This window comes from Rhododendron vialii, chromosome 6a (genome assembly GCF_030253575.1).
Source record: "Rhododendron vialii isolate Sample 1 chromosome 6a, ASM3025357v1".
In the NCBI taxonomy this organism is placed as follows: Eukaryota; Viridiplantae; Streptophyta; class Magnoliopsida; order Ericales; family Ericaceae; genus Rhododendron; species Rhododendron vialii.
In genome coordinates, this window is record NC_080562.1 from 6,971,332 (window position 1) to 7,032,279 (window position 60,948).

At 38.6% G+C, this 60,948-nt stretch overlaps 3 protein-coding genes and 1 pseudogene across 4 annotated transcripts in view; all 4 read right to left on the reverse strand.

Moving 5' to 3' along the window:
* LOC131331262 (uncharacterized) overlaps window positions 1–647 on the reverse strand; it is a 1,822-nt gene extending 1,175 nt beyond the window's left edge. Inside the window, exons 1-2 of one of the 2 annotated variants that reach the window (XM_058365143.1) lie at window positions 352–644; window positions 75–232 (exon numbers count right to left, since the gene is read on the reverse strand). In XM_058365143.1, coding sequence (XP_058221126.1) covers window positions 75–232; window positions 352–557 — 364 coding nt within the window. In that variant the 5' untranslated portion in view covers window positions 558–644. Of the gene's footprint in view, window positions 1–74; window positions 233–351 lie in introns of both variants that reach the window. The other variant, XM_058365142.1, reaches the window with a different exon arrangement.
* Window positions 648–5,109: 4,462 nt separating this feature from the next.
* On the reverse strand, window positions 5,110–9,688 carry LOC131331263 (putative receptor protein kinase ZmPK1). Its single transcript, XM_058365144.1, has 2 exons — window positions 8,595–9,688; window positions 5,110–6,827 (listed from the first exon to the last, which is right to left on the reverse strand). The coding sequence occupies exons 1-2, from the start codon at window positions 9,536–9,538 to the stop codon at window positions 5,369–5,371; spliced, it is 2,403 nt and encodes an 800-aa protein (XP_058221127.1). The 5' UTR covers window positions 9,539–9,688; the 3' UTR covers window positions 5,110–5,368.
* A 12,650-nt stretch (window positions 9,689–22,338) lies between these two features.
* Window positions 22,339–26,186, reverse strand: LOC131331267 (putative receptor protein kinase ZmPK1). The gene is made up of 2 exons (XM_058365148.1): window positions 25,155–26,186; window positions 22,339–24,051 (listed from the first exon to the last, which is right to left on the reverse strand). Exons 1-2 carry the CDS (start codon window positions 26,102–26,104, stop codon window positions 22,596–22,598), a joined length of 2,406 nt encoding a protein of 801 aa, XP_058221131.1. The 5' UTR covers window positions 26,105–26,186; the 3' UTR covers window positions 22,339–22,595.
* Window positions 26,187–32,914: 6,728 nt separating this feature from the next.
* Window positions 32,915–51,267, reverse strand: LOC131328324 (putative receptor protein kinase ZmPK1; annotated as a pseudogene).
* Window positions 51,268–60,948: the final 9,681 nt, after the last annotated feature.

Below are 60,948 nucleotides of genomic sequence, written 5' to 3' on the forward strand. Positions count from 1 at the left end.
CAGCCCTAACTAGAACGAAACCAAATTCCAATTCATGATGTATATAAATCTCCACTAAGAACTATCAACTTTACCTCTCGCAAAACCCACAATGGTTCTGAACCTCGATAGTGACGACAGAAGAGCCGAAACACCCATTACGGAAATCGCCCCTTTTTTGCATAAAACTGTGGTATTGATACTTGTGTGCTGCAAAGAAGCCATTCCAGCTGCCTTTCCTTCCTTGTATCCACTAATTTTTTGGCCATGGACAGTGGGTAAGCAACCAAACGTATTGGAGAAGATGATATGGAGAGATGCGAAAAAGATAAACCTCTTGTAATTATGCAAAAAATTGTTCGAAATGGTTACCTGGTAGTACTGCAAGAGATGATGAATGATGCAAAGCTGAAGGAAAATGGGGTTTTGAGTGGCCCAACTTGAGCGAGAGAGACGCTGAGAGTGAGAGAGAGAGACGTTGAGAGAGTCAGAGACTCAGAGAGAGGCGTTGAGTCGTTGAGATGAGAGTGAGAGATACCGAGAGGAGTGAGTGGGCTGCTAGGGCTTGCGCCTCTCATCTCTTTCTATTTATACGAGCGTGTGATCATGTGCAACAGTCGCACCATAATCCATATGCACTTAATAAAGAAAAATTCTCGTAAAATCCTATAATGCACCACTTGAGAGTCGCCCGAGTAGTTTTTTGAAAATCGGAACCGTCTACCTTTTATGTGGGAGTGATTATATTATTCGTGCGAAAAATAAAATAAATTGGTTACCGTTATATACTTGATCGCACATAACAAAAAAAATTCTATTAATAATCTACGTCCCGATGAGAAGGCTTCCAAAACCCGATAGACCCGAAAAATTGCAAAAGCGATTAAAACACCAAGAACAATGAAATTAACAGTATGGATCGTCATACTTGTGTTGCAATCGTGTGGCTAGTATACATTGGACTATAGCGGAATACAATGGTTTAGAACTAGATAAGTTAGATGTATAGATTTAAAAGGTAGCTACAGACTCATGTTTTCGAATATTCGATCTAAACCGTTACGATTTAAGATCTTATTAAATTTATCATTCTCCCCAAAATAGGTGATAATCAGATGTTGGAAACCACGTGATCAGAACACATTCGGTGCTTCCAAAGACATTAAAGTCCTATAATGCACCACTTTAGGGCCACCCGAGTTGTTTTTTGAAAATCGGAACCGTCTACCTTTTATGTGGGAGTGATTATATCATTCATGCAAAAAATGAAGTAAATTGGTTATCGTTATATATTTGATCACACAGAACAAAAAAAATTCTATTAATAAATTTACGTCCTGATGAGAGGGCTTCCAAAACCTGATAGACCCGAAAATTTGCTAAAGTGATTAAAACACCAAGAACAATGAAATGAACGGTATGGATCGACATACTTGTGTCACAATCGTGTGGCTAGCGTATAAGAGGCCCGTTTTTATAAAATAGAATTATATAATATATATTACTTATTCTAATAATAAACACAAATAAATTGTTGGTTTTGGTGGTTTGAGATGTGTGTCAAGTCCCCAAGAACTTGGGTTCGAACCCTATAGAGATTATTTTTTTTAAAACTATTTTTTTTAAATTATTATTTTTTCTTATTTATTTTCTATATATATATTTAAAAATCTTTATAAGATAATACGCATTATATATCAATATATGTGTAGTAATTGGTATATTATCATGTTTGAATTTTGATTCAAAACAAAATTCAAACATGATAATATCTTGATCATATAAAATATTTTAAAAGCTTATTTTACTTAAATAAAAGGAAAAGATTAATAAATTATTGGACTATCAAAAAATACATAGAAATAAAGTAAACTATAATATGAAATCCCTTGTTTATTTAATAGCATATATATATTTTTGGTTTTTCCATACCTCGTGTTGTACCCGTGCCGTGCCGTGCCGTGCCTAACTAGAACTGTGTCGTGACTCGTGCCCCATTCCACTTCCGTGCCGTGCCCGTCTAAGACCGTGTCGTGCCGTCCCGTGCCAAGCCAACTTCTGTGCCGTGCCCGTGTTGTTCCCCCTCACTTCCGTGCCCGTACCGTGCCGTGTGCCTGTGTCGTGCCGTGCCGTGTCTGGCTAGAACCGTGTCGTGCCGTGTCGTAACTCGTGCCCCATCCCACTTCCGTGCCGTGCCTGTGCCGTGCCCATCTAAGACCGTGTCGTGCCGTGCCGTGCCAGGCAAACTTTCGTGCCGTGCCCGTGTCGTTCCCACTCACTTTCGTGCCCGTGCCGTGCCTCGTGCCCACTAAGACCGTGTCGTTCCCGTGCCGTGCCAGGATTAATCTGTGCTCGTGCCGTGCCGTGCCGCCTTCAAATGTGCCGTGCCCGTGCCGTGCCCGTGCCGACCCGACCCATTTTACACCTCTATCCATACGTGCGATTACAGCCGGCTCTGATACCACTGTTGGGAAATCGAATCCCCAAGACCCTGTAATGACGCGTACTGATTAGACAACAAAAATTGTAAAACCCTACAAGGCGGAATTAGGGTTCTACCTCAACTTTTTGCGACATGAACGCTGGTTGAACTTGTTATAGCACGCCTTGCTATACACCACAAATACTGCTCGACCGTACCTTACGATCTTCTATCGTATTCCCTGCACGTCTAGAACACGAACCAAGTGTGGACTCTTTCGTGATCTGTTTGCTCTCTGTAAGCCTGCCTCTATTTCGTGAATAATAGAAAAATGTGTATCTGACCTAGAGAGCATAACGTGTATATATAGGGCTACCATAGGGACCTAAGGAGTAATAAGTCTGGGCTCCCAGTACGAATAAGAAAACCTAATCCTACCAGGATTTTATATCTTATTTCACTAATCATAATTCACCACACTACAAAATTATAATTGCATTCCTGTCCTTATCTCAATTATATTACGAGCTCAACGATATTAAATACTTATTAATCTCCCCACGTTAAGATTACAGATACCCGTTGATTAAAATAAATTACTAACATCAAGGTCATTGGCTCGAGTCTCATGGACAATCATCTTGTCCATTTCTTGTAAAAAAATCAGTCTGTACCTAATCTACCCCTCCCAGACAACCATTCTAATGTCGAGGAGCTGTGACATGGTAGAAATTCGGGCATGATTCCAGCCACTAGATAAATCATAATTTTGAGTTTTGATTCTTGTTAGTGTAATAGAAAAAAGGAATTGAGCTCCCTATGTGTAGGGGGTCGAAATATCCGAAGGTTCATAGGGTTCACATGGTCCAAAGGAGGGAAAACAGGTTCGAACGCTATTTGACCCGTCGTCCAGCTGTCCCAGTTCATCTGTAAATAAAGGTGAGCTTGGGCGTGATGTGTCATTAATCTTCCGAAGGATAAATGGATCCCCGGGTGCTTCACCGAACGGCGTACGTTCTTCCGAACGCACATAAACTCGAGTTCGCTCGGTAATCTTATCTTCTGCCCAGGGACGTCCTCTCATTCGGCTAAGTTGTTCTTTGGAGAGCACATCAAGTGCTCGGAGCAGCTTCGTCCATCATGGGGAAGCTCCACCGAATGCAGTCGTTTGTGGAACCTTCTAGAAATACAATTGATAAGTAAGCTGTCTTTTCTGACATTCGAAGTGACATCTCTGAGCGATGTGACCTTTCTGACATCGACCCATGTGACTCTGTAAGATATGGGAAGCGGCGCTCATTAAATGGCTCTGCTGCATGATGCCATCCGAGCATTACTCGACGCGTGGAAAGCAAAGTCATCTTGCTCAGCACTCTACCCCTTCGCCTATAAATAGAAGGGTACCATCACTAAGAAAAAGATCTGGACTCCTTCTGAACAGCACTCTCTTCTCTCTACTAACATATTTCTTACCAAACTTCTCTTTATCTTCTCCACTTACTGACAAGTTCGTCGGAGCTTCTACCCGGAGGAACACCCCCCTCCGGTTGTGCAGGTACTCCAAGTTCAACGCCGTCTTCCACGGTCCAGCAAACGAAGAAAGGAACAGAGGAAAGATCATGAAGAAAACGATCCCCACACTATGAAAAGCGTGAGAGTTTTTTTTCTTCCCCTTCTCTTGGCTTCCCATTTATCATTGAGATGTTTCATGTTTCGATAAAGGGGTAGTGATGGTCCCTTGATGAAGCAAGGCAGAGGCACTCGTGGTAGTTCGATCAGATTGGATTGACTTATCGTCAGTGTGTGGCCTTGCCTTATGAAGGTTAAAGTTGTCATTGAAGATATTCGCTGTGAAGTTGATTGGTTAGGAACATAGGATTTGTGATTTTCTTTTTATTCATAAATCGGCGAATATAGTCGCATACACTTTGACAATTTCGGGTTAGCGAAGATTCGATATTTGTACTTGAAAAGCTAGACCTCCTTATTTTTGTTATTGGATCCTTTGTGGAATAATAATCATCTTCTTTGATATATTTCTGTGCTCATTTTTTTATCAATAAAAATTTCTAGGATTTTTTATGTCAATTATAAGCATATCTAGACTCACAAAATGAACGACTTAGATTGCCGAGTGAGACCGTGGTAAAATTTATTCCTTATCCCATCAGGGTAACATGAAAGGATATGGATTCCATAAATTTACATATGATAGCATCTATTTTTCAAATTTTTTTCTATGGTTGCAACTTTATTTTTTACAGATTCTCCTTTCTAGATTTGTTTTCAAGAAAAATAATTGACTTCTCCATCTAACAGTATCCGAAACTGATTTTCAGAGAAACAACGAGTCATCAAAGATATGGTACCAAGAAAAAACACTGCATCTTCTACTTTTGAAAATTTAGCCTCAGTGAATAGGAATTTTACCAAATACTAATGTGAAAGAACCAACTTTTGAACCCCTATTTGATTTGGTTCGCACTTCATTGATTATACGCAACCATTGATGTAAATTTTGCACACTATTCATTCAATACATAATGAAATTTGGTGTGCGAATGAGTTGAAATTTGGTTCTTGTTTCTTAGTGCAAGGTAAGTAGATAGGAAGAACGAAGTTTTATTTTTTTGCGAGAATTTGCATGACGACCAAAGTAATCTCTTAGCTCAGGTATGAACACGTAGCGCAACAATATATACATCATGCTAATTATATGACAATTTTATTGACAACTGAATTAGAAGCTATATTTTCGCAACAACCAATTAGACAGTGCCTCGTCAACAAGAAGCTGTGCACATTACTATCTAATAGCTAGAACATATTAGAATGATGCATAATTATACAAAAGACTAGACTATTTTGAAAGGATGCATGCATAAAGTGAAATTCTGAAACCAGATGATGGGAACCCTTGATTTCAAGTCAATCTTTAATCCATCTTCCTCTTAATAGTCATCTGTTTTAATGGGGTAGAAGCCTCTCTATAACCTGACTCATGGTAGGTCTTGCATCTTTATCTTCCACTACACATTCCAATGCCACTTGAATCAGTATTCCCATCTTCCTTAAATCACATTTTCCTTTCATCACTGGATCAATGATCTCTTCAAGCCACAGTTCATTCTCTCCATTCACATTCATCTTCTCCCTCACCCATTTCACCAGCCCTCTCTGTTCCATCATCTCCCCTGTATTTCCAGACCCCTGACCTCCCATTGTCATCGGGCTCTTTCCCGTGACCATTTCCATCACCACCACTCCGTAGCTATAAACATCGACTTTGGATGAAATAGGAAGGTTGGAAATCCACTCGGGCGCCATGTAACCTCTTGTCCCCCTCACTCTGGAAAAGCTTGAATTTTTTCCACCACCCCCTCTGTTTACTAGCTTGGAGAGGCCGAAATCTGCAACCTTGGATTGGAAATTAGAGTCCAAGAGAATGTTTTGAGGCTTCACGTCGCAATGGAGAACCCACTCCAAACACTCTTCGTGCAGATAAGCTAAGCCCCTCGCAGAGCCAACTGCAATATCAAACCTCTTCTCCCAATCAAGGGTGCCAGAAATAAGATTCTCTCCTAACGATCCACACTCCATATACTCGTAAACCAATAGCCTATGATTTCCTTCAACGCAGTATCCCCAAATCTCTATCAAGTTCATGTGGTTAACTCTTCCAATGAAGCTTACTTCCGCTAAGAATTCTGCTGCCCCTTGATTAGCCTCGTTGAGTCTCTTGATTGCTGCAACTCTACGATCAGATAAAACTCCTTTGTACACAATCCCACTGCCTCCTCTTCCGATTTCTTCCCTAAAATTTCTCGTTGCTTTCTTCAACTCGGCATAAGTGAATTTCCTAAACCCACTCACAACTTGAACGTAACTTTGTGTGTTTTCACTTGATCTTTGTTGGGTTTTGTACAACAATAACCATACGAAACAAATACAAATGATTTCAAAGCCGCCAAATGCAGAGGCGAACCAAACCATAAACTGCAACATCCTGTTTTGTTTGGGTTTCTTGTAACCTCTATCAAGTAGCAAGTTTTGTGTGGTCGGGGGGCAATGCAACCCGATTTCTTGTTTTCGATTTGCATAAAAAGTGACGGAGGCTTTGGGCAGCTTTAGATAAAAAGGATCCCCAAATGAAGGGGATCTGTATCCGTTAAGCAACAGTGACTTTGGTAAACAATTGTAATAACCTTTGTCGCCGTCAAATTTGAAATTGAAGCCGTAGCATTTGCAGCTTTTTAAGCATACTTCCTCACACTTTTCATAGGTGTAATTTTCATAGAATTTGATATCGTAGCCGTAGAACTCTGTGTGAGGGAGTTCCATGAAACCGGATTCGGCTGCGTTGCAGGAGAGGTTGAACTCCGGTTCACACCCGAGAGACCAATCTGTAAGGTTTTTTGCCTTGTACCTGATGGGAATCAAGGACTTAATGACCATTAATGGAACTCATGTATCAAGATGAAAGTACTACTAAGATGAACTTCATGAATCGAGTTATTTTGTGGTTATATGAGTGTGCACGCATGAAAGTGGGATTGGCGGATCCGGTAGTGCAGTAGTGTGGGGCTCAGGGAATTTTTTTCATTCCCGGGTGGGTACCACGTGATACCCGCTCGGTACATCCAAGCTGTTTATTACGTTTTTGGACAGCTTAGATTTGAAGAGAGAAAAATGAGAGAGAAAGTATTGGGGTGAGAGGAAAGAGAGAGGGTTTCAATCCGAACCATTCACAAGTGTATTGAACGGCCCGGATGTGCCGAACGGGTACCACGTGGGATATACCCAACCGGCACCAAAAATTTCTCGGGGCAAGGAAACTGTGCCGTTTGTGGTTCATGTAGCAAAAAACCCAAGGCAAGCAAACCATGGGAAAATGACAAGGCTGAGAAATATGTACTGCTCCTAACAAAAAATTTGAAATCCTCATAAAAATAGTATATCTATACACAAGAGAAGGAAAGAGGATTAAAAAAATTGAACCAGTTTGAAAATCTTATTTTTTGATTATTTTATCCTAAAGAGTTACAATTAATTTTTGTCTCTAAGGCTCTCATAATTAACTACTTGCTCATTTTTTCGGATCTTATAGAGCAGAAATTTGATTATGAAAGTCCTAGAAACAAAAATTAATTATAACTTTTTCGGATAAAATAATCAGAAAAATAAAATTTTCGCACTGGTTCAAAAGGATTGAAAACTGGAGCACTTAAGAGAACTCTGAGAGCGGTGTGGGAACTTTGTGCTGAGAGTACAAAGGTATACTTTTTCTTGGTATTTCGTTGAGTTCATCATAGTGGGTGAACAAGAGCACCGACCGTAAAAGCATTTTTAACAAAAATTCATGAACTACTAAAATTTGTTAAAGCGAGAATTCAGAGTGTGATCACAAATCTTAATTGGGAGTGAGCACATGTGCCCACATCACATACATTAAACTGCTCGTTGAGAGAGGAGTTATGGTTTGAAGTTGTGTTTCTTGACTCTTTAATTAGTTTTCTTTATTTGGTAAATAGTTTTTGATTAAATAATCTTGTAGTTATACAACTTATGTCGCCTTTTTAAAAGCACATGACTATAAACATCATTATGTTACCTTTAGACTGTGTTCTTGTAAACTCATAAGTTAAAAATTTATTTTACTATTATTTACTTTTCGTAACTTTTTATTTAGCATTTTATCGTAATTTTTGGAGTTAATAGTTCGTGTTGACAATAAAAATTGAAAAAGTATAAAAATATATACAGACTGATGTTGAAAAAAATACAAATAAGACAGTTATTTGATAATTTTTTTTTCTTCAATGAACTTTTGTTTTGCTTTCTGTCGTAATTTTTATACTTTTTAGACTCCTTTCGTTGAGACGGATGGTTAATCAAAAAAATACGACGCAAATCTAACAAAAATTCAAAAAACCAACAAAACACACAAAACAAAGAAGAAAAATAAGGGTAACTTCTAGAGCATCTTCTTAAAAAATAAGTGCTTATTGCAAATTTTCAAACTCAAAAATAATGCAAATAAAAAATAATTTTTTGATTTTTTTCATAGTCTAAAAGATCTTATCGAGATCTTATTATTTTTTAGCTTAAAATTGTCTTCTAAAAAATAAGAACTTATTTTCCGTTCCGGAAAGTTTACAAGAATAGAGAAATTTTGGAACTATGGGAACATTACCCGGGTAAACAAGAGCATCTCCGACCAGCATTCTCCCCCGGATGATCATAATTACACATCGCATTGGGCCCACAAACTCCATGGATCTTGCACGGCTGACTTATGGCTTGCCAAGAAACTCTCCATATCCTTCTCTCCTCATCCAAACTATACAATCTCACGTTCCCATCCACATCCATTTTCAATATTCTCCAAGGCACAATGCCGTAATCCGAAGCGTTGAACTTAAAATCATCACTTGATCTGAAATACCCAGATGAATTGAACGCCGCAGTTTGACTGTTATTATAGGTGGTCCGACCAGCCTCCCAGCTGACCAACCCCGGGTCGGGCCAGTACGTGCTGGAAGCCTCCGCGCCGTCAAATAGTAAACGGAGGATGTTATCGTAGTCGAAAAACAGGGAGTAAAACCCAGATGAGAAATTGTTACGGCTTCGAGAGGAAACAAGTTTTGAATTTCGAGTCATGGGTTGGTTTGGAAGAAGGGTATCCGTCGGTGAATCAAAGCTTTCCCAAACTGAACCATTTTGATTGCGAAGAACGAGGTTACCGGTACTTAGAAGCTGTAACTGAAGTGGGGACCGTGATTTGGTGTTTGTGGACCAGACTGTGAATTGGGCTGCGTCGGTTAGTTTGAGGTTGCCGGATTTATGGAGAGAGAGTTTCGAGCGTTTTCCATTGATGGGTTGGTCGCGATTGGCCATCCAAACGACGGTGAGATTGCCGTCGGATGTGGGTTTAGTGAACCATATGGAAAACCAATAGGCATTTTCGCCAACGTTGTAGAAGCCGGCGGAGAAGATTCCATCTGCTGAAATTAGGATGTCGGAAACAGAGAGGGATGAGGATGCGGGTAACGTAACGTATGGTGATGAGATTGAAAACAGAGGTGGTAGAGATGATAGGAATAGGGAGATGAGGAGGATTAGAATTGGGGTATCCATTAACTCTTAAGTGTAATTTATCATTTGTAGGATTTAAAGGGGTGTAGTATGTTGGTTTGTACTCCACTAGTTTATAGTGGGATTGAGGGGTTTGTGAATATATAGAGATCAAGTACCACACATGAGTGTAAGAAATAGAGTGAACATCATCCGAGGATTGGTACAATACATGTAACTGGGTCCATAAATGTAAATAAAATAATTGAATGGTCCAGATTCACAGTGCGTGTTCTTCCAAAGTGCAATTTTGTTCACTTTCCTTAAAAGAGGAGGGTGAATGTTACCCTTATTACTATTGATTGAAATAGTGTAAATCTCACCACAAAGTGATGTCAAGTTTATTATGCAATATACTTTTTGGTAAACATGACATCACTTTGTGGTGAGATCCACGTCATTTCAACCAATAGAAAAGATGTTAATATTTACCTTCTTAAGTAGGCGGTGAACAAAACTTAGCTCTTCCAACTTCTTGTCACATATTAGTTTTGTCACTAGGAAAAGCTGAGGTATATGAACTGAAACTTAGGTTCCTGCATAACAAATGGGTAGTAAGTGGAGATAGATAGCTAGATAGAATGAGCAACAATTGGAGAAAAAACCTATTGAAAATCGTATTTTTCCCAAGTTGGCAATATAAAACCATTCAATTTTGGATGAAGCCTGTAACAGCATGATTTTTAACACAGATGTTCTCAACAAGTTGTACAAAACGAAGAATTTTGATCATCAAGTTAGACTCGTTATGGGCCCCAAAATGGGTCACCTGCACCGTGCAGTTCCATAACCTTCTCAAGAGACCCGTTGTCTGTGAATCTGGACCATTCATATCCTTTCATGGACACTTTCATAGACTAAGTTTCATGTTTCCTATCATTTTTTATAGGGGTGTCAAAGGGGCAAGGTCGGCACGGGCACAGCATGAGCACAACACGTTTGAAGGCGGCACGGCACGCCATAAGCACGGTTTAATCCTGACACGACACAGTCTTAGTGGGCACACGGCGCGGCTCCATAGGCATGGTTTAATCCTGGCACGGCACGACACGACACGACCCGGTCTTAGTGGACACACGACACGGCACGGGCATGGAAGTGAGCGTGAACGACATGGGCACGACATGAAAGTTGACCTTGCACGGCACGGCACACCATGGTCGACTTAGACGAGCACGGCACGGAAGTGTGATGGGGCATGAGTCACGACACGGTTCTAGCCAGGCACGGCACGGGCACGGGCATGAGCACGGAAGTAGGACGGGCATGACATGACACAACACGGTTCTATTCGGGCACGGCACAGGCACGACACAACACGGCACGACACGACATGTGGCATGGAAAAGCCAAAAGAAAAAAATGTTAATAAATAAGCAAGGGATTTCAGATTATACTTTACTTTATTTATATGTATTTTTTGATAATCCAATAATTTATTAATCTTTTCTTTTTATTTAACGAAAATAAGCTTTTAAAATATTTTATATGATTAAGAAAATTTGAATCAAAATTATAATATGCCAATTACCACACATATATAGTGCGTTTTATCTACTAAAGATTTTTAAAAAAATATCAATTTTTTTGGTGAAAATGAATTATTTTTTGTTTGTGTTAGTGAATTATATCAAGTTAAAAAAATTATCAAAATAAGGAGAGAAAAAGTTTCAAAATAAAATGGTTATAAAAAAATATTTATTTAAAAAAAATATGAAGTCATGAACAAAAATAATGTGTGTGTGTGTGTGTGTGTGAGAGAGAGAGAGAGAGAGAGAGAGAGAGAGAGAGAGAGAGAGTTTGGAAAAAAAAGTTACAAAAAAATTTAACAAAAAATGCGTCAGGGAGTCGAAGGTCGCAGCAGAGCATGGTGCTACCATGGATTATTTTGGAGCTCTTTCCCTTTTGACTGCCCCTTTGTTGTATCATAATTTGGTTACGATAGGACGTCAAGTTGGAAAATATGAAATTGGTTGTACATTTGTGGATACCATATGTACAAGACTGAGACTGACTGAGCTAATTGGTTTTACATTATTTTTTGTTTTTGTAAGAAGCTTTCTGGATTTTTTTTTTTGTGCCATTTCTTGTAATGGGTGTAGTTCTTGTTCTTAATCAGAATGGCTTGGTTCTGTTTCTGGGTTAGATCGGAATTAATATTGAAAGGGCATTGTACACCGCTTTTTGTGGGGTTTGTGTAGCATCGACTTATTTTTGATGTTCTAATCTGTGGATGTTGTTTAGTTCTGATTTTAGTTGGTGATCATTTCATAATGCTGCTTTAATGGTGGTATCCTTCAATGAGGAATTAGTTGTTGTTATAAAGAGACTGTTAAAGACTCCGAATTTACGGCTCGGTTACGGGATCAAAATACCAATCAATGAATTGCATTTTTTATGTTATGCAAGATGGGTAATCCAACGGATATGTAATCCATATGCAGGAAATGATCTCACTGGGGAAATAAACCAAAAATTAACTTGCAGTTTCTATAGTTCTGAAAATGAAACACATAAGATGTGCCCATGTACGGCACGCCACAAGTACTGTCTAATCATGGCACGGCAAGGCACGGTGCACGATTAAATAAACGGGCCGGCACGACACGATTCGAAAAAGCACGATACGACAAAAAAGGCATGGCACGGCACTAAAAAAAAAGGTACGGCACGACACGACACGATTTATAAAAGGCACGACCCGACAGTACTATACGATAAAGTAAAATGGCCCAGCAAGGCACGCTTAAAGCACGGCACAGCACGACACGCCGTGGCATGATGAAGTAAATGGATGGGCACAGCACGGCACGAAGCATGATTGACACGGAAGTTAAATGGCACGGCACGGCATGGCACGACACAACAGGCACGTCTGACACCTCTAATTTTTTACATCAACCAGTTAGGCCCAGGAAAGGGGATTGGGGGTACCCATGCGTGGTTTGATTTTGATTCGTAATTGTAATCGATCATTTTGTTCGGTCGTCAAGCTAATCGTCTAAATTGATCGGACATCGACAATAATATGGACGAAGTTGTTGGTCTAGAAAAATTTGACCATCAAGTATAACTATGAAATATATTGCAATACAAGCATGTGATGATATGTGGCTGTTGATAGTGTGGGTTTTTCTGCTTGAGTTTCTTGTACGTGGAGTCTGTCTATTCAAGTGAGGTTTTGAGCCATGGCTTAAAATATGAAGGAAAAGATCTTGGTACTTCTGGAAGAATATCTAATGAGTGATGACCATTCTAATGCCCTGTTTGGATCAACCCTTAAATATCCCGTCTTTTGAGTAACTTATTCTAATTAGCTTCTACCCTTGTTTGGATAAACAATTGCTGCGTGTAGTTGTAGAAAATGGAAACAATAAATAGTATATTTGTTCAAGGTTTATTGTGTTTTACAGGAAACATTGACGTCTCATGAAGAAGTACAAGAGCTTTGGTATGAAAAAAGAAATTGAATCAAAACCCGCTAAAAGCCCATAAAGGAAAATAGGGAAATTGGAGGGCAGGTTTAGTATAGGAAAATGTCCTTACAAAAGAAAATTCAGACAGCAAAAATCTAATCCAAACAAGGCGCAATTGGACGGTTTGGGTCTCTGAATTGAAGAGGACGTTTAGGAGACGACTTGACTTGAGTCTTGGCTAGCGGAAAGAATTGAAGTTGTCTTCGACTTGACCCCGTTCCACATTCCAAAATAAGTACTTCAAAATAAGAACCTATTTTCAAGCTTTAAAAATAATAGATTTACGAAAATAATTTTTTAATTTTTTTTTGCAGGATTTGATAGATTTCATCGAGATCTCTCAAATAAAATCCATATAGCATATTTTTTGATTTCAATAAGCTTATTATTTTTAAGCCTGAAAATTGCAAATAAGTACGGAAAGAGAGATAGATGAGGATGTGGATAATGTATCATGTGGTGATGAGACTGAAAATGGAGGTGGTAGAGATGATAGGAGCAGGGAAATGAGAAGTATTAGAATTGTTTTTCTCAGACAGATATCAAGCACTACACAAATTTTTTTTTTTGCAAGCACCACACACATGCACTAGGGTTAACTACCCATTTTTTTTTTTGGCAAGTACCACACATGCACTAGGGTTAACATCAACCACAACCAGTTGCCCCCAATACCCGGGAAAGGAATTGGTGGGACCCCCGCGTGGGATTGGTGGATGTCACTGTGGAGTAATAAAGTAAGAAAACAACAAAACTGACTTGTTCTCTTGTGGGCGACTAAATTTCAAAAAAGAACATAAAAAAAAAAAAAGGACTTAGGGGAGACTAATGAGTGATGACCATTCTAATACCCGGTTTGGATCAACCCTTAAATATCCCGTCTTCGCGTAACTTGTTCTAATAATTAGCTTCTACCCTTGTTTGGATAAACAGCCGGTGCATGTAATTGTAGAAAATGGAAGCTAAGATACTACTAGTAATACATTTGTTGTTTTATGGGAAACGTATATAGATCTCATGAAGAACTACAAGAGCTTTGGTATGAAAAATAAGAAATCCAATCAAAACCAGCTAAAAGCCCATAAAGGAAAGAGGAAAATTGGAGGGTACGTATGTTTATAGGAAAATGTCCTAGCAGAAGAGAAGAAAATTCAGACAGCAAAAATCTTATCCAAACAAGGTGCAACGAGACAGTTTGGGTCTATAGATTGAAGGCCAGGCTAAAACATGTTAACTCCATGCACCCTCGGCTGCTGGGAAGAGAATATTGCACATAGATAGATATTAAATTCCATCCGGCTTACCAGGGAAACCATATTTTTCTGACCCACCAGTCAAGGGTACGTACTACGTAGGTTTAGTATAGGAAAGTGTCCTTGTAGATGGAAGAAAATCCAGACCGCAAAAAATTGATCCAAACAAGGTGCAACGGGACAATTTGGATCTTTGATTGAAGAGGACGTTTTGGATTGAAGGCCAGGACTAAACCATGTTAACTCCATGAACCCTTGGCTGGTGGGAAGAGAATATTGCACATAGATAGATATTAATTAAATTCCATCCGGCTCACCAGGGAAACCATATTTTTCCGCCCCACCAGTCAAGGGTATGTACAATGTAGGTTTAGTATAGGAAAGTGTCCTTGCAGATGGAAGAAAATTCAAACCGCAAAAATTTGATCCAAACAAGGTGCAACGAGACAGTTCGGGTCTCTGGATAGAAGAGGACGTTTTGGATTGAAGGCCAGGACTAAAGGTTTAGTATAGGAAAGTGTCCTTGCAGATGGAAGAAAATTCAGACCGCAAAAATCTGAACCAAACAAGGTGCAATGGGACAGTTTGGGTCTCTGGATGGAAGAGGACATTTTGGATTGAAGGCCAGGACTAAACCATGTTAACTCCATGCACCATTGGCTAGTGGGAAGAGAATATTGCACATAGATAGATATTAAATTCCATCCGGCTCACCAGGGAAACCGTATTTTTCCGCACCACCAGTCAAGGGTACGTAGTACGTAGGTTTAGTATAGGAAAGTGTCCTTGCAGATGAAGAAAGTTCAGACCGCAAAAATCTGATCCAAACAAGGTGCAACGGGTCAGTTTGGGACTATGGATTGAAGAGGACGTTTTGGATTGAAGGTCAAGACTAAACCATGTTAACTCCATGCACCCTTGGCTGGTGGGAAGAGAATATTGCACATAGATAGGAATTAAATTCCATCCAACTCACCAAGGAAACCATATTTTTTTGCCCCACCAGTCAAGGGTACATACTACATAGGTTTAGTATAAGAAAGTGTCCTTGCAGATGGAAGAAAATTCAGACCGCAAAAGTTTCATCCAAACAAGGTGAAATGAGACAGTTTTGGTTTATGGATTGAAGAGGACATTTTGGACTGAAGGTCAGGACTAAACCATGTTAACTCCATGCACTCTTGGCTGGTGGGAAGAGAATATTGCACATAGATAGATATTAAATTCCATCCGGCTCACCAGGAAAACCATATTTTTCCGCCCTACCAGTCAAGGGTACGTACTACGTAGGTTTAGTATAGGAAAGTGTTGTTGTAGATGGAAGAAAATTCAGACCGCAAAAATCTGATCCAAACCAGGTTTAACGGGACAATTTGGGCCTTTGGATTGAAGAGGACATTTTGGATTGAAGGCCAGGACTAAACCATGTTAACTTCATGCACTCTTGGCTGCTGGGAAGAGAATATTGCATATAGATAGATATTAAATTCCACCCACCTGACTCACCAGGGAAACCATATTTTTCCACCCCACGAGTCAAGGGCGTATACTACGTAGGTTTACTATAGGAAAGTGTCCTTACAGATGGAAGAAAATTCAAACCACAAAAATCTGATCCAAACAAGGTGCAATGGGACAATTTGGGTCTTTGGATTGAAGAGGATGTTTTGGATAGAAGGCCAGGACTAAACCATGTTAACTCCATGTACCCTTGGCTGGTGGGAAGAGAATATTGCACATATTTGGCTCCGTTTGTTTGGGCGTAAAATATTTTCCGGTAAAATGTTTTACTTATTTTCCGGTGTTTGATTGTGTAAAAAATGAGGAAAACATTTTACATGTAAAACATTTTCCATTAGATAAAAATGACTTATCCTTAAATTTTCCATAAGTTATTTTCCGAAATAAACTTGTTGTCTTCTACTACAATTCTCACTGCTCAGTTTTCTCGATCGTGAGTCCTGGGCCACGTTCAATTCCAATATTCTCTGATCTCTCCACTGTTTACGCCCCCTTCTCTCTCTCTACAGTATTTTGGTGATTTTTGAAAATATTTCTCAAGTGCCAACCAAACACCGAAAAATAAAAGTTTGAAATTTATTTTTTGAAAAGACATTTCACATGGAAAATATGTAAAAGTTTGTTTTTCTGAAAAATATTTTACATTGTAAAACATTTTACACCAAAACAAATGGAGCCATAATGATAAAAGTGATTTCCAAGTGCTAAAAACTGTAATAAGAGGGATGAAAGAAATTATATATGCTTTAGAAAGTCCAGTAGCTTATGTTGAATAACTCCATAGGGGCCCGATTGGATGCCGTATATATTTTGGGTGTATCATTTATGAAGGGGGATAAGATAGTAAGTGATATTAGTTAAAATGGGAGGGCCCACATTGATGTGATATTTATAGAGAGTGTATTAAAAAGTAAATGGTTTGGATGATGTATTAGAGAAGAGAGATAAAATAATACTTGGTTAGGATGGAAGATAAATTGAGTGTATGATGTAAAAAGTTGATAAATGACTCTTTTACCCTTGCACATTATTAAAATGGATAATTCATTAGATTAAATATATTATTACACAATCCACTAAAATTAATTACTTTTTCAGAATTAATCAATAATAATTTAATTTACTAATAATTTAATTATTTTAATAATTTAAAAAATCCACCCACGGTTTTCAGCCTCTCACAATTACACGGTTTTACAAAACCCATCTAGCCACCCACCCCTCTTTTTTTTTCTCTCTCTTTACAAAACCCACCCACCTCTGTTACAGAGCCTCTCTCTCTCTACAAAACCCACGCACCTCTGTTCCAATCGACGATGGTTTAACAAAACTCGGCCATAATTTTTCCACCTTTCTCTCTCTCTCACAGTTTTACAAAACCCACCGGCATCGGCGACGTTCGGTACTTCTCTCTCTCTACTGTAAATGACAAAAAAAAAAAATTTGATCCACTGTAAATGACAACTCCAGCCATAATTTTTCCTCTCTCTCTATTTTCCATTTTTTCCATTATCCATTCTGTGTGCATATGTGAAGAGGTATTGACGAGATGAGATTAGGAGGGCAAAAATGGCAAGATTTCACCTATATTGCCCCGGATTAGTTATGGCTACCTCCGGAGGTGGCCATAAATTAATTAGTACCATGAAGCCTATGTTAATGAAGAAGTGGAGAAACGAATACAGGAGCAAAAAATGATACCAAACAGTGGAGCAACTGTCTAATCAAGAACCAATACACCGGATTACGCAATAAACCCGATAGATACGGCATCCAATCGGGCCCTAGGTGTCTCCTCTTCAATGTTGGCATAATATAGCATTGTCAATCGATAGGATGATATTCATTGATAACAAAGGAATAATAACGAAAATGCAGTCATCTCAAAAGAGGGAATATAGCAATCACAATGGAGGCCTAAACACCACGTAGAATGTTCAGGACCTCACACAACCTAATGTGCAAAACAGATGGAGAACATCTCCGATCAGCCCAACAATAGCCAAGCAACCAACAAAAAACCCACGTAGGGGTTAGGAAAGCCCCCTCAACGGGGGAGAAAACAGAAAGAATCGAAAAAACATCGACCAAACAAAAAACCTACAGCAAATCATCACACCTAAATCCAGTTGCCCATAAATGCCGACCGAACGGTACCACAATCACCACAAAAGCTACACCCCACCGTAAAGCACCACCAACTGCTATCTCCATCCCAAGAAACTACGCCTTTGCCAGGGCTCGAGCCTATGCGACGCCCATAATGACAAGAACAGGGCTGGCTTGATAACGTCAATGGAATTGCAAGACGATCGAAAAGAATAGCACACGGTGAGGAAGATCGGACAAAAGAGCTCATAGGCGGACTGCTCCAGCAAGGACCGGCACCGTCAACATCGGAACTCACAGAAATGAGAAGGATAGATCTAAAGTAGAGAGAGAGAGAGTCCCGCCCCCCCCAGTTTAGAGGGAGGGATGGGAGGGGAAGAGTAGTGAAGCGGCGGCTAGGGTTTAGGAAGTTAGAGAGAGAGAGAGAAATATTATTAGAAAATTAGTGTTAGGTCCATTATGTGAACTTCATAAACCCACAAGTCCATCTATTAATTTTGTAAGGTCACAAGTCCATTTTAGGGTACCCTAGAGTAGGGTAGGGTAACCTAGGGTTTATGCACTTTCATAAGATTTTAGGGTACACTTTTTTACTATAGGATACGGTACCCTAGGGTTTAGGCACTTTTATAGGGTTTTATGGTGCTCTTTCCTATTATAGAGTTTTAATGATTTAGGCACTTTCATAAAGTTTAGGGTCTTAGGCACTTTCATAGGATTCTCTAGGGTTTAGGTTGTGTGGACTTATAGCTTTACAAAACTATTAAATGGACTTATGGGCTTATGAAATGTCTATTGGACCTATTACTTTATCTCCCAACTATTATTTCACATATTCTGCAACGCATTCAGTGAGGACTTGATACAAATGGATACAGTTCCAGATAGGAATGGCTAAGCACGATTTACTGTGTAATCAGTAAATATTTACAGGCTTACGACAAAGAACATGGTAGATATCAAGCAACTACATCTATATGCGCACGAATTCTCAATGCATGATATAGGATTGTAGATGTCCAAGTACGTGAAATCCAATTGAAGTTAACACAATCTACCTGATGCTTACGTGCGCATGTTGCCAAAAATTGGGAAAAACTATGGGTGGTGGGTTTTTTCAAAAAACGTAAAATTCCTTTTACACAAGATTTATTTTTTTGTTTTTTTAGTGTTGTTGGCATTGAATAATCCATATGTTGCGAATTTATATTTTTGAGTGCCATGTGAATATATAAAGTAGTTGTGGGCACACGCCCTTGAAAATTCGGGTGGGGTGTCATATCTCGTTATAGCCGTACGTGTCGATCAATCAATCACAATTTAATCATCCTAAACAGTTCTATCACAACATCGATTACACTTCAAGAATCCTAAATGATCTACCAATCCACCACATTGATTATATTTCAAAATGTTCCAAACAGTCAACCATATCATGACTCCAACTAATAAATCTATACACGTCATTCCCTTTTAGTATATCACAATACCACACGTAACGTACCAACCCATCACCACCCTACTGCATACCTCTCGCTAATATCGACACTTAGACCTTTTGGATCGCTAGATGGACACCCATCTCCATTCACACTCACCACAATGCATTGCATAACCTATGTCACTCTTAAACAGCCTTACGATACATCCTCTGTTTACAATGATACTAAAGTTACATTTTACGAGTGTCTCGGGTACGGGAACATCAATGAGTCAATAGAGATTGAACAATCGAATTTAGAAAAGGTCTATAGACATTTAAGAGGTGCTAGAAGTGATCATGGGTCAAAACAATGAAGTATGGAGCAAATGCAGCAAAACTGTCCATAGGGTCCTGGTATCGATACAACAAACAAATCAAAAGTTTTGAAGTTACAGTATTGAAATGGTATTGATACAACAGAAAGCTTGTATCAATACAGCGACTTTTCTAGCAGCGATTTCTTCAGATTTTCAAGAATGAAACCCTAACAACAACCAACAATCTAAAGCACGATCAGAGTGCAAAATCAACACAAAAATATAACAATTGCAAGAAATCCCTACCTCGAAATTGACAATTAAAACTCACGTGATTTGAGCAAGCCCTAGCCCTCCAAACTTCGAAATCAACCAATTCTCTTCCTCCAAGCAAAACTCACAAGTTAAATTGCAAGCTCAAGATCACGATTTAGGAGCGGAAAGGTAGTAGGTCTTGGTGGTTCTTGGTGGTTTTAGAGTTTGGGAGAAGTGGAGAGTAAGAGAGAGAGAGAGAGAGACGATCGAGAGAGAGAAAAGAGAGGGAGAGAGCCAAGAGATGAGAGTGAGATATAGAGAAGACTATATTATCTCCTACACTAATCACACTTACACCCCTTCCACTAACAATCTCTTCACATAAGACCCCAATTCAAATAAACTTAACAAACTTCATATTCTCCTCATTTTCTAACACTAAACAAACCTTTAAATAATTTCCGAAAAATACAGGTCTCTACACATTTAACATCGAAATGCCGTTTCAGGTTTTGATAAAGGTAGTAGTGATGGTCCTTTGATGAAGCAAGGTAGAGGCACTAGTGGTGGTTTGATCAGATCAGTTAGATTGACTTACCATCAGTGCGTGGTCTTGCCCTATGGAGGTTAAAGTTGTCATCGAAGATATTTGCTGCAAAGTTGATCGGTTAGAAAAATAGGATTTGTGATTTTCTTTTATTCATAAATTGGCGAATGTAGTTGCATACACTTTAACAATTTCAGGTTAGTGAAGTTTCGATATTTGTACTTGAAAAGCTAGACCTCCTTATTTTGGTTATTGAATCCTTTGTGCAATAATAATCGTCTTCTTTGATATACTACGGGGCTCCTTTTTTATCAATAAAAATTTCTTACCATGTTGACCAAAAAAAGTCCGCACAATATAATTTTTTACATCGTATAAGCATATCTGGACTCACAAAATGAACGACTTAGATATCGCCGAGTGAGACCGTGGTAAATTTTATTCCTTATCCCATCAGGGTAACGTGAAAGGATTTGGATTCCATAAATTTACATATGATAGCATCTATTTTACAATTTTTTTTCTATGGTTGCAACTTTATTTTACAGATTCTGCTTTCTAGATTTGTTTTCAAGAAAAATAATTAACTTCTCCATTTGACAGTATCCGAAACTGATTTTCAGAGAAACAACGTGTCATTAAAGATATAGTACCAAGAAAAAACACTGCATCTTCTTCTTTTGAAAATTTAGCGAATTTTACCAAATACTAATGTGAAAGAACCAGCTTTCGAACCCCTATTTGATCTGGTTCGCGCTTCATTGACTATACGCAACCGTCGATGTAAATTTTGCACACTAATGAAATTTGGTGCGAATGAGTTGAAATTTGGTTCTTGTTTCTTAGTGCACGGTAAGTAGATAGGAAGAACCAAGTTTGATTTTTTTTGCAGGAATCTGCATGACGACCAAAGTAATCTCTCGGCCCGGGTATGAGCACATTGGTTCCATTTATTACTCACAAGTCACAAACAAGCCTTATCAAATGAAGGCAACTTTGCCAACCCACTTTACACATAAACAATACTTCCTCCGTCTCATATTATTTGTCCAATTTCGGATTTTCTTTTGTCCCTAAATGTTTGTTTATTTTAAAATGTTAGAAAATATGGAGTAGTTTCCCATTTTGGCTAAAGATACTAAAAGTGCTTTCTTTCATCACTGAATGGGCTTTTTTTCTTTCACAAAATACTAAGGAAACATTTATCTTCACATTAATTTGGTACCAAGCGATGTGGGAATTTCTCCTTACAATTCGAAGAAGCAACGCATTCAGGGAGGACTCGATATAATGGATACAGTTCCTGATAGGAATGGCTAAGCACGATTTACTGTCCGTAAATATTTATAGGCTTACAACAAAGAACATGGTAGATCTCCAGCAACTAAATCTATATGCGCAAAAATTCTCAACACATGATACAGTATAGAAGATGTCCAGAATTACTCACAGTCTTGTCTTCCTCGTGAAACCCAATTGAAGTTTACACAATCTACCTGATGCTTACGTATGTAGCCAAAAATTGGAAGGAAAAAAAAAAACATACCGAACTTTTGTATTCTATTCACGTAAAATTTGATTTTTATTTTTATTTACTGTTGTCTGCAGTGAATAATGCATACGTTGCCAATTTATATTTTTTAGTACCATGTGAATTTTTACTTCACAGTTTAAAATTAAAGAAGATTACGCAGCTTATGTGCCGAAAGCACATATAGAGATGTTATATATTTGGGAGATAATTTATATTTTTGACATCTGCAAGCATTTCATTGTATATCAGTATTTCAGTAAACAGTGTTTTTGTAAGAGGTTGATGATTGGTCATTTTTGTTTGGTGGATGAGATGTGATTTGGAGAAATGATATTAACGGAACACGTAGCGCAACAACGTATACATCATGTTAATATGACAATTTTATTGACAACTTAATAAGAAGCTATATTTTCGCAACCAATTGTACAGTGCCTCATCAACAAGAAGTTGTGCATATTACTATCTAATAGCTAGAGCAGATTAGAATGATGCATAATTATACAAAATACGAGACTATTTTAAAAGGATGCATGCATAAAGTGAAATTCTGAAACCAAATGATGGGAACCCTTGATTTCAAGTCAATCTTTAATCCATCTTTGCCTCTTAATAGTCATCTGTTTTAATGGGGTAGAAGCCTCTCTATAACTTGACTCATGGTAGGTCTTGCATCTTTATCTTCCTTCACACATTCCAATGCCACTTGAACCAGTATTCCCATCTTCCTTAAATCACATTTCCCTTTCATCACTGGATCGATGATCTCTTCAAGCCACAGTTCATTCTCTCCATTCTCATTCATCTTCTCCCTCACCCACTTCACCAGCCCTCTCTGTTCCATCTCCCCTGTATTTCCAGACCCCTGACCACCCGTTGCCATCGGGCTCTTTCCCGTGACCATTTCCAGCACCACCACTCCATAGCTATAAACATCGACTTTGGATGTGATCGGGAGGTTGGAAATCCACTCAGGTGCCATGTAACCTCTTGTCCCCCTCACTCTGGAAAAGCTTGAATTTTTTCCACCACCCCCTCTGTTTACTAGCTTGGAGAGGCCGAAATCTGCAACCTTGGATTGGAAATTAGAGTCCAAGAGAATGTTTTGAGGCTTCACGTCGCAATGGAGAACCCACTCCAAACACTCTTCGTGCAAATAAGCTAGGCCCCTCGCAGAGCCAACTGCAATATCAAACCTCTTCTCCCAATCAAGGGTGTCAGAAATAAGATTCTCTCCTAACGATCCACACTCCATATACTCGTAAATCAATAGCCTATGATTTCCTTCAACGCAGTATCCCCAAATCTCTATCAAGTTCATGTGGTTAACTCTTCCAATGATGCTTACTTCCGCTAGGAATTCTGCTTCCCCTTGATTAGCCTCGTCGAGTCTCTTGATTGCTGCAACTCTAAGATCAGATAAAACTCCTTTGTACACAATCCCACTGCCTCCTCTTCCGATTTCTTCCCTAAAATTTCTCGTTGCTTTCTTCAACTCGGCATAAGTGAATTTCCTAAACCCACTCACAACTTGAACGTAACTTTGTGTGTTTTCACTTGATCTTTGTTGGGTTTTGTACAACAATAACCATACGAAACAACTACAAATGATTTCAACACCGCCAAATGCAGAGGTGAACGAAACCATAAACTGCAACATCCTGTTTTGTTTGGGTTTCTTGTAACCTCTATCGAGTAGCAAGTTTTGTGTGGTCGGGGGGCAATGCAACCCGATTTCTTGTTTTTGATTTGCATAAAAAGTGACGGAGGCTTTGGGCAGCCTTAGATACAAAGGATCCCAAAATGAAGGGGATCTTTGTCCGTTAAGCAACAGTGACTTTGGAAAACAATTGTAATGACCCGAGTCGTGGTTAAATTTGAAATTGAAGCCGTAGCAATTGCACGTTTGTAAGCATACTTCCTCGCACCTTTCATAGGTGCAATTTTCATAGAAATTGATATCGTAGCCGTAGAACTCTGTGTGAGGGAGTTTGATGAAACTGGATTCGGCTGCGTTGCAGGAGAGGTTGAACTCCGGTTCACACCCGAGAGACCAATCTGTAAGGTTTTTTGCCTTGTACCTGATGGAGAGTTGGCCAACAATGGCATAAAAAGTCTGTAAAGATTATTGCAACAGAATTTTTTCGTGGGAATCAAGGACTCAATGAGCATTAATGGAACTCATGTATCAAGATGGAAGTACTGCTAATTAAGATGGAACTTCATGAATCAAGTTTTTCATGGGATTGGCGCATCCTGTAGTGCAATAGTGTGGGGCTCGGGGAAATTTTTTTCATTGCCAGGTGGATACCACGTGGTACCTGTTCGGTGCATCTGAGCTGTTTATTGTATTTTTTGGATGGCTCAGATTTGGAAAGAGAAAAAGAGAGAGAAAGTGTTGGAGTGAGAGGAGAGAGAGGGTTTCAATCTGAGCCGTTCAAAAATGTATTGAACGACCTGAATGTGCCGAACGAATACCACGTGAGATATATCGAACCAGCACTGAAAATTTTCTGGGGGCAAGGAAACTGTGCCGTTTGTGGTTCATGTAGCAAAAAACCCAAGGGAAAATGACAAGGCTGAGAAATATGTATTGCTCCGAACAAAAAATTTGAAATCTTCAGAAAATAGTAATCTAAACACAAGAGAAGGAAAGAGGATTAAAAAAATTGATCCAGTTTGAAAATCTTATTTTTTTCTGATCATTTTATCCTGAAGAGTTACAATTAATTTTTGTCTCTAAGGCTCTCATAATTAAGTTTTTGCTCTTTATTTCGGATCTTATAGAGTAGAAACTTGATTATGAAAGCCCTCGAGACAAAAATTAATTATGACTTTTTAGGATAAAATGATCAAAAAAATAAGATTTTCGTACCGGTTCAAACGGATTAAAAATTAGAGCACTTAAGAGAACTCTAAGAGCGGTGTGGAAACTTTGTGCGGAGAGTAGTCCGTTATGTTATACGAAAGATATACTTTTTCTTGGTATTTCGTTGAGTTCATATTCACGTTTACGAACTCAAAAATAATGTAAATAAAAAATAATTTTTGATTTTTTGCACAGTATAAAAAATCTTATCAAGATCCTATTATTTTTTAGTTTAAAATTGCCTTTTAAAAAAAGAGACTTATTTCCCGAGAAGTTTACAAGAATAGAGTAATTTCGGAACTATGGAAACATTACCCGGGTAAACAAGAGCATCTCCGGCCAGCATTCTCCCCCGGATGATCATAATTACACATCGCATTGGGCCCACAAACTCCATGGATCCTGCACGGCTCACTTTTGGCTTGCCAAGAAACATTCCAAATCCTTGTCTCCTCATCCAAACTATACAATCTCAGGTTCCCATCCACATCCATTCTCAATCTTCTCCAAACCCCAATCCCATAATCCAAAGCCTTAAACTCAAAATCGTCACTTGATCGGAAATACCCAGATGAATTGAATGCCGCAGTTGGAGTGTTATTATAGCTGGTCCGACCCAACTGCCGGTTGTTCAACCATGGGTCGGGCCAGTAATAGCTGGAAGCCTCCGCGCTGTCAAATAGTAAACGAAGGACGTTATCGTAGTCGAAAAACAGGGTGTAAAACCCAGATGAGAAATTTGTATGGCTTCGAGAGGAGACGAGTTTTGAATTTCGGGTTATGGGTTGGTTTGGAAGAAGGGTGTCCGTCGGTGAATCAAAACTTTCCCAGACCTTCATTGAACCACTTCGATTTCGAAGAACGAGGTTACCAGTATCTAGTAGTTGTAAATAAAGTGGGGAAATTGATTTGGTGTTTGTGGACCAAACAGGGAATTGGGCGGCATCGGTTAGTATGAGGTTGCCGGATTTAAAGAGAGAGAGTTGCGAACGTTCTCCGTTGACGGGTCGGTTGCGATTGGCCATCCAAATCACGGTGAGATCGCCGTCGGATGTGCGTTTAGTGAACCATATAGAAAAGCAATAGGCATTTTCGCCAACGGAGTGGAAGCCGGTGGAGAAGATTCCGTTTGCTGAAATTAGGACGTCGGAAATAGAGAGGGATGAGGGTGCGAGTAACGTATCCTGTGGTGATGAGATTGAAAACAGAGGTGGTAGAGATGATAGGAGTAGGGAGATGAGGAGGATTAGAATTGGGGTATCCATTATTTTTAAGTGTAATTTATCATTTGTAGAATTTAAAGGGGTGTAGTATGTTGGTTTGTACTCCACTAGTTTATAGTGGGGGGGATTGAGGGGCTTGTGAATATATAGAGATCAAGCACCACACATGAGTGTAAAACGTAGAGTGAACGTCAATCGAGGATTGGTACAATACATGTAACTCGGTCCATAAATGTAAATAAAAGAATTGAATAGTCCAGATTCATAGTGTGTGGTCTTTCAGAGTGCAATTTTGTTCACCCTCCTTAAAAATGGAGGGTGAACGTTACCCTCATTCCTATTGATTGAAATGGTGTGGATCTCACTACAAAGTAATGTCATGCTTACTATGTAATACACTTTTGGGTAAGCATAACATTACTTTATGATGGAATCCATGTCATTTCAACAAATATAAAAGATGGTAATGATCACCCTCTTAAGTTGAGAGTGAACAAAACTCAGCTCTTCCAACTTCTTGTCACATATTACTTTTGTCACTAAGAAAAGCTGTGGTATATGAACTAAAACTTGGGTTCCCGCATAATAATTGGGTAGTAAGTGGAGATAGATAGCTAGGAGAAACTTTTAGGTATCCCGGGGATACCAAGCCCCATTGTATCCCCTCCAATCACATATTTCTTATTTTTCGGTCATTTTCCGATCACATATGGATGATCGATTTCGTTCATTTTGTAGAGTTCGGCGAGAACTTTAATCATGCCAAAAATTGTGTTAATCAGACTTTATTTGATACATGATCGGCACACGTAAAAATTGAAGAAAACCAAAACTAAGTCCAAAAATACACTGAATCAAAACCTAGTTTTGGTTTTTTTTTTGCAAATTTAACGTGTGCTGATTATATATCAAATAAAGTCCGATGAACACAATTTTTGGCATGATTAGGGTTCTCGCCGAACTCTACAAAATGAACAAAATCGATCAGTCAAATGTGATCGGAAAATGACCGAAAAATGAGAAACAGACCGGAGGGGATCCCTGGCATACCTAAAAGTTTCTTGATAGCTAGATAGAGAGAGCAACAATTGGAGAAAAAACCTATTGGAAACCGTAATTTTCCCAAGTTGGCAGTATAAAACCATTCAATTTTGGATGAAACCTACAACAACATGAATTTTGGCACAAATGTTCTCAACAAGTTCTGCAAAATGAAGATTTTCGATCATCAAATTAGACTCTTTATGGGCCCAAAATGGCTCACCTGCGCCGTGCAGTTCCATAACCTTCTCAAGAGACCCGTTGCCTGTGAATCTGGACCATTCATATCATTTCATGGACACTTTCATAGATCAGGTTTCATGTATCCTATCATTTTTTACATCAACCAGTTAGACCCGGGAAAGGGGATTGGGGGACCCACGCATGGTTTGATTTTGATCGTAATCGTAATCGATCATTTTGTGAGGTTGTCAAGTTAATCGCCTAAATTGATCGGACATCGACAATAATATGGTCGAAGTTGTTGGTCTAGAAAAACTAAACCATCTAGTATAACTATGAAATATATTGCAATACAAGCGTGTGATGATATGTGGCTGTTGATAGTGTGGGTTTTTCTGCTTGAGTTTCTTGTATGTTGAGTCTGTCTATTCAAGTGAGGTTTTGAGCCATGGCTTAAAATATGTAAGGAAAGATCTTGGTACTTCTGGAAGAATATCTAATGAGTGATGACCATTCTAATGCACTGTTTGGATCAACCCTTAAATATCCCATCTTTTGAGTAACTTCTTCTAATAACTAAGCTTCTGTTTGGATAAACAGTTGTTGCGTGTAATTGTATAAAATGGAAACAATAATACATTATGTTCAAGGTTTATTTTGTTTTACAGGAAACATCGACATCTCATGAAGAAGTACAAGAGCTTTGGTATGAAAAAAGAAATCGAATCAAAACCCGCTAAAAACCCATAAAGGAAAATAGGGAAATTGGAGGGCAGGTTTAGCGTAGGAAAATGTCCTTACAAAAGAAAATTCAAATAGCAAAAATCTGATCCAAACAAGGTGCAATCGGACGGTTTGGATCTCTGGATTGAAGATGACATTTTGGAGACAACTTGACTTAAGTCTTGGCTAGTGGGAAGAATTGAAGTCTTCTTCGACTTGACCCCATTCCACATTCCAAAATAAGTACTTCAAAAATAAGAACTTATTTTCAAGCTTAAAAATAATAGATTTACGAAAATAGTTTTAAAATTTTTTTTTGCAAGATTTGATCTCTCAAACAAAATTCATATAGCATATTTTTTTATTTCAATAAGTTTATTATTTTTAAGCTCGAAATTACAAATAAGTATGAAAACAGAGAGAACTGAGGATGTGGATAATGTATCATGTGGTGATGAGATTGAAAACAGAGGTGGTAGAGATGATAGGAGTAGGGAAATGAGGAGGATTAGAATTGTTTTTCTCAGACAGAGATCAAGCACCACACAATTTTTTTTTTGGCTAAGCATCAAGCACCACACATGCAGTAGGGTGAACATCAACCACAACCAGTTGCCCTCAATGCCCGGGAAAGGAATTGGTGGGACCCCCGCGTGGGATTGGTGTATGTCACTGTTAAAGTAAGAGAACAACAAAATTGACTTGTTCAGACAGCAAAAAAGAAATCCAATCAAAACCCGCTAAAAGCCCATAAAGGAAAGAGGAAAATTGGATGGTACGTAGGTTTAGTATAGGAAAGTGTCCTTAATGGAAGAAAATTCAGACAGCAAAAATCTGATCCAAACAAGGTGCAACGGGCCGGGACAATTTGGGTCTCTGGATTGAAGAGGGCCTTTTGGAGACAACTTGACTTAGTCGTCTTGGCCGGTGGGAAGAATTGAAGTCGATGTCGACTTCACCGAACATGTTGGAGGGTTTCAACCTAAATATTAGTACGAATGAATCAATTGGTTTTAGGTTGGAACCCTTCAAGAAATCTAACATGCTATCAGAACTAGGTCTTAGGTGGTCTCACCTCTCGTGGAAAAGTCTCTATCATCTCCGTAGCCCGAGTCAATCACTCAGCTCCTGACCTGTCACCTCCACGTGCATCCGGGCTACACGTGAATGAGAGTATTAGACTTGTCTCACATCACTTATCTAAGCCACTCAAGCTTGATTAATAAAATCTAGAGATTACTCCACCTATTACCAATTAATTTTAGGTTGAACCCTCTAAAAAATCTAACATTAACTCCATGTACCCTTGGCTGGTGGGAAGAGAATATTGCACATAATAATGATAAAAGTGCTTTCCAAGTGTTAATTTAATTACCGTATAATCAGTACATATTTACAGGCTTACGGCAAAGAACATAGTAGATATCAAGCAAGTACGTCTATATGCGCATGAATTCTCAACGCATGATATAGGATAGTAGATGTCCAGAATTATTGTCTTGTCATTCAAGTACGTGAAATTCAATTGAAGTTAACACAATCTACCGGTATACCTGATGCTTACGTACGTACGTAGCCAAAAATTGAAAAAAACCAGGGATGGCGGGTTTTTTCAAAAAAACGTACCAAATTCTTTTTACATAAGATTTGTTTGTTTGTTTTTTTTTTAGTGTTGTCGGCACTGAATAATCCATAGCTAGGTTGCCAATTTATATTTTTGAGTGCCATGTGAATTTATAAAGTAGTACAAAAGTGAAGATAGATTGTGAGAAGGAAAATGCTAAATATTTAGAAGTTTTACACAAGTTGATGCTCAGTAACTTTATTCTTTTTTCCCCCTGGTGATTTTGTATTGTTATCACAGATTTAAGGTGCCTTCGGGCTAGGATGCGGACGGTCGAAAAGTTGCAAGTGATTCGTCAACTTATGTGCCGAAAGCGATGTTATATATCTGAAATATGTTTTATATTTTTGACATCTACAAGCATTTTGTTGTACATCAGTTTTTCAGTAAACAATATTTTTTTAAAGAGGTTGATAATTGGTCGTTTTGCCTAGGGGATGAGATTTGATTTTAGAGTAATGCTATTATTGGAATTTTTTTTGCAACAATGTATACATCATGCTAATGTGACAATGTAATTGACAACTGAATAAGAAGCTATTTGATAAAACAACCTAGAAGGGGTGAATAGGTTTGAATCCTGTAATGGACAGTTTTTCTTTTGCAAGTAGATTGATTAGCTAAATCAACAGATAATTAATATAATGAAGTACTGAAAATAAATACGAGATGAGACAAAGATTTTTACAGTGGTTCGGCTAATTGCTTAGTCCACTCTTTAGTGATTGTTTCCCCTGAACAATCATCAGTATCCATTATGTTCTCAGAACTTACAACTGGGTTGGATTTCACAGGAGCCAACACCCCTTTACAATAATTCCTCTGGTACACGCAGACCAGAAACTCAGTGGTACACGTAGACCACAACTCAGGTACACGTAGACCTGATTTCACACTTCCAACTGGTACCCTCAGACCAGTTTACAATCTCTCAACACTAGTACATGCAGACCAATAAGATCACACAGAAAGTGAGAGACTTAAATCCTAACTGACAACACAGTGGATTGGGTTCTCTTGCTCACAAGGTAGGATAAGTGGTGAAGATCAATCCCTCTAAGGAAGGGTGATTTACAAGTGTAAGCTCACATACAGAGAGTATATAAATACTACAGTGAAAAACTCTCTTTGAAGTCCGAAGAAGAAGCTCTACAGTGATAATGGACTTGTATTCTTTTAATGCTTTCAAGACTAGTGAGTTCCTTCCGGAGAGAAACTCTTTTTATAGTCAGTCGATGAAACTCCAAAGTCTTCCAATCGCCGCTCCAACGTTCATCTTATTTACTCATGATTCTTCTTTTCGGCTCAACGGGTAACTCATTGAATACTCTGTCACATCTTAACATTACAATCCTGTACACAAAAGTCAATATACTGGATATATATGCCAAATAAATGATTACAAAACATTGATCAGATCATATGCAATGTCATGAAAACAATTAATAGCCCAAGATTCGACAAACATAAAATATGCACGCTTTAGATTTTCTGTGAAACAAAAGAAGATAGCATATCTCAACGACTATTTGCAATTTGCAACTACTGCATATCCTCTTTAAAAAGATTTTTCAAATCATGCCTGCAAATTTCAAATTGAGTGAGGCAAATAATAAATATAGATATGAGAATGAAATCTCCATATAAAGATTTATAAAAACAAGTATGAGATGGTTTGGACCCATAATAGAACTTAGAGAGAGAGAGAAACAGAGTGCTCTCTTTTCTTTAAGCTTTTTGGCCGCCACCGGATCAAGGCCCGGTCAACCGGCCGGTTGACCAATAATCCAACCGCTACTCCATCCGCCCGACCTTCTGGAACAGCTAGATAGATTTTGGCCCAACTTCAAACGGCCATAATTTCATTGTCTGATATCGAAAACATGCAAATTATATATCGATTTCGAGGTTTTGAAGTCAGCTTTCTAATGACACAAAAATCACATCACGATTCAAAGTACACCAAAAGATGATCAAAAGAGTAACGACTGGTAGCTGTCAGCTAGACAGATTTTGGCTCAACTTCAAACGGTCATAACTTCTTCATCCATATCAAAAACAAGGAAATTATATATCGATTTCGAGGTCTTGAAGTCAACTTTATAATGACACAAAATCACATCACGATTCAAAGCGCACAAAAAATTATAATCAAAAGAGTAATTGCTGGTAGTTGCCAAGATTAGAGGAATATATCAATGAATGTGCCACCTGATATAAAACTTGTGCACAATGAATTTAATCAATATAAACGACATAATTGAAACATCATCATCAAAATCAAATCCCTAACACTATTTCGCAACAACCAATTAGGCATTGCCTCATCAACAACAAACTGTGCAGATTATTGTTTCGAATATTGCGTCAATAACTTTTCCAAGATTTTATTTTGGGCGTTTGACAATTCCCTTGAATTGGCAACACTTTGTTCATCAATAGTTACAGAAAATTGAAGTTCCATTCCAAGAAGGCTTCATGAAAAAAATTAAGAGTAATGAGTGAAGAGTGATAGAAAAAATTAATTGAAGACCATGCTTAGGAGTTTTCAGACCCAAAACGAACAAGACCAAAATGTTCAAAAACACAATCTTGCATTGCTTAGCAAATAAAAATACAATTCCGCATTCTATCGACAATATACCATAGACATGAAAACAAAATGTTCAGACACTCATTATCTAATAGCTAGAGCATATTAGAATGATGCATAAATATTCTAAAGTCTAGAATATGTATATATATATTTAACATGCAATCAATTCCTTTCACAATATCTTAAGGTAAATGCCCAAAGGCTACAATGATTTCATCAAAAAATACAATACAGGAAAGAACCAAAAGTACTAAAACCTAGACACTGGAGCACATTCACTAGGAGGCTCCTGAGCACATACTACCGAGGCAGACCATACATAAATGCAGGGTATCGGACCGTCTCCAATTTTAGAAGTGGAACTCAAAGGGACACCTAGCTCAAATCATAACCATAAGTGCAGATGAAATCAACATCAAACCAGAACAAACAACCTAAACAGGCTAAAAACTTATTCGCCAACCTACCATGCCCATCGGATTTGGGAAAACTAGACCGGTACAATAATCGGACTGGGGAGACCAGCTGGAAGAAACCGAACCAAAGACGGCCAATACAGGAACATCCGGCCAATGAGCTATCGCCAGAGAACGCCACCCCAAAAACTGAAGACCTAATTGAAAGCAAGCATGCATAAAGTGAAAGTCTGAAACCCTATGCTGAGATCCCTTGATTTCAAGTGAATCATTTATCCATCTTTGCCTTTTAATAGTCATCCTTTTTCATGGGCTAGACGCCTCTCTATAACCTGACTCGTGGTGGGTCTTGCATCTTTATCTTCCTCTACACATTCCAATGCCACTTGAACCAGTATTCCCATCTTCCTTAAATCACATTTCCCCTTCATTAGTGGATCGATGATCTATTCAAGCCATAGTTCATTCTCTCTATTCCCATTCATCTTCTCCCTCACCCACTTCACCAGCCCTCTCTGTTCTATCTCCCCTGCATTTCTAGACCCCTGACAACCCGTTGTTATCGGGCTCTATCCCGTGACCATTTCTAGCACCACCACTCCGTAGCAATAAACATTGACCTTGGATGTGATCAGGAAGTTGGAAATCCACTCTGACGCCATGTAACCTCTCGTCCGCCTCACTCTGGAAAAGCTCAAACTCTTTCCACCACCTCTTCTGTTTACTAGCTTGGAGAGGCCGAAACCCGCAACCTTGGGTTGGAAATTAGAGTCCAAGAGAATGTTTTGAGGCTTCACATCGCAACGGAGAACCGACTCCAAACACTCTTCGTGTAGGTAAGCTAGGCCTTTCGCAGAGCCAATCGAGATATCAAACCTTTTCTCCCTATCAAGGGTGCTAGAAATAAGATTCTCTACTAACGATCAGCGCTCCATATACTCATAAACCAATAGCCGATGAATTCCTTCAACGAAGTATCCCCAAATCTCTATCAAGTTCATGTGGTTAACCCTTCCAATGGTGCTCACCTCCGCTAAGAGTTTTGCTTCCCCTTGCTTAGCCTCGTTGAGTCTCTTGATTGCTACAACTCTACGATCGGATAATATGCCTTTGTACAAAACCCCACCACCTCCTCTTCCGATTTCTTTCCTAAATTTTCCAGTCGCGTTCTTCAACTTGTCATAGGTGAATTTCCTAAACTTGCTCACAACTTGAAGGGAACATTGTGCGTCTTCACTCGAACTTTGTTGGGTTTTTGTTTTCCAATTTTTCCCTCGATCGAAATCGACGGAGATTTCGGGAAACAAAGCCAACAACAAAAATAAAGGCGAATGCGGCTTGTCTCCACAAACGGATTTGAGGTTCCTTGCCGTATTTCAGGACTTCACCGGAAAAGAAATGGCAAATGAATGAAATGCTATTTTTTGGTGGTGATGAATTGACTCGTAAAAGAAGACCGTCACCCGCCAATCTTCAAGAACGGAATTGATCCATCGATTGGGCGGAGTGGATTGATGGTTTAGTGAAGTGGGGTGGAGCGGAAAAAAAATAACAAATGGACTTTGTTATTTTTCCAAGGTAGATTTACAATCAAAAAGGACGGATCCCTATCGAAAGTAAGAAAATTAAGTTAATTATACTCCTACTCCTAGTTATAACCCGAATGGGTTGGTAGACAAAAATTTATAACAAAGTTGATTTGTTGAAGGGGTTTACAATGAAGCCAAAAGAGGCTATTTATAGAAAATACAATGTGTAGGAAATAACTTCCTAACTTCTCACTACTCTCCATCATCTTCCAAGTGTCCAAATAACTTCCCACAAACTCCAAAGTGTGTAGGAGCATGCCACTTGTCCAAATAACTTCTCTTCAACCTCAAAGTGTGTAGGACAATGACAAGTGTCTTTTTCAACTTCCAAATGTATAGGAGCATGCCAAGTGTCCTGCACTTTATTAAAATACAAACAAATAAAAACTAGCTATATTATTAATACGAAATAATAAAATAGGAAGCATTCTCATAATTGTCACCTTTCGGTCGATTATCGACAGGCGGTGAAATATGGTACAAACAATGCCCCCCTTATTCATTTGGGTGAAGTGCTAACGTAACCCAAGTGAATAATGAAACTAGTTTTAAATCACCCCTCTGTCGATATCAATGGGTGATAACTCTTTACGGTGTAAACATTTGCCCCCCAACTCTCGAAGAGTTTTAGATAACTTTTACACCAATCATTTCACTTTTCAACTGATATAACAAAACCTTCAAGGCTTAATTAAAACCCACCGTCGAGAAAAACATGCCTCTGTCGATAATTATGGGATGATATTGATTCAGAAATCCCTATCGATGACTTTCCTTAAGTATCCCATTTGCTCATAAATCCTTCCAGTAGGATTTGATGTCTCTCAAGATCATTATAGGCAACAAAAACCAATAAATAAGGGGAAACAAATCAATCGACCCAACTGCCTTCCAATTTAATCCTTTGTCCAATTTTTTCTAACACAAGGCATTAAAAATAACGTGGCAATCAATCCTTTCAGACAAAACTTAAGAAAAGATTAATCCTTTCAGGCAAAACCTTCCAGTGCTTTGTTTTCGAACGAATAAAACTACAAGCCTTCCATACAAGGCTTTGTTTTCCTTCCTATCATATGAATAATATCGATCAAAAATTCATATGGAACATATGGTCGTTCATATCCTGCAGCCATGTTCATACTCCATGGGCAAGTTTTCACCATTCGTAACCCGTATAGATGGAGTGGAGGGACCATTTTCAATATTGATCATTCATGGCCTAAATTAAAAACTCTAGTCGAATTATCCTCATAACTTGACTTGCTTTGAGTTTCACACTTTCGAGCCACATTGGCTCTTCGAAAGATGAGTTTGCCCCCCATGCAAACTCGATATCAAAAGAGGGCTATTTCTCATTTCAATCATCCTTACTAAAATCTGGACGAAGGAAATGTAGATGCCAACAGGACCTTTCAAAATTTTCCGATCGCTAATGATAAACAATGGCCTCTTTTAAAACAGTTGAAAACCATTCAACAATCATAAACTAGAAGGCCTTTTAAGATCATGAGAGGCACCCAAAATCATAATCCCTACTTCTGTTTTCTGGCATTCTTTTGAGTATTCTGCCTTTCCAAACAAAGCCATGAGGGCCTTTAAAAGATAACCGTCTACATCTTGCCGTGTACGTAATTGATTAAGAACCTTTTTTGTGTACAGATTTAAGGCCAAACATCCACATACCACACATGGCCTATTTTTTGGACGAATAATTTAAACTTCAATGCAATGCTTAAAATTCAACTCATTCCCATTGGATCTCTGTTTTTCAACCCCAGAATTGACTAGGGCTAGCCTATCTTTTTGTCTGTGTAGCGGTACACATCGACAAACGTTGGCTTTCCATCAACTATGTAGATGGAGCATGACCCAACAAATCGGCACACGTCGAAACAAACCCTTCTGGGTTTGAAGACTTTTCGTTAGTCTTCAAATGTGTTGGATTTTAAACAGCCTTAAACAATGACCGTTTTTCTATAAAATTATTAACTTGATAATCAATTGAGCACGCCATTCCCTGGTGTGCCAATTAGAATATGATTTCGCCTTAATAAAACAAGGCAAGTACTTTAACGACTGAGAACGCCATTCATTCGGCCAATTCGAGGCCAAATTTCTTATTGAATGGTTTACGAAAACCAACTTTTCAAACCTTATTTTTCTTCTCTTTTTAAGAATGATCCAAGAGTTGGCCAATAAATGGCCGTTATTCCATTTTTGCAAATTGTACAAGTCTTACATGCAACACTTTCATTTTCACATTGATCTTCACCATTACTTCCGATTTAGTAATGATGCCCTCCTTCTAGCGCCAAAATTGTTTTCCAATTTTTCCCTCGATCGAAATCGACGGAGATTTCGGGAAACAAAGCCAACAACAAAAATAAAGGCGAATGCGGCTTGTCTCAACAAACGGATGTGAGGTTCCTTGCCGTATTTCAGGACTTCACCGGAAAAGAAATGGCGAATGAATGAAATGCTATTTTTTGGTGGTGATAAATTGACTCGTAAAAGAAGACCGTCACCCGCCAATCTTCAAGAACGGAATCAACCCATCGATTGGGCGGAGTGGATTGATGGTTTAGTGAAGTGGGGTGGAGCGGAAGAAAAATAACAAATGGACTTTGTTATTTTTCCAAAGTTGATTTACAATCAAAAAGGATGGATCCCCATCGAAAGTAAGAAAATTAAGTTAATTCTACTCCTACTCCTAGTTATAACCCGAATGGGTTGGTAGACAAAAATTTATAACAAAGTTGATTTGTTGAAGGGTTTTACAATGAAGCCAAAAGAGGCTATTTATAGAAAATACAATGTGTAGGAAATAACTTCCTAACTTCTCACTACTCTCCATCATCTTCCAAGTGTCCAAATAACTTCCCACAAACTCCAAAGTGTGTAGGAGCATGCCACTTGTTCAAATAACTTCTCTTCAACCTCAAAGTGTGTAGGACAATGACAAGTGTCTTTTTCAACTTCCAAATGTATAGGAGCATGCCAAGTGTCCTGCACTTTATTAAAATACAAACAAATAAAAACTAGCTATATTATTAATACGAAATAATAAAATAGGAAGCATTCTCATAATTGTCACCTTTCGGTCGATTATCGACAGGCGGTGAAATATGGTACAAACAGTTTTGTACAACAACCACCATACCAAACATAGACAAATGATTTCAACTCCGCCAAATGCAAAGGCGAAGGAAACCATAAACTGCAACGTCCCGTTTTCTTTGGGTTTTTGTATGCTCTATCAAGTAGCAAGTTTTGTTTAATCCTGGGGCAATGTAACCCGATATCTTGTTTTTGATTTGCATATGAAGTGAGAGAGGCTTTGGGCAGTCTTACGTAGAAACATAGTTTTAAATCGCGGTATCGGTCGCCGTCGCGGTATCGGTTGCGGTATATCGGTATCGGGACATATCGGTGATACGTCGCGGGAATCGGGTGTCGCGGTCGTGAATTTTTAAAAATCATCAGCAACATGTATAAAACTTGAAAAATATACTTTTGCCCCAAACATTGGCTTAAATTATCACATTTTAATTAATTTAAGACATGTAATAGCCCATTCTCTTCATGTGAAATATCCGATAATTTATCAAAACCCGCAAGTCAATAAGATTTTACAAATATGAGAAAAATGCAACATTATAAGTTTCGAAATATCGGTTACATACCGATACGTATCGGGAATCGTCCGGTTCGCCTGTGAATTTTAGTCTCACCGTTATACCGGTCTATATCCGAACCGGGAGTCCAAAATACCGGTACGAACCGGCCGATACGAACCGTATCGGCCGATATTTAAAACTATGCGTAGAAAGGAGCCCCAAATGCCGGGGATCTAGATCCGTTAAGCAACCGTGACTTCGGATAACAACTGTAAAAACCAGATTCGCGGTGATACGGGAAAATGAAGCCGGAGCATTTACAGTTTTGTAAGCATATATACTTCCTCACACCTTTCCAAGGTGTAATTATCGTAGGAATTGATATCGTTGCCGTAGAATTCGACATTAGGAAGTTTGATGAAACTGGATTTGGTAGCATTACAAGAGAGGTTGAACTCCGGTTCACACCCGAGAGACCAATCTGTAAGGTTTTTTGCCTTGTACCTGATGACAATCTATATCTATACTACTTTCAAATGTACGAAGTAAATTGCTAATCCCCACCCCCCGGACACACACACCCCCCGGCCCCACCTCTCTTTTCCCATTATACCCCCGCCTCTCTCTCTCTCTTTCTTTTCTTTCTTTCTTTTTTTACCATTTGTTTCTTCTTCTTTTTTTTTCTTTTCTTTTCAGTTTCAGTTTTTTTTTTTCGTTTTTTTTTCAATTTCATTTTTTTTCATTTTATTTCCTTTTCTTTCTTTTCAGTTTGAATTTTTTTTTCTCTTTAATAATAGGTTCAAGTCTAATTCTAGGCTTTGTAAAGTAATTGAGAGAAAAAAAAGTGTTTCAATTGATCATGTTTATCCGACTATTTTATTTTTATTTTTTTTGTCCTTTATAGATTAAAAAATATAGTTACTAAAATAAGTGTTTCAATTTTCAATCCGTTTGAACTGGTGCAAAGTTGTTATTTTTCTGATCATTTCATCCTAAATGGTCCTAATAAATTTTTGACTCCAAGGCCTTTCAATGGACACCCTAAGAGAGTTTTGAAACTAAATAATGAGTCTTAGGGTATTTGTTGAAAGGCTTTAAACCAAAAAATTTATTATGACCATTTAAAATAAAATAATAAAAAAAACGATCCTTGCTCTGATTTAACTGAATTAAAAATTAAAGCACTTAATTAATTCTTCAATTATATTTTTAAATATACAAAGGGTGTATTTATAGAAATTAAATAAATGAGGTATAAGTAAATAAAAAATTAAATTAAAAAGTAAGGGGACCCGGGGGCTCTGCTGCCCTCATTGGCACAGTAGCCCTTATGAAGCCCCTAAAACGTTTCCGTTTTAGTTATAAAAAAAATAGAAACCAGCCATTTGCAATCCTATGGAGTAGAGACGTGATTTGAAGCAACATACTACTGAATCAGTTAAGAGGATTTATGCTAAATAATGGTTAACAAATTTATTAAATTGTACTATAATTAAAAAAAAGTAATCCTAAATATAACATTTGTATTTTGGATTAGTATGTCGTTTGCAAAATACATTTCGTAATTAGTTCCCGAACACTAATTGTAATCTTAATGAATTTTTTGCTTTACGGCTTTCACGAGCAACCTAAGACTCATTATTTAGTTTTAGGACTCTCTTAGGGTTAGGGTGTTCATTGAAAGGCCTTGGAGCCAAAAATTTATTACGACCATTTAGGATGAAATGATCAGAAAAATAACATCTTTGCACTGGTTCAAATGGATTGAAAATTGAAACACTTATTGTCGTTTCTATATTTTTTAATCTATAAAGGACAAAAAAAATAAAATAAAACAGTCGTATAAACATGATCAATTGAAACACTTTTTTTTCTCAATTACTTTACAAAGCCTAAAATTAGACTCAATCTATTATTAAAGAGAAAAAAAATTCAAACTAGAAAGAAATAAAATGAAAAAAAAAAATTAAAGTGGAAAGAAAAGGAAAAAAAAAGAAACAAAGAAGAAACTGGAAAGAAGGAAGGAAAGAAAGAAAGAAAGGAAGAAAAGGAAGAGAGAGAGAGAGAGAGAGAGAGGGGGGGTAATTTCGGGAAAGGGAGGTGGGGCCGGGGAGGGGGGTGTGTCGGGGGGGGGGAGTAGCAGCTCTCATGTACGAAGGTGTTTCCTACTTTTGATTTTTCATAAATGTCCCAATCACTTGCAATTAATACCTGCCCCATCCTATGTCTCTTTCCAAAATACCCTTAACCACCAGTACCTTTTGACGTTTTTGGAAGCAAAAACCAACTGGTTCGTTACATGACAGTTCGGAAGGTTGGGAGTTCGCACCTATTAAAAAGAGCTGCTTGCTTAATTCACGCCGAAGCATATAGGCGCCCCCAACGGACATCAGTTTGTATCTTCGTGCCTTACAACCTTTCAATCGAAAGAGTAATAAATCTCGCGCTCGAATAAAATCTTCCATGACAGCAAGCGACAAAAGATCTGACTGAATGCAGGTTCATCTGTGTGTGTGTGTGTGTGTTGGGATTGAGTGGTTTTTCTTGAACAATAAACATATTCTTGTGCCACAGAAGTTTGACATATTGCCGCTCCCAGGTTAAAACACCCTGCGCATGCTAGCCCCGCAAATAAGTGAATTGAGCACTAGTACCCCCTTGTGCGGTGGACGACGATCCCCTGGATAAATTAATAGTGCAGAGTGCAGAGTGCAGACCTATTGGAACTTACTTCTTAAATGCCGTAGTCCCTAGACTCCCTACTGGTATTGTTTGAAGTCTCCTTCTTTGTTAAATTTTCTTTGTTTTAATGAATCCAATAGGTGATTTACTTCTCCAGTTTGAAAATAAAAACATGTGTGATTGTTCATCGCCGCGCTCTCTCATCTTGTTTTCCATGAAATTTTTGTATGTTATTAGTAGACTTGATTTCACTGTGCGTATTTTGTATTGTGGTTATGACCTATTGTTATCAAGTCATCAATTGATCTTCATTACATACAAACGACAATTCAAGCTCCATCGGAGAAAATTCAATAATAATTGTATGCATGATGACAAAAGTTGCACGGCAAACCAACTATATGCATATGCATTTTAAGGGGAAAAAAAAAGATTATGATATCAATATATTACTTCTCACGGCCAAGTCCAAATAGATCCAAAGTTTTAGGCCTTTTCGTTTCATTTACTTCCGGACTTCAGTTTCTAATAAAAAATGAATTTGCCAACAATTATAATTTCATCCAACAATGCTACCATAGATGCCAAGAAATGAATAAACTTTTGTTTTCCAAAGTTATACAGTAAGAACATCGAAGAAAATGAAAAAGGCAGCCTTCGAAATAAATGGTAACTGGCCCATTGAAGAGTATATGATACAGGAAATTGATGAGCAAGTGCAATTCTAAGGATCCTAAAGTTCAGCCTCATCTATACAGGTAAGTGCTACGTCTACTTCTTCTTCGGATATTTGTATAGAACTCAAATTATAATTAGGAACTTTGACACGGCCGTAGAGGTTGGCAAGATCATGGGTATTGTTGCCGATCAAAAAAAGGAAAAAAAAAAGATCATGGGAATTGTTTAAAAAGGGAATGAAGATAGTCACATAAACAGATTTGCAGGAATAAAAGCTAGGGACTTTGTTGTAGTTCCTGCTTGATTTGGTCCACGATTTCTGGGAGATTTAGTAAGGGATTAGCGACAAGAGAAAAAGGCAGTGGGTTTGTCAAAAGTTCAAGCTGCATTTGGGGCATGCATATATAGGCCTTAGGTGGTGGTTCATTTTTTCAAGTTTTTAAGGACTGAGCTAAAGAGCAATTTGGGAAGATTTGGCGGTCTTTGGAGTTTTTGGTTGGGTAGGAATGACATTGCTTGCAATGGGACAATCTGGGTTGCATGGGATGCTTTTGTGGAGCTACGAAATGTAAGGAGTGCATATAAAGAGTATCCATCCAATATTTCATCTATGTTCTTGAAGGGGTAAAAGCTTTTAAATAACCGAGAATAAAATCCAGGTCTTTGGGTGATTGCAACTGAAGGCTACTCTATCATGGCTAACGAATTCGGTGCTGGAACTATGGGTCAAGATGTCGTATGCTTATGTCTTAGTTTGTATGGGGGATCATCTTTCGGTTGGTGTGTTACCAACTTTCTGTAGGTTTTGGCAAGCACCTGATTGGTCGAAAGGTTTGTACTAACTTAGTTGGAATATTTTTTTTCCATATTGATGCTAATTGTCACTTTCCTTATTAGCTTGTTGTCATATCTACTTAATAAAATTCTTCTTCTTATCCTCCCCAAAAATTTATAAACGTCATACAACCTTTCTCCTGTGATATTATTCCCCCTACGGCCATACTTTGTGGCATGGGTACTGTTTGATTTGTCTCTGCTTTTTCTAATCCTAATAGTAGCTATTTAATTACACTTGATATGGGAAAGCATGAAAGAAGTCAAAGCCGATTTTTATTATGCTTTAAATTATTGCCTCGTGTGATGTTTCCAATATGTGTTGCTGGTTATACGAAACTTTTATAGTGGACTCACCGTGCGGTGCTTGCATTATCTCTTTTCTTTACACTTAGCACACATCTAATATGAAGCCATCACGTTCAAAATCAATGAATTGTATTTCTATGCCGGATGAATCCAACTAGAAATCCATGTCAGCTATGATTTGTGGGTTGGCAAATGTTTTTGACGCGGCGGAATTCACGAGAGACTAGTTAGCGTACTAGTCCAAACGAGATAAACAACTCGTCGCAACGAGCAATTCTTGCGCACAAGAAAGAAAGAGAAAATCTCTGCAATATTATTGATAAAAGTTTAAAAGTCCCCTTAATTGAATAGGTTACAGCCCTTTTTATAAGACCCTAACCCTAGAAATCCTACTGTAAAAGAAATAATAAATCATGCCAAAACAAGCGGCATTAAATAAAAGATATTTCCTAATTAATTAAAATAAAATCCTAATTCTTGTAGACCAAGAATCCTAATAAAGGCAGAAATCAAAATCAAACTGAATACGGAAAGTTAATAATTCTAACCTAAATGAAAATATTCCTAGCTAAAATCTTATTCTAAAACAATAAAAATAAAATACAAAAACTCTCCATTTTTGTCCTACATCAGTCTCCTTTTCTTCAAAAGAACTCACCCTCGAGTTCTCATTAGAAACTTGCCATCTGCCTTTCCAAATAAATAAATATTTGGAATACTTCAACTTCTCGCTCGTCTTCCAATAAAAGTACACTCGCCAAGATAGTTTTTTTGCACACTTCAATTGATTGACAATTTTCACAATACGAGAATTGAGTGAAAACTCAAACTGCTCCAACCCAAGAAAATCAATAAATTGAACGTCATGCAGAAATTCCAATTTTTCTTTATGTTGATCCATAGCAGAATTAATTGGTACATCATGTATGAATGATGTAGCATTAAGAGATCTTGTACCAAATTCACCATTGGGACCACTCATACTTCCGTGTGGCTCACAAGGCTCAATATTAGGGAAGACATCATCATGTCGAGAAATTATAGGTCCTGATTTATGACTTTCCTCTTCCTTTGGTTCTCGTACTTGATACAATGTTGCGATATTTTCATCCTTGCTTGCAATTACCTCATTGATTGCACCTCCATCTAAATCCAACCGATGTTCGAGCATAGGGGCACTCAAACATTCCTCTTTGCCACCAACTTCTTCATCACCAGCTTCTTCTTCGTCACCAAGTTCAATCCGTTCTCCCTCCTCTTTTGCAACTTCTTCAACATCTTTGACAATAATGGTTGTATTCTGTTGCTTTGGCCCATATTTTTCCTTCAGTAATTCCTCATAGTTCCAGGGCAAAAATCTCTCCACCAAAAGTTTTTTAATTCTCGACCATGCATGAATTCGACGCTTGCCCAATCGATCTCTTGACGATTGTAATTTTAACCACCATTGTAGCGCCGGGCCCGTAAGCTTCAATAATAAAAACCTCCACCTTTGTTCAAAAGGAGTTTTCGTATACTCAAAAAAATCATCAATGTCCAATATCCAATCCAAACGATCTTCAAAAAATTCAAGACCACTAAATTTTGGCAACTTATTGTAATACTTGAAATTTGTTTGTCGCTTTATCGACTGATAATCATCATGGCCCTCGAATAACTCGCCTTCAAATTCATTCCTACTATCGTAGTGATAATAAGAATATCCTCCGGAGACGTTTTGGTGAATAGGTTGGTTGCGGGCAAATCCCTCAACGCGGTTCCTATTCTGGTTAAGAGGTTGGCGATGGGCAAATCCCAATGCGCGATCCTTCTCAACCCTTTCTGGCCTTTGGCGAATTTGTAGAGTCAACCCATGCAGTAAATCACGGATCTCTACAAACTGAGTGCGAGTATCTTGACGGATTTCGGCTAACTGAGTGCTTCGATCCTTCATTTGTGTTCAGGTATCCTCCATCATCTTCCTTAGGTCAGCACGCCCACGACCAACGTCAATGGGTGTGTCTTCAACTTTGTTTGGTGACATCGAACCAGGCAAAGCCTTGCTCTGATACCACTTGACGCGGCTGAATTCACGAGAGACTAGTTAGCGTACTAGTCCAAACGAGATAAACAACTCGTCGCAACGAGCAATTCTTGCGCACAAGAAAGAAAGAGAAAATCTCTGCAATATTATTGATAAAAGTTTAAAAGTCCCCTTAATTGAATAGGTTACAGCCCTTTTTATAAGACCCTAACCCTAAAAATCCTACTGTAAAAGAAATAATAAATCATGCCAAAACAAGCGGCATTAAATAAAAGATATTTCCTAATTAATTAAAATAAAATCCTAATTCTTGTAGACCAAGAATCCTAATAAAGGCAGAAATCAAAATCAAACTGAATACGGAAAGTTAATAATTCTAACCTAAATGAAAATATTCCTAGCTAAAATCTTATTCTAAAACAATAAAAATAAAATACAAAAATTCTCCATTTTTGTCCTACATCAGTTTTGAGTGTGCTTCTTGATGTGTTTCAATAGTCGGTACTAAAGTAAACTACTTGAAGTTACATCTCTTTAGATAGCTGTTGCAATGAAGTCAATAAGTATCTTGTTGTCTGTCAAATTTGAACACTTTTTTAATCATGATCAATCTTTTTCTCTAATAGTGTGGGAAAATTTCCTTTCTATGTACACAAAAAATTGTGTTTGGGATTGGCCTTAATGTATGTGATTAATAAATTTATACACATTAGCTCATAGCTCATTTTGTCTGAAACCTAGAGCTTCTAAGTTTTGCCACCAAGGACACTTGCATATTCATTACCATGTACCTTTTCTATGAACTCCTTGCACGTATAAATCCATGTGCGAACCACGTGCTTAAACACTAGTAGCATAAAAAGTCTGTAAAAGATTATTGGAACAAAAGTTTTTCATGGGAATCAAGGATTCAAAGAGCATTAATGGAACTGCATATATCAAGATGGAAGTCCTACCAAACACAATTTACAAATTTTATAGAGTCATGTCATTCTAAAGCTGATTAAAATACATGAAAACAATACGACTTATCTCAGGCGAGCATAAGTTGAGTTGGGCAGGTTGAAGGTATATTTTTCAACCAACTCATACTTGGCGGCTTGACAATTTTCTAACTCATCGCCACCGCTAATCTAACGATCTTTAAAACTAGAAATTTGGTTGGCTTTTTGGGAGTTCAACTCAACAGTTTAGGCGGGTTTAGAGAAAACTTCACTCTATATGTTTCTTACAACTTTTTTAATATTAACTCATCAAAAATCAAATAAGGTGGGGAACGTAAGCTTACTAGGGTAAGTTTGGATTTTTCTTTATTTTTCCCTCATAAACAAGTATAGTGAGGTACACTTTAGCATTGGTATGTTAGTATCCTATTATCTATCATTTCACACATGTAGGTGTAGCAAATTTGGTCGGGTTAAAAGCAGTTAGAGAAATTTTATAGGTAGCCAAACCAACCTGCAGCTTAAAATTTGTGTTTTCCCACATAACACAATTCGCGTGCTCATGATTTTGGGCGCATGTCGGGTCGGTTTGGCTTGTTGATTGGATTTTTCGCCGGCCCCTAATTTATAAATCAGAAATCCTAGCCGTACCGACCAATTTCAAACCGAAACCGTACCGACGGCCGCTCCGGGCTGTCTCCGGCCACCGGACGGCCGATCCGAGCCGTTCAAAAATTCTAAAAAAAAAAACCGAGTGGCCCTACGCGGGAATAAACGGCATCCGATGTGTGTAGGGTGGTTAGATCGAGTATCCTATTTTTCGTGTATACTCGTTTATATATGTATACGCGAAAAATAGGGTACTCGATCTAACCACCCTACATACATCGTATGCCGTTTATTCTCGCGTGAGGCCCCTCGGTTTTTTTTTTTAGAATTTTTGAACGGCTCGGATCGGTCGTCCGGTGGCCGGAGACAGCCCGGAGCGGCCGTCGGTACGGTTTCGGTTTGAAATTGGTCGGTACGGCTAGCACTTCTCTTTATAAATTTAGAAATTCTGGAAACATTACCCGGCCGGGTAAACAAGAGCATCTCCGACCAGCATTGGTTGGTTTGTAGTATATACTGGCCCCTATTATCTATCATTTGTAGGATTTATGGGGTGTAGTATGTTGCTTTGTAATTTATAGTGGGGTTGAGGTTGAGGTTGAGGTTGAGGTTGTGAATACATATATAGGGATTGAGAGAGACTTATTCATAGCGGGGTGAATAATAAGTTGTTTATAGCGGGATGAATAAGGACTTTCCAAAATACATGGTCCGAATTTTAAACAAACTTTTTTGGGAAAATTATTTACGGAACCCTTTGTAAATAAGTTTTTCTCATAGAGATCAAGCCCTACACACGAGTGTAATAAGAAGATCTGTGAACATCAACCAATTACTTTTGGGTAATTGGGTCTCCAATATGGAGACAACACTTTTATTTTGGAGACTAAATCTCTAAAAAGAACGATGGGTCCCTCAAACATTTTTCCAAAAAATTAAGAGTGAAAAAATTACAAAATTTTCTCTGAATATGTCACATCCATTCTCTATTTTGCAGGTTTGGAGATGAGTTGGAGATGCTCTTTTTGATCGTAATTGATCATTTTGTGAGGTTTTCAAGTTAATTGTCTAAATTTATCGGACATCGACAATAATATGGTCAGACTTTCTTGGTCTAGGAAAATTTGACCGTCTAGTATGATTTTCGCACTCCGCAAAATTAACAAACGGGGGGTGCGATAATCCCTTAGAATTACTATAGTTCTTGATATGAATACAATTCTCCAAGACCTTTTACCACTTCTGTAGGAAAATTGACTAGTTGACTAGTGGGCGGCTAAATTTCAAAAAAAAAAAAGACTCGTGGGCGGCTTAATTTCAAAAAAAAAAAACTCATGGGAGACTAATAAGTGATGACCATTCTAATGTCCTGTTTGGGTCAACCCTTAAATAATGCCCGTCTTTGAGTAACTTCTTCTAATAATTAGCTTTTCTACGCTTGTTTGGATAAAACAGTTGGTGCGAGTAATTGTAAAAAACGGAAAACAAGATACTGATGGGTTTTTGCCTTGTACATGATGGAGAGTTGGCCAACAATAGCAAAAAAAATGGTCTGTAAAAGATTATTGTAAAAAAAAATTTGTATCATAGTGAAAACACCCTTGTATCCCGTGTGGTATGATTAGGCAATAATCAAAACCACGTAAATTACAAATTTTACAGAGCGTCATTCTAAAGCTATTTAAAATATAAAAAATTAGAGGCCGGCTCTCTTTTTTAGGTTCGTTTTGATCCCTACCCTGAATATTATTCCCGAACCTAAATAGGCTCGGTTTTGTTGCATTAAGACTTTTTTGCCCAAATCAACTGCTCCTGTGATCATTTCCTCTGCTCCACTCACTCTCTCTCTAAACCACTCCCACCCCTGGCACTCACTCTCTCTCTAAACCACTCCCACCCCTGGCACTCTCTCTCTCTCTAAAGCACTCCCAGCAATACCAAAACCTCTCCTTGTTTCTCTCCCTCACTCCACCGATGGAGCAGCTTCGACCACCTCTGCCACCGTCGTCTCCTCTTCGACGTCGCTGTCACGCCGCCACGCTCGGTCCTTCGCCACATCATTGGCGGAGATCGACGAGACCATGAACAGCAACTAGAGCTCTTCGAGTCAAGATCTGACTTCGTCACCGCCCTCTGCGGCGATGACGACGTTCTAAATCCTTCGCTGATCACAATGGCCAGAGTTTTGAAAGCGTCGCCGGAGTCGAGAGACTCAATTTTGATAAGTATCGATCTCGATCTATTAGATCTAGTTTTGACTCAGAATTTTTGAGGAAATTAATGACAGTTTCGTCGTTGAGCTCTACGAGTTGAGCTGCTTCTAGTCGCCATAGATGGGGCTGTGATTGCGTCCGTTTGAAAGGAGTAGTGATTTTAAAGCCCAATAGTCTACGCAGATGAAGTAAATGAAACAAGAAATTGATGCGGAAAATGTGTCCATAGATTTGAGAAAATTGCATTTGAAACCCCATGGTATAACGCAAATCCCAACTTCAACAACGTATTTTCAGTTTGTTCAACTTAAACCTTGTACTGTTAATGAAAAAGAATTTTTGATGTGAAAATAATTTGTGTCAAAACAAATGGAGCCTAACAAGAGCATCTCCAACATGTAATTTATTTTTGTTCAATTTTTATTTGTGTGTATAGTTTCTATGAGAACTGTGTATTTTTCTATGAGAACTGTGTATTTTTCTATGAGAACTGTCTATGAGAATTGTGTATTTTTCTATGAGAACTCCGTATTTTTCTATGAGAATTGTATATTGTTCATGAGAACTGTCCATTAGAACCGGGTATTTTCTATGAGAACTATATATTTTTTATGAGAACCGTATATTTTGGTGTGTGATAAAACTATGTGAACTGTGTATTTTTCAATCCACATAGTCTAGTTCTCATAACCAATTCACAAAGCTAGTTCTCTACAAGAACAGTCAATTCTCATAGTCAATTCTCATAGAATTAACTATGAAAACTGGCAGTTCTCATAGAACTGATTATGAGAATTGACAGTTCATATAGCCAGTTCTCATAGTTCAGTTCACATAGTCAGTTCTATGAGACTTGGCAGTTAAAAATTCATTTCTAAATCAATTTATTTCCTATGTAAACTATTACTTTTTTACTTTAATTACTTTTTAAGACATGGCGGTGAGAACATTTATAACTATATTTGATTTTGATTACCTTTTTGTTTTTGTTTAATTTTTATTTGTGTGTATTTTCTATGAGAACTGTGTGTTATTCATGAGAACTGTCTATGAGAACTGTATATTTTCCTATGAGAACTGTGTATTTTTCTATGAAAATGTGTATTGTCCATCAGAACTGTCTATTAGAACCGTGTATTTTCTATGAGAACTATATATTTTTTATGAGAATTGTGTATTTTAGTGTGTGGTAAGACTATGTAAATTGAGTGAACTATGTATTTTTAGTTCACATAGTCCAGTTCTCATAACTAGTTCACAAAGTTAGTTCTCTATGAGAACTGTCATTTCTCATAGCCAATTCTCATAGAACTAACTATGAAAACTGGCAGTTTTCATAAAACTGACTATGAGAATTGGCAGTTCACATAGTTAGTTCTCATAGCTCAGTTTAAATAGCCAATTTTCTATGAGAACTGAGCAGTTCTCAGTTCTCATAGAACTGATTATGAAACTTAACAGTTCTCGTAGCCAGTTAACATAGCTAAGAGTATTTTTGTCCGAAATAATATGATTCAGGAATTGATTCTAAAAATATAGCTCTCATAGCCTCATTTCTCACAGCCATAGTTCAAGGGTATTTTTGTCCAAAATAATATGTTAACTCGGGTTATGTGAATCGGCGGAAATATTTTTTCTGAAATATTATGTTAACTGGCTATGAGAATTGGCAGTTCTCATAGCCAGTTCACATAGACAAGGGCATTTTTGTCCACAATAATATGGTTCAGGAGTTGATTATAAAAATATAAATTTTACTAAAAATAAACATGTATACAAAAAGTTAAGAAGAATGGGTAAAATAGTAAAAATGCATAAAAAGTCAAGAAAAGGGACTGAAATGAAGAAAAAATATTTTTGTCAGGACTAAATTAAGTCCGAACCTACTTTTTAAGGTCGGCCTAAAAATTCCCCCCTTTTTTCTATCATTTTACGCATATAGTGAATTTGGTTGGGTTAGAGGCAGTTAGAGAAATTTTATTGGCAGCCAAACCAATCCGCTTAAAATTTTTAGGTGTAGCGAATTTGGTCGGGTTAAAGGTGGTTAGAGAAATTTTATCGGCAGCCAAACCAATCCGCTTAAAATTTGTATTTTCCCATAACACCCCGTCCACTCATGATTTTCGGCACATGTTGGATCGGTTTAACAGGTTGATTGGATTTTCCGCCGTCGCCTAATTTAAATTTCTAAACTCTGGAAACATTACCCGGGTAAACAAGAGCATCTCCGACCAGCATTCTCCACGGGATAATCATAATTACACATCGGATTGGGCCCGCAAACTCCATGGATCTTGCACGGCTGACTTATGGCTTGCCAAGAAACTCTCCATATCCTCCTCCCCTCATCCAAACTACACAATCTCACATTCACATCCACATCCATTCCGAAGCTTTAAACTCCAAACCATCACTGGATCTGAAATACCCAGATGAATCAAACGCCGCAATTCAACTATCATTGTAAAGGGTCCGACCCGCCTGCCAGCTGTTCAGCCATGGATCAGGCCAGTAAATGGCCGAAACACACGGCCCATGAAATAGTAAAAGGGATGACGTTATCGTCCTGGAAAAACTGGGAGTAAAACCCAGATGACAAATTGTTACGGCTTGAAACGAGTTTTGAATTTCGGGTCATGGGTTGGTTTGGAAGAAGGGTATCCGTTGGCGAATCAAAGCTTTCCCAAATTGAACCATTTTGAATTCGAAGAACGAGGTTTCAGGTACTTAGAAGCTGTAATTGAAGTGGGGACAGTGATTTGCACCTTGTTTGGTTCACAAGTTTAATTCATCTCATTTTTCTTTCTACACGTTCCTCAATACATTTTTCTCTCGATTTCTTTCTACTCATTATCATTCATTACATCAAAAATAAATTTCAAAAATACAAACCGAACAAGGTCTTGGTGTTTGCGGACCAGACTGTGAATTGGGCTGCGTTGGTTAGTATGAGGTTGCCGGATTTGAGGAGAGAGAGTTTGGAGCGTTTTCCGTTTGATGGGTTGGTCGCGATTGGCCATTCAAACGGCGGTGAAATTGCTGTCGGATGTGGGTTCAGTGAACCATATGGAAAAGCAATAGGCATTTTCGCCCACGGAATGAAAGCCGGCGGTGAAGATTCCATTTGGTGAAATTAGAACCTCGATCGGAAACAGAGAGGGATGAGGATGTGGGTAACGTATCATGTGGTGATGAAATTGAAAACACAGGTAGTGATGATAGGAGTAGGGAAATGAGGAGATTAGAATTGGGATATCTACCATTGTTGAGTGTTTCTCATTTGTTGGATTTATGGGTATAGCATGTTGTTTTTGTACTACTCCTAGTTTATAGTGGGATTGGGGTTGTGAATACATATATAAAGATCGAGAGAGACTTATTCATGGCGGGATGAATAAACTATTTACAGCGAGGGTGTTTCTGGACCGTTCAAAACACTTTAGTGGGATTGGAGTTGTGAATACATATATAGAGATCGAGAGAAACTTATTCATGGTTGGGTGAATAAGCTGTTTATAGCGGGGGTGTTTCTGGACCGTCCAAAAGTATTTTGAACGATCCGAATTTTAAACAAAATTTTTTTGAGAAAGGGTTATTTACGGAAACCTCCGTAAATATGTTTTTCTCATAGAGATCAAGCACTACACATGAGTACAGTGTAAGAAGATCTGTGAACATCCACCAATTACTTTTAGGTCTCCAATATGGAGACAACACTTTTATTTTGAAGACCAAATCTCTAAAAAGAACGATGGATCCTTCAAACATTTTTCCAAAAAGTAAAGAAAAAAGTGGAGAAATTACAAAATTTTCTCTCAATATGTCACATCCATTATGTATTTTTAAGATTTGGAGATGGGTTGGAAATGCTCATTTTGATCGTAATTGATCATTTTGTGATGTCGTCAAGTTAAATTTATCGTACATCGACAATAATATGATCAACTTTGTTGGTCTTGAAAAGTTTGACCGTCTAGTATTGATTTTCGCACTCTCCAAAGTTAACAATACCGGGGGTGTGAAAATCCCTTAAAATTATCTAGCTTCTTTCCTTCCGGAGAAATAATTCTTGATATACAATTCGCCAAGATCTTTTCTCCAGTACTACTTCTGTAGGAAAATTGACTTATGGGCGGCTAAATTTCGAAAGCAAAAAAAAAAAAAAGGCTCGTCGGTGCTAAATTTCAAAAAATAAAATAAAAATCTCATGCAAGACTAATGAGTGATGACCATTCTAATGTCCTGTTTGGTCAATCCTTAAATAATATCCCGTCTTCGAGTAACTTCTAATAATTAGCTTTTCTACCCTTGTTTGGATAAAACAATGGCAGATGATAAAGCCACGACACATAATGCTGTTGGGATTAAAACGTAGAAGCACCTAAGAACCGAGATTCAAATACAACCACAATCGCAACCAATGAAAATACGATGAAAAATAAAATAGAGACACACGCAAGAATTACTTGGTTCGGCAATAGCACGCCTACTCCACGGAGAGGATCCCGTTTTTTCACTATGAGAGAATTATTACAAGAGAACACCCGAGTTTGAAAACCCAAACCCAACTCCTTATACACCCACTCTCACCAAGAACCCACTCTCACATCAAGTACAAGACTTGAATTTTACACTTGCACACACACTGTTTTCACCTCACTCTCTGCCCCTAAAAACACCTTCATCCATGCCAATATATAAGCACCCATCAACCCTTATAATAATAACATTATACATGTTCCAAAGAAGAAGATGGAAAGACACGGCATAAAGAAGCAACAGCTAGCATTCTAGCACTTCGGGACTCCACGAGGATAACAAACCATGTGCAAGCAGCAATTGATTTATTGGGAATTTGAACCAACCCAACAAATGCTAGTGCCACGAACTCCACACCTAACATGACATTTTCACCCTTGCAAGGAATTGGAGAAGCTGCGTGCTTTCTCTCTCTCTGATACGCATTTGTCTCTCTCAATCCGCATCTCATCGTTTTTTTTGTCTGTCCCTATTAGAATTAAACCACAACAGCCCTTTTTGATTGATCGAATACTCATCGAAGCCAATTGGGGGAACTTTACAAAAAGTGCGAACCCCAAGGGGTTGGTCTAGTGTATAAGGTTTGGGGCTTAACAATTTGTTTCCTCCGAAGATTTCAAGTTTGAAATCTCATAAGTGCAATTAATTCTCTTGGGGCAGCCATATAGAGAATTTCTCTTGTTTTAATTGGACCCCGCAAGTGGGCGGTGAGATTAGTCCTTCGGATTAATCAAGGGCGTTGGTGCTCTGTTCTTTGTATTTGATATGTTTGACTACATTTACGCTTAGGATGCAGACAATTGGAGAGAGAAAACGGGAGTAAAATTTGGAAACATCGTGTGTTGGTTCTTGAATTCCACTGGCTGGGGTTGGGCTTGGAGGCCATAGCTGAGAATACGAAGAGAGAGGAACAAGGTTTTCTTCTTCTTCCTGAGAGGAAAACTCTGGTTTGAGGGTAAAATGGGAAAATGGCACAACTATCTCATGGCACTAAACAATTGTGTCGTGGCATAGGGCCTTCCTAAAACAATTGCCGCGAGTAATTGTAAAAAATGGAAACAAGATACTAGTAATACATTTGTTCAAGGTTTATATTTTTTTACAGGAAACATTGACATCTCATGAAGAACAACGAGAGCTTTGGTAACTACATTCTTCGAGATCAAAATCGGAGGGTACATTACTACGTTAGTATAGGAAAATTCAGACAACAAAATCTGATCGAAACAAGGTGTGCAATTGGATGGTTTAGGTCTCTGGATTGAAGAGGATATCTTGAATTGAAGATTTGGAATCGTTATTAAAAACAGTACTGCGTAATACATAGTCTTACCCCTAGCATCATCAAGGATGTTTTGAATCAAACAGTTTGGAATCGACTGAATAACAAAGAGATTATTATCACTACTACTAAGGTTAGCTTTTGCAATAGCATCCGCATTTCGGTTCTCTTCCCGATAGATCGACATGGCAGACTTCTGCTTAACTCATGGTTACTCAACACTATCTGATTGAGAAGATGCACCAACGTCAAAGAATCGATTTCCACAGGAATTCCGATCAAATTTCGCACTTTGATTGCCGCAGTGACTCTGGTCACGGTCACTAGCAAGGGTCTATTCAAAAGCAAGATTAATCACATTTCTAACTTTAACCGAAAAGTCAGGACTGGAGTTATAAACAACACGACGATTTCTGGAGAGCCAAATAGCACGGAGAGCTAAAGGGAACAACACGTGGATGGGAATTAATTTCGTCGTCGACTGGAAAGCACATGTGGGAGACGAGTTGAATCTTGACAACTCTAATTTAAGGGTCCGGATCCTCTCGAGTTCAATGATTTAGACTAGATAAGACAGTCCACATCGGGACCATCCATTGGTATCATCGATGGTTCGGGTTTGTTCATCAATTCTTACCGGTAAGAATTAACTCTTACCTCATACCGGTAAGAGTTTAAAAATACATCTAAACCATTGATTGCAGCAAATGAACGGTACCGACCAGAACTATCTCCTTCAGTCCAAAACACGGACTAGACAAGAACCATTTCCCTGATGTAATGGTTCATTTAAATGTCATATTCATATGACGTAAATAGGATTTATCTTATTTTTAATTGGCGATATGAGTACTCATTTTATTTGTATCAATGTGTTTCATCATCCACGCAAAAATCAAATTGATCAGACATTAGTATCAATCTGAGCGAAGTATAAGATTGTTCATTTCTCTTATACAATATAATTGGAACAAGCATTTATCGATCTACGATCAATCTGATTTTTTACATCAGTTATATGCATAGCTAGACTTACAAAATAAATGACCTAGATCACTGAGTTAGGCCGTGCTAAATTTTATTTCTTATCGCATGAGGGTAATATGAAAGGAGTTTCGATTCCATAAATTTACATATCATAGCATCTATTTGACTCTTCGTGCAACCCTAACTTCGCTAACAGAGAATACCAAATGATCTTATTGCCCCTGATTTTTTTTTTTTCATTCAAATTTTATGCCTCCATCTTTTTCATTAATTGAAGATGCATATTAATCTCCAGGTCAATTGCTCAAGTCTCATGACTATCATCTTGTCCATTTCACGTTAACAGTTAAGTCTAGACCTAATCTACCCCTACCAGACAACCGTTCTAATGTCGAGGTGCTGTGACATGGAAGATATTTTAGGCACAATTCCAGCCGCAAGATACTTATACGGAAACCATGTATTCTTCCCGAAGGAAAACTATTTGAGAGGATTTTCTTTATGTTCATAAGAAAATGAGGGCGAATGTGTTCACGGTAAGCATACCACAACCTTTAATCTACTCTGACAAGTACACAAGCTAGCACATTCAAGGGTTTCCTTAAATATTGAACAAGCTCAGTAAGTTAGAAGCCAAGGGGAAAAAAAAGAAGAAGGGCAATGGTCAAAGGACAACTACCCAATAAATCAAGCAGTTTGATGGTTTTATATATAGGTGTTTCCCACTTTTCTGCTGGGTAGGCGTGAGCGGAAAATCCAATGGCGTATGCAGTGTCAGTGCGGGCGTGCCAAGACTTGTCGTCGTCTAACGTATGAAAGGCGTGAGTGCGCCTCGATCTGACTTCGTATGTAATGCGACTACGTTTGACCCAAAGGGTGAGGCTACAAAGAGGTTCGTGGTTTTGCCACAACGATAGTGGACTTATAATTTCCCAACCGTGTGAGAAAAAGTAGAGAACATCGTAGAATAACTTTATTATATCGTAATAATAAAGTTGGGGATACAAGAGAGATATGAATAACTTTATTATGTAGTAATAATAAAGTTGGGGTACAAGAGAGATAGAAATGGGAGAGAAATGAGATAGTTGCTTCACTGGGAAGACTTTGGTTTTTAAGCGTTGGGCTTGATTGGTGTGTGAACCCTTTTTTCTTCTAGTATTTATAGGCCAAGGGTCTTCGATTTTCTGCATGTAAAGGCCTTGTTGTCCTCTTCTCATGGCGCCATGTGTCTTTTGCAACTTCCCCTTCATGAGATCATGGGGTAATGGGTAATTATTGGAAATTACAAAAGATCATGGGCAAATAGTGCACTGGTCCAGATCTGGACCGAGTTTCTTGCCTTCGCCACGAGCTAACATGTGTCCCGCGTAGGCCTCAGATGTTGCCACGTGTGCCAAGTAACTACCCATTAACATATTTAGTGGAATCATGAGTAGTTATTGGAGGTAAATAACAATTATCCATGTGTTTATTTGATCATGGGCAATTAATGGGATAATGGGCCTATTTCTCCTCCTTCTTTTGTGGGTAGCAAAAGACCCCAAGCCATTTGACTCGGTCAAATGGCTTTCACCAGGCAACAACTTCTTTCTTTCTTTCCACTTTTCATGGGCCACTTGGGTAATGGGCCATTTAATTAAATTAAATGGCCTACTAACATATTTAGCCCATATCAACATTTGGGCCAGCCGAATTCTTTTACAAATTAGCCCAAAACCTCCAAACTCGAGCCCGAACCAAATTAAAATTAATTGCGCCCAGACAACATGGGTTTGGCCCATTAATTTTAACCAAATTCATCTCTATTTTTTGGCCCAATTTAATTAAAAGATAATTAAATAGCCTTTCACGGTTGCCCAGGACTGGGTGCCAAAAACGGGTGTAAACAATGCCCCCCAGCCTTGACCTTGTTCAAGATCTAGGCCTGTTGATTAGGACAGAGTACAGTTTTTGGCAAACCATACGAGTCCTATGATCTTTATCAAATCTTCAAAGAGTTGTTAGGCTCTATCTTGGCCTAAGAACTTTGTTAATGATGGCTTAAACTTGAGGCCTTTTTTATGTATGAATGAATAGCATGGCCTCAGTTCAGTCCTTTTTTATCCATTCTTCTATGGCTTCCTTGCCAGGTTTTCTCCAAAATCCCACATTTCCCACATAGTAGGATAATGATGCTTGAGATATTTTCCATTTGTCAAATGCTTATGTAAACCTCCATCCAAGTCCATTAGAAGATACACATTACCTCTAAGGACTCGAGAAATCTGGAACGGTCCTTCCCATGTTGGAGACCACTTGCTATACCTTGAACTCTTTTCCCCTAAAGGAAACACAGCCTTCCAAACCAGGTCACCCTTAGTAAAGCTCTTTCTCCTTACACGTTTGTCATAAGATCTAGCGACTCTTCTTTTCTGAACCAACATATGATCAAGGGCTGCAAGCCTAACCTCGTCCAAGTCCTCAAGCTCCATCAGCATGGCCTGAGTATAATCTGCAGGAGTGAGGCCATTTTGATATGCTATTCTTGATGACTTTACTGCTACCTCCATTGGTAGGACTGGATCATGCCCATATACCAACATATAAGGAGTTATATTGGTGGCTTCCTTCTTTGAGGTTCTGTAGGCCCATAAGGCCTCAGAAAGCAATTCGTGCCAGGCCCTTAGATTATCTTCCACCATTTTCTCTATAATGTTAACAAGAGTCATGTTGGTAGACTCAGCTTGGCCATTTCCTTGTGCGTAATAAGGAGTAGAGTTGGAGATAATAATATTTTGCTGTGCAACAAAGTTGACTACTTGTTCTCCCATAAATATTGTACCCCTATCTGCAACCAAGTGTTCAGGTAGTCCAAACCTATGAATGATTCTTTCTTTGATCACCTTGATTACTTCTTGTTGATCAACAGACTTTAATGGTATTGCTTCTGCCCACTTGGTGAAATAGTCTGTGGATACCAAGATGTAAGTACGATTTCCTGAAGAGGGCGGATAAATTTTCCCAATTACGTCAAGGGCCCAACCTCTAAATGGCCAAGGTTTGACCACAGCATGATAATCAGCTGCAGGAACACGCTGAATTGGGCCATGGGCTTGGCATGGTTGACATCCTTTAGAAAAACGAATGCAATCCTCTAAAATGGTTGGCCAATAGTATCCATACCTTCTGATTAGCCATCTCATCTTTATCCCTGATTGATGAGCTCCACAGATTCCTTCATGAACTTCACTCATGACCCTCATGGCCTCGGGGTGCCCTAAACACCTTAAAAGTAAATCATCCTCAAAGCTTTTCTTGTATAATTCATCGCCCACGAGGATATAGCTCATAGCCCTTCTTCTTACCTTCCTAGAGGTTCTGTGATGAGGCCTCTTCAGGAAGGAACTAATAGGAGTACACCAATCATTCTCTGGTTCATCATCTGATTCTTCACCTGTGAAGTTAGAAGTAAATACCTCCAGTCCTAGCCCTCTCCTTCTAACAGAAGGTAATAACCTCTTTTGGACTGTAATGATATTGTGGATTGTTTCTGGAGCTAGCTTCAAACCTATTGAGGCTTGAGCCAAGTTGTTGGCTTCAGTGTTCATACTCCTTGCAACATGTTTGACAGTTACATTATCAAAATCTTAAAATAATTGCACTGCTGCCATATAATAAGGAGCTAAGTCCTCACTATAGCATTTGAACGTTCCCGCCAAGTGATTGATTACAAGGTTTGAATCCCCGATAAACTTTACTTCTCTGGCCTCTAGATCCCTTAGGATCTCAAGGCCTATAAGAACTGCTTCGTATTCAGCTTGGTTATTTGTACAGGGGAAATCAAATTGAAAGGACAATTCAGTCCTCAGGCCTTGAGGAGCAATAATAATTACTCTACAGTCTGAGGCCTGCTGAGTCCTTGATTCGTCAAAGAGCAGCGTCCAATGAGTAAGTGATATCTCAAGGGCGTTCAGACTTAACTCGGACTCATCGCTGATATCCACGCATGGATGATCAGCACGAAAATCCGCTAAGGCCTGGCCCTTTACAGCCTTTTGAGGAACGTATTGAAAACTAAACTCCATTAGAGCTAAAGACCATTTGCCAATTTGGCCTCTCATGATTGGCCGAGAAAGCAAGTATTTAACTAGGTCTGTTTTACTCATAATGTAAACCAAAACAGGAAGCATGTAGTGCCTCAATTTTATTGCTGAAAAGTACAAGGCAAGACAAATCTTTTCAATAGGAGTGTACCTCCTTTCACAAGGAGTCAACAACCTACTCAAGTAATAAACCGCCTGTTCCTTTCCTTGAGCGTTATCTTAAGCCAAGAGACCTCCAATAGACCTCCAATAGACCCTTCAACTGCTGAGATGTAGAGCTTCAACGACCTGTTCTTGATGGAAGGCATAAGGACTGGAGTCGTTGCTAAATAGCCTTTGATCTCATCAGAGGCCTTTTGATGGTTTGCCTCCTAAACAAAAGCGTCATGGTCCTTCAGCTTCAAAAGTGGAGAAAAGACTTGAACCCTTCCAGCTAGGTTTGAGATAAACCTTCTCAAGAAGATGAATGAACCCAAGAGCTTCTGCAACTCCTTCTTGGTGGTAGGAGGCTTCGCTTCCATGAGTGCTTTGGCCTTGTTCTTGTCAACTTCAATCCCTCTGTTGTGGACCAAGAATCCAAAGAACTTACCTGCGGAGACTCCGAAGGCACATTTCAAGGGGTTTACTTTCAAATCAAACTGTTGCATTCTCAAGAAAGACTTCCTCAAGTGTTCCAAATGTTTATCATAGGACTGAGACTTGACCACGATATCATCAATGTAGATCTCCATGAAATGGCCAATGAAATCATGAAATATGGCGTTCATTGCTCGCTGGAATGAAGCACCAGCATTCTTTAGGCCGAAGGGCATTACGACCCACTCAAAGGTTCCTAGGGCTCCAGGACACCTAAAAGCGGTCTTAGCCATATCGGCCTTGTCGATAAAGATCTGATTGTAGCCAGAATGCCCGTCCATGAAGGACAAGACCTTGTGACCAGAAGCTCCATCTACCAACTGATCTACGACTGGCATTGGATACTCGTCCTTTGGGGAAGCCAAGTTCAAGTTTCTGAAGTCTACACACACTCTGACCTTGCCGTTCTTCTTAAGGACTGGCACAATATTAGAGAGCCAAGTAACATACCTGGCTGTGCGTATGAACTCAGCATTGAAAAGGCGTTCGATCTCATATTTGACCTGTAAGTAAACCTCATTGGACATCCTCCTTGGCGGTTGTTTGAAAGGTCTGAATTCTGGTTGTATAGGCAACTTTTGCTCCACTAGGTCTCTGGACAGACCTGGCAGCTCTTCGTAAGTCCAAGCAAAACAGGACTTGAATTCCCCTAAGAGCTGGATGAACTTTTCCTTCACGTCCTCTGGCAGAAGTTGACTAATATATACAGGTTTGGGATTCTCTGAATCTTCTAAATTAACTTCTTCTAAAGGATCTTGCACGTCAGCCTTTAAATCATCCAACTTGGCTGGGGCTGCTTCAAGGTCTTCCAGGCGGATTTCATCAAGATCTTCGACCAAGTTTTCGTCTTCGTTGATTACTTCGGCTGCACAGGCCGAAAAATCTTCCTCAGGCTCTTGACTTCCCATCAGCCTCTTCTCTAGCAAATAGGCTTCCAACTTTGACAATGTGGTCCGAAGGGCCACATGTTTCTCTGCTTCTGAAGGGCTTACTGACATTGAGAAGGGTGTTTGGATGAAGCTATAATCGGCCTGCTTGACTCCGTAACCATCGGACCGATTAATTCTTGAAAAAGTGCCTTCACTTCTTCAGCTGACTTGTTGTTATGAATGGGGGCTATTCTGTGGCGGCCATACTTGTCAAGGCCTGCCACCTTCATTAGACCAACCCCCTCATCATATAGGTGGGCCTCAGCATGGTTAGTAGAGGCCTTGAATGGTCTACGGTCGGCCCATATTACCTCCACGTCGTCTTGATTCCAAAAAATAAGAAATTG

Bases quoted from the DNA above. Each gene is read 5' to 3' on its own strand.
- LOC131331263 (XM_058365144.1), bottom strand. From the start codon at position 9,538: ATGGATACCCCAATTCTAATCCTCCTCATCTCCCTATTCCTATCATCT. The intron at 6,828-8,594 runs GTAATGTTCCCA...GATTCCCATCAG, and splicing joins AGATGCTCTTGTTTACCCGG to GTACAAGGCAAAAAACCTTA.
- LOC131331267 (XM_058365148.1), bottom strand. From the start codon at position 26,104: ATGGATACCCCAATTCTAATCCTCCTCATCTCCCTACTCCTATCATCT. The intron at 24,052-25,154 runs GTAATGTTTCCA...ACTCTCCATCAG, and splicing joins AGATGCTCTTGTTTACCCGG to GTACAAGGCAAAAAACCTTA.